Source organism: Pyxicephalus adspersus, chromosome 3 (genome assembly GCF_032062135.1).
Source record: "Pyxicephalus adspersus chromosome 3, UCB_Pads_2.0, whole genome shotgun sequence".
Classification (NCBI taxonomy): Eukaryota; Metazoa; Chordata; class Amphibia; order Anura; family Pyxicephalidae; genus Pyxicephalus; species Pyxicephalus adspersus.
The window spans coordinates 21844693-21916781 of NC_092860.1; the positions used below are offsets into that span (position 1 = coordinate 21844693).

Genomic DNA, 72089 nt, shown 5'->3' on the forward strand with positions numbered 1-72089 from the left:
ACTATTACAACTTAAAATTGTTTAAACAGTCTATGCATATCCCCTGAGGAAGCCTGCAACACAACGCGACGGGATTGAGACATTAGTCATTCCTATCGAATAATATTTAGTCAGGTGGCTGTTGTATAGTAATCCAACCCTGTATTAATTGTGCTATGTACTATCACTGTAAATATTGTTTCACCTAACAAATATGGCATACAAGCATTCGTGCCAAATACATTTTTGAAATGTATCCACGATAAGTCTTTCTTGTTTTCTTTATCTTCTAAATTGCTCCTGAGGTGGGCAACACATTTGCAGATTAATTAGTGAGGGTTTTTCTTTTAAGTGAAATCAACTTGTTGCTTTGCCATTCATGGCAAAGATTCATTTTAGGACCCGTAAGAATGCCATATTGAAAGTCTTGTTTGTTCTGATATCCTAACTTTCTACTTGTCTAATGAATGACTGTACAAGAAAAAGAAACTGAAAAGCTGGTTCTTTAAAAGCTACAACCAGAATATCACACTGCGTTAAGCATACAAGTGATAAAGCCCGAGGATGCCAGATACAATCAAGGCTTAACTTTAAAGGGGCATTATGAGCCACATCCATCCTAAGATGACAATACAAGCTATTAATTATGCTCTCGCCAGGAGACGAAGGACGTAAACAGATATAAACAACCTTCATAGCATTGCAACTCCACTGTTATTTGCTGGCTTATTTTGCTCCCTCAGCTGTGTCTGACCTGAAAGGGACACAATAGGGTTGGCAGGTCCAGGCCTGCCCGATAAAAGCATACGTGAGAGGGGCTGGACGCTGGCCCGAGAGGAGGCTTCGGCCTTTCAGGAATGCAGACTGGCAAGAGGCTAATGTAATAGGACAGGGAAGGAGGGGTATGATCTGAGGAGTCCTGCGTCACCGCTCAGTGTAGACAAGTGACAAGCACTGTGACATTGTGTGCAATTGACTGGAAACTCCAACTGTGTTTGCATTAACTCTATAGTCACAAAGAAAGAAAAACTTGGTGAGAAAAACTGAAATGTTTTGCCAACAGCTTAAAACTATGCAATAATAATTCAAAGTTTTAATATAGCGCCAACATATTACACAGCGCTGTACAAATTCCATAGTCATATCACTAGCTGTCCCTCAAAGGAGCTCACAATCTAATGTCCCTACCATAGTCATATGTTATTATTACAGTCTAAGGACAGTTTTTGGGGGAAGCCAATTAACATAACTGCATGTTTTTGGAATGTGGGAGGAAACCCACACAAACACCTGCAAACTCCATGTAGATAGATTTCTGGGGACTAGCGCTGCAAAGGCCGGAGTGCTAACCACTAAGCCACCGTGCTGCCCATGCATAGAAATGACTTACATCTGTTACGTGTATTTTTTTTTTACAGAGATGAGGAATATTAAATAGAAATATAATAAAATGTGTTTCAGCTGCCTAAGTGCAATTCAGCTTCATTGACAAATATAACATAAAATACTCAAAGTAATAAATATATAAAGCAGACCTATCATCACATTTTTAACATTATAGAGAAGGGTGGCTATCCCTTTTATATAATAAAAAAAAAATATTAATTTTTTGGAGGGGACCCCTGCCCTTCCATCTTTACCACCTTGGTGGGATACAAACATCACATATCCCCGGAGGTTGTGGGCTGCTGCTTCTGCACACACCCGACATTGGGCATGCTTCATCAGGGAATTTCCTATAATGTAAAAAAAGTGCTCAATCCCATGCATGCTATGAGTGCAGACAGATCAACGACATCAAATCCAGAAGACGATCAGGTGAAGGTGTGAACAGCAGCGAACAAGTGAAGAGGAACATTTGAGGTTGTTGCATCACTGATTCTGTGAAAACTTCATATCAGATGGTATTGTGATAATAACCCCTTCTCCATGTATCGGTGTTAGACGCTGGTAATTGGCCACAAGACCCAAATAACGCATCATGGGAGGATGGACCATATGGGACTGTGGATATTATGCCGAATATCTGGAGGAAATGTTGTATTTAGCTCTTACTTCATTGTAGTGAACCCACATTCATGTGTTGTAGACACCTGCTAATAAAGAGTAATACAGAATATTATAATTATGAATGAGTGTCATTAAGCTTTTGCTTTTTGTTTCAACTGTCAAAGATGCCTGTGAGCGGCACACTGTCTCAGAGGTTAGCACTTTGGCTTTTGCAGCGCTGGGTCCAAGGTTTCCTCCAGTCCCTGGTTTCTTCCCACATTCCAAAAATATATAGTTAGCCTAATTGGCTTCCCCCCAAAATTGATGTTAGACTGAGTTAATGATATTTGACTACAGTAGGGAAATTAGATTGTGAGCCCCTCCAAGGGCAGTTAGTGACATGACTATGGATTTTGTAATGTGCCGCATTATATGTCGGCACAATATAAAGTCTCAAGGGGATAATTCACTTTGCTATGTGAACAGCCTTAACTCCTTTGAAATTTAGTCCCATACATGGAACTTGGTTAACTAAAACATTCATTTTTACAGCCCTATGTTTGACTGTTCTGCCTAAGGGTGGTCATATAGTAATACCCAATTAGGACAGTGCTCAACTTCTAACCCCACACTCCATGAGTGCCATGTACCAAAGGAAACCTGTTCTGTAGGTCAAACTCAACACAGAAAAATGAAAATATTTTAGTCAACATCCAAACAATCTTTCAAAATATATACTTTATTTCCAGACCATCTCATTCATATAACTACTATTGCTTACATAACTCACCCCCCAGTGATTTACCATTACCAAGAGAGGGCTAGATCATGCAAGATAGGAGGGGTGTGCTAGGAAAGTGATTCTCCTGGAGTTCAAAGGCAAATTGCAAGTCATTAACAAATAATTTATGAAAAGGAAAAATGTTGCAAGCCAGCGTTTCAAATCCTAATTTTTATGATTTTTATAGGTTGGTGATAGGGTCTCTTTAACTGGTTACAAACATGGATAAGAGGTAAAAGTAAGACATACAAAATATAAAAGCTGTAATAAACACCACTTACATTGTACAATTTTACTGTCTAACTCAATACATCAACAGGAGGCAGGAAACACATAAATCAATCCATGATTGGCAGACAGAAAGCTATGCATGGCCTGAAAATGGTTTCACCTACCGGTAGTAAAAATGAATATACTGGTGAATGATACCTAGGAGCACTTGTGATCAGTTACATCCCTTTCTCACTATTCAATGAGGAGATTAAAAGGCTTAAATCTGAAAGCTGTAAAGTGAATGGCTTACTGGTTGCTCTAAATGAGAGGGATCTTAGATTAATTTATTATGTTAGCAGTAAGATTTAAAGGGCTCCATTTAAAAAACTGGGAATCTAACATTCCCTTAAACATTGTCTGTTCTTGCAGGTCAATGTGTTTCAATGGCAGTAGTTGGATTGTTTGAGGGAATGTCAGATTCCTTATTTCATAAATAGAGCAGAAAGTGTATTTATAGCCCAAATTCTATTTAGCTATAGATAGGGGGGCGAAGGGACAGAATCTTCTAACACTAGTACCCTGTAGATGTAGACTATTTCATTATTATCTTTGTTGTATGTATGACATACATTTACTTTCTCTCATGATCTCATAATTCTCATAACCTCCTCACATGCACGGCTCCAAGATTTTTTTTTAGAGCTGCCCCGACTCTCTGGAATGGTTTTCCTGGTCCCATTCAGCTTGCTCCTACTTCTGTTCATTTAAAAGAGCCCTCAAAGCCCATCTTATCATACTTGCCACCAGTCTTCTTCTGTCTCTTAAAATCCTCACTACTCACCCACCAATCTATATCCCCTCCTATTGTATGCTACTTTCCCGTCTCTTAGATTGTAAGCTCTTCGGGGCAGGGTCCTCCTCTCCTCATGTGTCACTACCTGTATCTGTCTGTCATTTGCAATTTAAAGTACAGCACTGCGTAATATGCTGGTGCTATATAAATACTGTTTGATAATAATAATAATACTTTTGGTAATGCAGCTTTAAAACACCTGCAGATTCATAATTTCATCTAAGTTTGTGATGCAAAATCATAGATCTGCAATTAAAGTGCCACCTGCAAATTCTGAATTAATCTGAGAATAAATTTCCGGTCTGCAAATATTTAAGTTCAGGTATGCATTTATTTCAAATTAAAGTCAAGTTGAATGTGCATAAAAACCAACACATTTCAGGTAAACCAGTTAGGTTTGTCTTTTATCTGGGCTTGCAGTGGCAAGGAATGATGTGAATAGTTTGATATATGCTGGACATATAAGAAATCCTAAATAAGGATGGAGAATTTAGTTCTGTCTTGTAGTGCTGTTAGCAAGACATGCTATCTGTGTCCCCAGTAGGGAGATTAAGCCTCCCCATTTATTCTAGTAGCTGTTTTCACCATTACTAAAAATACAGAATTTTGATTTGTCACTAGAACAGGAATTCTTCCAGTGGGGAAACTATTGAAAGAGGAGGTTTTCCCCAGGTTGAAAAGGTTTCTTCATAAAGCAAAGAGAAATCTCTGTATATTTCTCTAATATAGATACATAAAAAGGAACCCCCTCACCCCCCCAGAAAAAAAACAGGTGGCTTTACATACATCTTATTTCACATGCAACAATCCTATACTAAATACGTAATAAAACATTATATAAAGGACAGCTCATATTACTTTATGATCTTGCAGGTCTGGAAGGGATCTGGGGAGATGTTGACCCACATATCTTCCAATATGTCTATAAATGTCTCATTATACCTTCATCTGTATCAGAAGCATCAATGCCTCAAAAACCCTCAGCCTGATGCAGTGTGGAGTAATTGGATAAATATTGAAATGCCTTGATGGGTGAATGTTAGTTTGGAGTAGTGGGTGTTTATTGTGAGGTTGAATTAATTTGTGCTATGTAATGCCCACAATAATAAAAAACACTTAAATCTATGAAAAAATGAGGTTGGACAGTATGGATGCGGAGTAAAGGCTAGAAGATGCATGCCATGCTTTGACCAGCTTGTTGCAGATTCTAATGCAGGGACTGAAGGTATGGATGGAGCTCTAACATAAACAGCAGTGGTATGGCTATACTTAGTTTCCAAAACCAGTCTAAGTGTTTATTTATACACTTGCAATAGGAAAAGGAGATGACTGCTACTAAGTGTAACATATGCTTGTTTCATGGAAGACTGCTAATGTCCATGAGAGATTACCACTAATTAACCATTACCCAGAACCCTTTCACTAGAACTCCTATAGAATGTGAGTGATGGGCAGGCATGTCTGGGCAGTGGGACACAGAATAAATAAACCCGCGTGGTGACGCCCACACCTATCCCTTGGCAGAGGTCCACAGCAAACACCGCAGTGAATGTAAGCTTGTAGAAAGGTGTGGGACAGCTGCGGGAAGTGTTGTCACCTGTGTGTTAACCTGTTCAGTGTACTTGTGTTATAATATAGAGTATTACAGGGAAAATAATTATAAGACCCAGACTGACAGGCTGTTTTTGTAGCCATAGTATAGAGGAACACAAAGAACAGGTTGTGTACATCAAAGCCAGGTTATATTTATGTCAACAGAACTTCCTTCTTCTGATATCATATGGCCCGTCTCTGTTACAGGTGTCCTTTTTCCTCTACAACATTCTCCAGCCATTGTCACCGTGTCATCGCCTCTCATTTTCCATCCTGAAGCGAAACTTCAGGTTCAAAATGAATCCATTTATAAATCCAGTCATTTTTTTTATATAGGGGATCTTTAGTCTAAACCTTTAAATTCTATAGATCAAGAAATCAAGAAAGGGTATAACCTCTGGTGGATTGTTATTGCTGTGTGGGATTCCAATAAGGGGATTCCCCTGACTTTCTGAAGCGATGACAATGCCCTCAACAGGAAATAAAGAGAGAAGAAACAAGAACAAAAAAGCATTAAACACACTTATTAATATGGTAGGGGATTGAGCCAAAGGATTGGGTTGTGTGGAAGGCATCAATTTGACATCAGAATTATATATTTCTGGGGTCCTACATGTAGCACTCACCCTGTAGCAGGGCTGTTTATATCTGGGGTATTCTTGGTGGGGTGACTTCAAAAACTTATTTTTTCTTTTTTGTTGTTTTTTTATTAAAGAAGTCTGACATACACAGGTGAGCATACAATGGTCAGTCCAACTCCAGCATTCAAAGTCTCAACATACTTGGCAGTAGTAGGGAGGTCCAAAAGCAATACTGGCTCCTCCAAAGCAGAATGAGAATCTCCCTAAGGTACGTGTCCCGAAATGAGAGCTATACTATCTTGAATGCTCAACCTAGTCAGACCACTGAGACTTCCCTGATCTCTCATCCTATTGGCATACCATGGCTTCAGGAGGGTCACCACAAGCATTCAGTTCCTAAACATGCGATAGCTGCTCACCCAAAAAGGCAACAAAATTGGAAGTAAGGGAATATGTCCCAAAAAAGTAGTACATTATTGCCTGAATTTGCATTGATATCTCTTAGATTGTAAGCTCTTTTGGGCAGGGTCCTTTCCTCCTCCTTTGTCACTGTCATTGTCTGTAGCTGTCTGTCATTTACAACTCCTATTTAATGTACAGCGCTGCGTAATATGTGGGTGCAATATAAATATATTTTTTTATTTTTATTTTATTATTTTATATTATTATATTATTTTTATTTTATTTATTATTAATAATAATAATATTAATAATAATAATAATAATAATAATAATAATAATAATAATAACAACAATATTAATGATATCAGCTTCTTGTAATCCACTGTCCACCTTCACTCAAATAAGGACATGGAGGGCTAGCTAGCCAATCAGAACTTTTGGCAGTGTTGTCATTCTAAAAGAAGGGGATTATATAGAGTACATCAATGTACTGCTGCTCCTTCCTGGCACAGGTTACGTTTTTTTGTGCAGCAGGTGGCATTATTCCACAGAATTATAGTCTGCAGGACCTTGCATTACTGTCTGGCATTTTATTATTATTAATAGTATTATTAATAATAATATTATTAATAAACAGGATTTATATAGCTCCAACACATTACACAGCACTGTACAATAAATAGGGATAGATACCTGGATCACAAAACTGGTTAAACAAATCCACATTTCAAATCCCTTGGCTGATAAAACATTTCCAAATATGTGTTATAACTATGATTTTAAGCATTTTCCTAGTTTTCAACTTTTTTTAACAATTTTTTTTTTTTTTTCAAAATAATCTTTTTTTTAACATTTTCTGATCTTCTGCACTTCTTTACCCTCCTTGCAAAGCCAGCTCTAGGTTCCCTATTTTTTTTCCCATACACTTGATATCCTTTCATCATAAAATATATATATTTCCTTGGATCATAAAATATAAATTGCATGTATATGTATGTATGTAGCTAGTTCACCGCTATGTCTGCCAATTTCCATATGATAGTCCCATGTCTTGTAACGCTGCATAGACAAATATTAACCAGTGGAATGTGTGATCTAGGAGAGGTCAGCAGAGCATGGACATGGGAGAATGGAGCCCTAGGGGAGGAAACCGTTACAACCATATATGTGTAACACTTTGACACCGTCAATAAGAACAAGACATTTATAAGATTGGATATATACCTGTCATGATTGTAAGTGTAACTAAAACAAAAAAATAATAATTTACCTAAAGAGACTCAATTTAGGCAAGAAAAAAAACTATGATGTACCAAGCACCAGCCCTGTTCCATAAGAGAAGGGGGTGAGTCACATGATCCAAATACTAGGTATTTCTTATTGCTCCTGATATGGAACAGAGCTGCACAGGAGAAAAATTAACTTAAGTGCATAAAAGACAAATTTAAAGGAAACCTGTCAATTATTCCTTCTAAAACTTAGGTTCCCTTTCACAATGCTTTAGAGCTTTTTTCTTCATCTGCTAATTAATAGGCTTGCACACACATTGGTTCTGATTTATTAAAGCTCTCCAAGACTTGAGAAGATAGACTATTAGGGATGAATTTGGATGATACAGCAAACCTGGAATGGATCAGGTTCGGGGAAATTAAACATTTTCCATAATTGAATTTTCCATACCAAAAGAAAGATCTTGCAAGTGTAGGACAGGTGAATGCATAGTATATGGTGCCAGCTGAACCATACACCCCATTTAACGTTTTACATTTTACTGAAAACGTGAAAACTCTCAATTCACTTATCACTAGCAGAAAGGCTGCAAGCTTCTTCTCCTGGCTAATCTTTCAATGTATACTTAAATAACAGGTATAGGGTGGCATGGGTGTTAAAATATGGTCATATAATATCGGTTTTATAGCTGAAAATCTACACCCACTAACAAGGCATAATACTTTTCCTTCAAAAACTTTACAAGCTGTTTGAAAACTGGTAAATTGCCTAATATTATGTAAGAATTAGATTCCAAGTAAATCCTCTTTTTCAGTTCCCAGTTCAGTAAAGCCTTTGTAAATTAGCCACAAAAGCATGAAGGAAAGGCACAATAGTCAAAAGATTGACAACACAAATTATAATTTATTGCATGCAGTAAACTCAGATAAATTCCAGATTGAATCTGACATGACTGTTCCCTATTAGCTATATTTTACATAATTTACATAAGTTACCCCATACTCTGTTTTTCTTTTTTTTTTTACTAAAGATAAAATAGCTGAGACTGAGCTAGGCCAACTATTTGTGTGGTCCCCACTGACCGGCATATTTAATCCGCCCCATAATACGTCAGTCAGGATTGATCAGTAGCTCCCCTTCTACCCAACCAAATTAGTTACATTTTAATCACAGCGTGTGGGAATATCTCAGCTCTCGGGGGTCAAGCTGGTACTTTCTCAGCCAGGATTTTTGTGTAGTTTTGCTGCTCCTGTACTGCAACACTTTGCATTTTTTTATAAATTGATTCCCGCCTCAGTTTTATTTTCATTGATGCATTATTACAATCAACATGGTGCCATTTTGGAACATGCTAGGTATAGTTTTTGGGTTGGAGTTCAGGATCTATGCCGAAGTTAAGGACCAATAGGAGTGGGTTTCTTTTTTATGGTTCAGGAAAATATTTTATTGGGTATGATGAATGTGTGTTAAAAAGCCACACAATGAGGGTGATTCGTGCCAAAATGTGTGGACCTGCATCAATAACATCCAAGCTGATTTTTAAATTTGAGATATCTGTATCACTGTATATGATATTATATGTCATATACAGTATGAATAAATATGATATGTAAATGATTTATACACTAAAGACAATAATAATAAATCTTATTCTCTTTTTTTTTTTTTTTAGCTTTACCAAAACCATATAATTAAATATTGTATACAATCAGAGGGGTCCTTGTAGTACAAAGGTCAGCCCTTCTTATTCATTGTACCCCAGGTGACCCAAATTTTGGGTCTCGGGGAACCCAAATAAATGCATTCATTGATGGTTGGTGTGAAGGATGCTCCCAATACTGTGACAATATTAGTCAAAATCCCACATTTCCATGTAAAAAAATCCTTGCTTTCATACAGCTGGCTCTGGCAAATGGCATTGGCCCTAGAACTAGGCAAGCACCATCTTACGGCAGATCAATCAGCCGTAGCTCAAGGACCCCCTGGTAACCTCTAAAGAACCCCTGGTTGAGAATCACTGCTCCAAACCTATACAGACCTGAGGTGTATACAGAAACAAGATGCCTGGACATGCACATTCTCCATGAAGCAATAATTTTAATGAATGATTTTTGTACATTTGCAAAAATATACTTGGTTTGGAGCAAAAAGGGGGAATGATCAGGTACTGACATGTGAACAGTTGAGAATATCCACTCTGGTTATGAAATTAATTCTCCAAGCAGACATTGGAGAGGTACACATGTGCAATATTTGTCGTTAAAAAACGAACCACTAACGATTATGCACGATTATTTTAAACAATCGTATTGTGCACAATTCCATACATGCTGTAATGATACGATCGTTTAAATTTAATCCACCAATAATGTACACACACTAGATACGATTGAACGATACAGGATGTGATGTGTACAAGATAAAGTGTATCACAGAACAATCCACAATTACTGAACGACCGTACACACAATAGATTGCGAACAATATTCTCCCAAGATCCGCAGGGACGGTCATTTGTTTCCAGTGTCAATCCTCATTCATCGGCGTCGTTGTGCACTTTTTTTGTTAACGATTATCAGACGAACGGTCGTTAGTCGTTCGTTTCCAACGATAGATATTGCACATGTGTACGCAGCTTTAGGGGTAAATTGATTTTAGATCATAGATTTGACCATGGATCAAGGAAATGTTCTTTTAGCAATCTAGTGTACTTAATGTGTATTCTGTGTGCCACATGCATTGTAATCCACTGTATTGTATGCAACTAGTTGTCCTCAGAAAAAGGGTTAAAGCTGAAGTGTGACCAGTAGTCAGAGAATGATTAGCAACATGTAATGAAATGAAACTCAAGTAATCCAGGCATTATCTTCTAGCACAGGGCAGATCTGCATTGCTAAACAGATAAATAGCTTGCAAACACTCCCATCACTGTCCAAACAACTTGTGAAGCTTGAGCCTCACTACCCCCTGCCAGCAGGTGAAAGGAAAACGTGCTAACAGCTTATTTACACAGCCATTTATACTGATAATGAATGTGACATATAGCAGCATTGTGTGACATAGGTAATACTTTCCAGCTGTCAAGTTACAAATGTGGTCACAAACCATCAAGTGAACACAGAATGTTATCTAAGACTATTTACATATGTGCAATAAATATTATTAGAAAACGAACGATTAACGACCGATCGTCCGATAATCGTTAACAAAAAAGTGAACAACAGCGAGGATGAACGAGGAATGTCGCTGGAAATGAACGAACGTCCCGGCGTATCTGATTGAGCAAAGATCGTTCGCTGTCTATTGTGTGAACAGTCGTTCAGTGATCGTGACCGACTAACGATTAGTCACTATTATTTTGAACGATCGTATAGTGCACAATTCTGTACATGCTATAACAATATGATCATTCAAATATAATCCACCAATAATGTACACACACTGTGTACTGGAGAAAGTGTACCGAAGAACAATACACGATCAATGAATGACCATACACACAATAGATAGCAAACGATCATGGCCCAATCAGATCCATCGGGGTGGTCATTCGTTTCCAGCGACATTCCTCGCTCATCGTTGTTGTTGGCCACTGTTTGTTCACTTTTTTGTTAACGATTATCGGATGGTCGGTCTTTAATCTTTCATTTCCAAGGACAAATATTGCACGTGTGTATGTAGTCTTAGGGTGGCCAGGTCTAAGTAAGCTTTTCTAATGATTCTGAAGATCCTTGTTAGGGAATTTTATTGGCTTGATCAATTGTTATTTTCACACAGCTTGGGCACAGGCCTTTTTCCTAATGTATTTCCATTTTTTTTTGTACCTTAATGAACATTTGTGGCTAAATTCAGCAGGAATGGGGGTGCAGGGATAAGAAGAGAAGTCAGATGGCTCTTTCTAGGTTAAAAAATATGGATTAATCTTTCCTGTAGGTGCTCCATAGCCGTTTATAGAGCAGTTTTGGTGTTTGGAAGTAAATTGGACTTTAGAGACCTCCAAATAATGTTTCCAGTCCTAGAAGTCATCAGAAAGTTATTTTATTGCTATTTTTTATCTAGTCCTAGGCTTTGAATTTAGGTTCATTTTAATCCTTGAACGTCTCAAAAAGAAAACACTTAAATTATGCCCAAACCAGTTAGATCATTTGAAACAAATTGGGCAATGGCAGCCAACAAATGTTTACTGATAAAGTACTGTAAAGTTGTAAATGCGCCCTTAATGTTGTCCTATACCAACTGGATAATAATATATTGCTTATTATGTGCGGATTTTAAACTTGCATTGGTGAATCAAATCCTTAACATGAAGCCTTTCAACCACCAACTAATAATAAGAAGCAAATATATAGCAAAAGCTGCCAGGATTTTTAGGCTGTCTACAGACATCTGATATTGGTCAAATCTGATATGTGCCTGATTTATTAAAGCTGTCCAAGGCTGGAGAGGATGCACTTTCATAAATGAAGCGGGGTGATTCAGCAAACCTGGAATGCATCTAGTTCAGGATTCAAAACATTTGCTAGCAAATAGCAAATTACTTCCAAGTTTCCTGGATCACCCAGCTTCATTGATGAAAGTATATCCTCTCCGGCCTTGGAGAGCTTTAATAAATCAGGCCTATGAAAGAATGATCCGAGTGCCATATTTTAGAAACCTCATATGAATTGGCCAAGAATGCATGTGTAGCCTTTTGGAATATACAACCACAATGCTGGATATTTACAACTTGCTTTTGGCAGAGATTGCTTTTTTCCTTGCTGTATGGCTCCTACTAATAATCTTTAAATATGTTGATATGTTGGTTTCCAAACATTTTTATTATGTTTAAGGAATTGAGTATGACAACATTGTAAAATTACGTAACAACGGGACTTATTTATTAAGGCAAACAACAAAGTTTTGATCTTAGTAATGCTTTATTCTTTCAAGTGGAAAACAATGCATTGATCAAACTTTTAAAAAGTCAAAAGGCTGGGAAGAATCATTCAAGACCAACAAGTAAAATCTGTCCTGCAGCACCAGGCGTGGTAAGAGCGACCCCAGATAAATTCATGATATACATGTGCCTTGCACATTGTACGTCCAACTAGCTTTGTGCCACATTCTACATGTAGCACACATTCTTTTATACAAAGGCATTTCCTACTGACCTGATGCAGCATTGTCAGAGTCTGTAATTACAAGCATGGATGAATGACAGATAACAGCGTAGGACTGCTAATTACCAACCCCTAGCTTTGTCATTGTTCACATTCTTACTTAACCTGCGACACAGCTTCTCATGGATTGATTAATACTGTACATACTGCACTTACTTGTTGAAAGTTTTTGTAGGTAAGAGGTGAAAAAGATGAAAGTGGGTCTCCAAATATTTTTTAATCGCATAGAAAAGTGAATAGGATGGTATGGGGTGAATGACATAACTATGTACAGGGAGGTAATCATGTGGCAACTGTTGTCTTTGCTTACGTTAACAAGAATCTTTTACCCTATTCATCATGGAATGAAGGATTTCTGATATGTAGGTAAAGCCAGTCATACAACTTGCAATTTGATTGTATAATCTTTTTTAGATCTAACAACAAATATGTAGTCTGAGAGGCCACCAGACTAGGTACAAATTGAATAGATTTTTTATTTAGGGTACTTAAGGGAGATCTAAAGCAGCGGTCGCCATCCTTTCGGACCTCATGGACCACTAAATTAATAATTGTAAATACTGTGGACCAATAATATGAATTTTTTTATTAAGATAAATACATTTGTAAAATAATGATCTTCCTAATGGTGCTGACGAGGACTGTGGAGGCTCTGATTCATTGATCAGCTCACGGTTAGGTGAAGTATTACTATTGTTACTATTATCATTAGTTGTATTATCTTTGGTGTTACTAAAGAAATGCAAAATATTAGTTTGCTTTTTCTCACTCATTATGGGTTTATTTCATTCCAATCTAAGACCAAACAAGAAATGATAGTTATCAAAGTCAAACTAATTGATGCCATTATTTATAACAGTTTAGGAAAATACACAGGTAAGGTCATACTTACCTAAAAGAGCATCTGAGATATAAACAAATAAAATAAAACAATCGGATGAGAATCAGTATTGGCGGAGCGGGGTGACTGTTGTAATGGTAGAAACAATACTGAAACGTACGGCTCTGCAGCGGTTCCCTCATACAACTTAATACTCCACTGACGTCACGCTGCGCCTTCCTTGTTTTTCTGTCTCTAGTACAGTTCATGAATTTAGTGCAATATAAAGGCGAAATTGTCATTCAAAATATAAGAATTTATTAGAATATTATTTTTGTTTTATATTGAATAAAACATAAAAATTGCAAATAATGTCCAAATTTTTCTGTGGACCAACAAAATTTCTCACCGACAACTTGCTAATCTAAAGGACTAGATCTTTATGGTCAGAGACAATTAAAACTCACCATCAACCTGTTTTGTGGCACTTTAAGAGTGGTGTATGTTTTAAAATCAAAATCAAAATATTAATGAAAAGATGGTTACATTTTAAGATATTTTGATTTATTATAAACATATAAAATATGCAAGTAGCTAAAATAGGAAGTAGGATCAAATATCTTGTTATATGGATGACAAAAACACCTAATAAAAACATATATTAGAGGCTGGAAAAGGGAGCAGTTAACATGGTGCTCAAGATGACTAAGTACCCCCAAGACCTATGAAATAATGAAGTTTAAAGTGCAATACCATCCTGCAATGACCAATAAGATTAATTATTACCCTGACCAACCTGATTTTCTTGATCAACACTATATGGGCTCATCATCAAATAAAGGATTTCAACATTTTCCAACAATTCTAAAGAAAATCAGTAATAGAATACATACAATTCCACTATTTAGTAAAATAGACCTTGTTGAATATTTAGCTACTTGTGTCATTAGGATCTTACATTTATATTTTTTTTTACTTTTGGTATTAAAACCCTAAATGATGTAAGTGTGTTCTTGCTTGTTTTTACTTAATCCTGTTCTACTTTTGTTTATTGACATAAATTGCACACCCCAAAAATAAAGTATAGGGGGGTTATCAAAACCCATACATGGGGTGTGGGGTTATTTTAGTCTTTTATTGAGGTTTTAAAATGTAAAAGTACCAGTGACAGCACAGACAAGCCACTAACATTGAAATAAGGTACAAAATAAGATGTGATACATAAAAGAAAACATATTCTCACGAGGGTGTACTAGATATTAACATAACTTTAGAGTAAAGGTAAGGATCATCTACCTATTCCATATTCAATATATCATTGAGGGGTATTGGTGTTCAATGAATCTCAATACAAAATATAATAAACGTATACACTCATATTCTATATCTGTGTTTCTCAATCTTTATAACTTGAAACAATGTCCAGGTCTCCGAGGAACCTTTGCTATGATTAATGTACAGATCATAGTACATTAGTGTGTTGGTCTATAGGAAGAATGCCTCCCTTATGGATAGCCAACATCGGTGTCACCTAAACTGACCTGAAAGTCACAAATTTACTCAAGGAACCCCTGGCAATCTCTGGAGGAACCCTGGTTGAGAAACTCTGCACTCTATGATAAATAAGTAGAGTCATTGGAATTCATTTGGCAAGTGCAGTTGATGGTTTTGCTCCTGGGAACAGAAAAGTTTGAGAAAAGTTGGGGGGGATTTTCTGGATTAAACAGGAACATACATAGAAGCCGAAATGTTTGACATTTATAAAGTTGAAAATAAGGAAATAGGTTAGTTAAGCAATACAGAAGTTACTTAGAAAGGTTAGAGGTGCTGAAAGGCTCACTTTGTAATTACAATCTTCAAATGTTGGCTTCTCACATAGTAGAACATATACCTAGCTACTGAATTCCAGTATTGCTTTTGTTTCAGTAAATTCCCTTTGTTGGCAGAAGGACAGAGCATTGAGTGCAAATGGGTTTGCAGTATACTAATAATGGAAGAGATTACCCGCTCTTTCATTAGGTGTGAAGGTTTTCGGGTTTAATACCACAAAGTGACATGAGCAAACCTAACCTGAATTCTTGTGTTTACAGGTAATGGATTGCTGATTGAAGTTTCACATCACAGTGAATTCTTAATCTGTAAAATAAGGTAAAACAGAGTATTTATCACCATGAGCAAAAACGAAACTCGCACGTGTAATGGCCACTGCTGAGTGACTCTGATCAATACATTTCCAGGAAGTTTTTTTTCAAACTTTTCTAGAACTGACATGTATATGTGAATATTTCTTTTTCTGTTGTGTTTTACCATTTAAAATGGTAAATAAGGTATTTTCATATTCTGCCTTTTTCTTTGTTGATTTGATATGTTGATCCAAGGGTTCATACCTGGGTGGTTCTCGGCGGTGTCCTTAATGCACACATTTGTTTATAGGGCATTATGGCAATTCATTGATTTCTAAAATCTAATTAAACTTTTTTTTCTGAATATAGATTTTATTCTGGTGGAAAAATGTAACATCATTTCTTCCTAGGTTTAATTTATCTATTTTCATCCAGGATTTGTTTAGAGGTTTTTTCAGAAATTGTTTTCTTTTTAGATAAGTAACTACAGACACGAATTAACTTTTTAGCTACTGCATTAGTAAGGGTGACATTCACCCAACTAATAATGAAAGAGCATTGTTCCCAGTGAGTATGACTGTAAGGCTGCATTCACACGTGCAATATTTGTCGTTGGAAGGGATATTTTATGATCCTTTCCAACGACAAAAGACTGAACGATGCATGAACGTCATTCTGCTCTATGGGGGAGGGGGGGAGCGATAAAGCAGCACCCCGCTGCACTTTCTCCCCTAACTTCAGCACCTCTAACATTACGATTGTTCCTTGTTCATCATTCGTAGATTGCCAGGACGGTCGACAGACGTCAAGTGCTGAACACACGCCAGATTTTTGTCCGATATCAGCCCTGAGGCGATTATCGGATGAGAATCATCTGACGTGTGTATGTAGCCCTAGGGACATTCTTCCAGTGACTACTAATATAAGAGTCTCTTTTCCACTGACCACCAGTAAAAATGGTTCTTTACCTGCCAACCACCAATTCAAGGGTCTTTTCTCCCATCGACCTCCAAAATAAATGGTCCTATATCTGACATCTACCAATATAAGGGGTCTACCAATGATCACCAATAAAAGGGGTCCTTCTTCTGTTGACCACCAATGAAAGTGGGCACTGCACTAACCACCATTGTCAGGGGGTTCTTCTTCACTGACGAAAAATGTGAAAGGGCACTACAGTTTTTACTGTCCTCATTTCTTTTCTTTTCATTGGTATTTTTTATTGTTATTTAAATATTCGTGTGGTGTTAGGCAGCCCTGGATGTCAGGTATGTTAAGTCAGCCACTCTCAAAAAAAGGATGGATCTGTGGATCCCTAGGGTTACTCTAGGACTTGGTAGGGGCTATGGCTGTTTGACTTCTCAAAAGATGGAGTCTGTAGCGTTCCGGAGCCAACACTACTTGGCACAGCCAGCTGCATGGAACCAAGGATCTTTTCAGCTGTCTATAAAGGTGGTATCATGACCAGTAATTTATGGCGGCCAATAGTTTATTATAACAGGGGTTCCCTGACACCTGAAAATATTTAAAGGGTTCTACTGGGTTAAAAGGGTGAAAAAAGTTGTCTACACTACTAAACTACTTTACTTAGTTTACTAAATCATTTTTTGTATTTTATCCTACAACTCGTGTTAATGTACCATGAGCTGTAGATTTAATAAATATTGGCAGGGGTTTCATAAAACCTGAACAATTTTAAAGGGATCTACCATGTGTAACTTTTATAACTTTTCTCAGCATACCAGGACTTCTGTAACTGTAACTGTAAGAATTCCCTACTTCCATGAAGATATGTGTCTGCAAACTGTCATGTTTAGGTGACACAAGGACTTTCTCCCATATTTGTGGATGTAAGCTGACAGTAGACAAGTGTCTTTTCATGTAGTGCTTCAAAACACCAATGTGTATCCTTGCACTACTGAACTTTAAAACATTGACATGAAAAGGGACCTCTCATCCTCTGTAACAAAAGTATAATAGTGATCAGGTTCCAAAACCACCACGCTCCCCATTTCCATAGACGGAGCAATCCCCATTCATATCTATGTTCACTTCAAGTTGTGAGCACGGCCTCTCTCAACACTTGAACAACACACGAACTTGGAACAGATTTGATATATCTATTGAAATCTAGCAGATTAGGGAATATTTCTGGCAACTGCAACAACAATTTGATACTCATTTAAAATTATATGGATAAAAAAATATTCATTTTCTATTCTCCATGATCATCCCATGACTTTGTTATTTCCACCTCATAGCAGAGTCCCTTTCCCTGTTTCCTTTGTCCAAAGGTCATCATAGCGCCCTATGACCCCAGGACAAGTATAGCAGTGAAAGTATGCAATGGGTACTTTGACCATAGCTCTATGTCTAATTTGGGTACCTAAACCAATTTTTTAGCATTTTTATTAGGACTATTTTTTAATTACTATAATTTAATTGGTAAAAAAAGGCCTCTCCAAGACTTTATAAGTTAGACTGCCATAGATGAACCTGGGCGATCCAGCAAATGTGGAATGGATTTGATCCAGGGTTGAAAACATTTGCCAACTAATAGCACATAATTTTAAGGAAATCCATTTTAAATTTGCTGGATCACCCAGATACACATATGACCCCACTCAGGGGCTCACCAGTCAGAGCCGTGGACCACCAGTTGGTAACCGCTGGTATATGATGATCACATGTAAAGCCATGCATTATTGATAGCCAAGAGGCCAGAAAGGACAGCAATGGGCACTGAGGGCAGAAGGTTGACAGCTAGCAGGAATGGTAGAAGAAGTGCATCAGTTGTCCTTGGTGCTTCAGCAGGTGGAGGTGCAAAAAGGCAGAACCTGCAATCTATGCCGCTGAAGTATTGTACAGCTCATGGAGGAGGTGCACTTTGTTTTTTTTTTTTACCTTCGGGGCTCAGTGACCTTGTCCCAACACTACAGCTAAACCTGCATGAAAGACAAAAACCCTGAAAAAAACACATTTTTGGCCTTATTTTGTGTTCTTATTTTATACAGTTCAACAAGGGAAATCCTCTTCAGTCCATTAAAAACAACGAAAAGAACCCTGATGTCAGGTGAAGCACCTTTCAAGCTCCACATCAGTATATGAAAAAAATGGGATTCAGTAATGAGTCTTCAAATAATAAAACTTTTTTTTCCAAAACATTCTGCAGATTTTGGTCTATGCTGCTAATGCGTTCAACAAACTGGTCTTAATTATAGCTCATTGACTGTTCTTTCTAAAGCTTGAATTCCACTTCCAACATGCAGGATGGTGAATAAGGTAAATCATTACGCTAATGTGCTAATGTGCTAATGTGAAAAGCTAATGTGAAAAACAACAATAAAATGGGACTTTTTATTAAACAAATCCAAAGGTTGGCACGGCTAACGGTTGGGCCCTTTGCAGAACAGGCTTGGGGCTGAACCCCCACATCCCCGACCCAATGTCTATAGTTGAGAAATGAGAATAAGAGTCAGGTTAGTTGCTCTAGTAGCACACATGGCATTATAATTATTATTAAACAGGATTTATATAACACCAACATATTACGCAGCACTGTACATTAAATAGGGGTTGCAAATGACAGACAGATACAAACAGTGACACAGGAGGAGGAGAGGACCCTGCCCAGAAGAGCTTACAATCTATGAGGTGGGGGAAGTATCAGACAATAGGAGGGGAGATGGCATACTAGGAGTTATACTTCTTCTGCACTTGGAGGGCCACTGTTTGCCTAGCTGGCTCCCTAGCTGCTAAGCTCAAAGGCTGGGAAATCCTGAGCCACCATTAGCCCTGGGGTGCCCTGAAACACCACACACACGTCTAAGCATCACCACATATTTGTAGGCTACACAGTAAACCCTTTATGGTACAGCAGACTGCTGCAGTTGCCTATTTCTATGGTGCTGGACTAGGCTGAGTGATGAAGTCTGGGCTCAGGTTTAATAGAGGGGCCACTGTTTGCCTAGCTGGATCCCCAACTTATAAGCCGAAAGGCCTGAAAACCCCAAGCCACCATTATTCCTAGGACTCACTGGCCACATACATATCTCCTGCTCACTTCAGATCTTTAGGATACAGAGTGGTACAGAAGACTTCAGTAGTTGTCTGATTCTAGAGCAGCTGTTGCCAACCGGTTGTCCGCGAGAAATGTTTGGTGGTCTGCTGCTCTCGCTGGTGCGCCCCCCAGTGGGGTCAGGAGAAGGACCCTGCTGGGAGGGCTCATTGGCCAGAGCCGCAGACCATGTCCCCCGTACGGCTCAGACCTACGATGGGAGAGTGGGGGAGTGGGGGGGTGGGGGGTGTGTTCTGGCATCATGACATCACTCTGGGGGAAGTTTCTTCCCCTTTGAGTGACACCCGGCTCCCCGGGGCCAACATATTATGCAGCACTGTACATTAAATAGGGGTGCCCTGCCCCAAAGAGCTTACAATCCCGATTGTAAGATTCACTATTACCTTTCACCCAATGGCAGCACAAAATAGAGAAGAGAATAAAAACTTTAGAGTGGTTCAAACCCCCTCTTACTTCATCCAAAAAAATCTATTAGGAAGTCCAAAGAACAAATGTAAACTTGTACAGCGCAGTAACCCAGTGCAATCATATTTCATTTTGCACATGTTCAAATTTTTTTCTCATTTGGGCTTCTTTCATTTGTGTGTTTCTTTTTGCTTTACAGTTTAAAACTGTAACACTTGTATTTATAATTTCTTGTTTTCATATAATATGTGATAACTTGGGTAATGGTCTAATGTTATGTATGGAGTGTGTTGTACAACCATCCATAACAATGGTACAAAACACTAGAAGCCTTTTAGCACCGCCTAGTGGCTGATACTACAATTACACCATGTACAATGTAACTGGTGTAACTAAGAACCATGTTTGAATGGTTGAGGAACTTAAGCAACTAGTTACTTTGGATGTTAAAGTGTATCTAAACCCCAAAACCACAAAAATGTAACATATTGCAGCTTACTTCTTCTTAGGTGGGGTGACTGCAGTATTTACTGTACCTGGGTGGCTACACTCACCCCTCCGCTGTATCTATGGAGGGAGCCATTCCTGTAAACCAAACGGAACATCAAACATGTCTTTTCCTATTATCTACATGGAAGAGGTGGAAGGATTAGTAGTTTACAGAAGGAAAATAACATTGTTTGTGATTTCATGTCAGCACACAGAAAATAACAAGGACTTTGCTTTCCAAGGGGATCATCAAATATTCTGTACTTGCTGTAAAAGTTTTAGACCTGAAAAGGGAAAATAAATACAGCCACCACACCTAAGCATTGAAAAGGCGCAACATGTTACATTTCCAGTTTGGAGTTTAGATCTCTTTTATTATATGTTAATAATGAGTATGTATAATGGGCGGCATGGATGGCTCAGTGGCTAGCACCCTCGTGTTCCAGCTGCCGGGCACAATGAGGATCCAAGAAGTTTAAAATAAAAAATAAAGAGTATGTATGATTGCTTTGTTTGTATTCCTATTCTTCTTCTTCATTTATTATCAGCAGGTATTAAAAAAATATATTTTCAAAAAATACTCTTTCAAATATAACACTCTCATATACAGCATGCTTGTATATGCCTGTTGTTTACAAACCTAAATAGACCAATCGGTAAGGTAACTGAAAACCCATCGCTTATCCAACAACAAGTTACTGCCAGACAAATGGAGCCAGCAAGCAGTCAGTGTCTGTTGTGCTCTCTCAACCAGGGGTCCTCCAGAAGTTGCTGGGGGGTCCACGAATAATGAGCAATTTGTGTCTCTCAGGTCGGTTCAAGTGGCACCAATGATGTTTTTGGATATCTGTACAGGTGACATTCTTCCCAATGGCCACTATGATATACTGTGAGCTGTGGATATTATTATATGGTATTTATATAGCACCATTATATTACACAGCGCTGTACAAAGTCACTAACTGTCCCTCAAAGGAGTTCACAATCTAATGTCCCTACCATAGTTATATGTCATTAATGTAGTCTAAGGTCAATTGTTAGGGAGAAGCCAATTAACCTTTTTGGGATGTGGGAGGAAACTGGAGTACTTGGAGGAAACCCACACAGACACAGGGAGAACCCGCAAACTCCACGCAGATAGTATCCTTGCTGGGAATCAAACCTGGGACCCAGCGCTGCAAAGACTGGAGTACTAACCCCTGAGCCACCATGCTGCCCTCGATAAACTATTATAAGGGGTTCCCCAAGACCTGAAAGGTATTTCAAGGGTTACCCCAAGGTTGAGAAAGTCTTGTGAAGGAACCCTATGATTACACTGAACACTGGTTGACAATAGATGCTCCAAACAGCAAAAGCTACAGATTAAAACATTCAGATCAATAAATGTAATAAATAAATAAATCCATTTAGTCAATCAATTTTTTGTAATGTATAAAAACTTTTTTCTAATTTTAATTAATACCTTTTCAGGTTCCAGAAATGTGTATACACACCCACTATGGATGATCCATTCATTTATCTTCCAGCGTCGCTGCCATCTCCACACTGAACCCATCCCTGTTTGGTGGATAGATGGATCATTCATTGTGGGCTCCTATACACCAGCTGATGGGTTGTGGGTGATCTTAGAGGGGTGAGCTTTTTCTGCAGCCTCTTGTAACTCTTTGATGACCAAGACAAACTCTGCAATTGTTTATTTTTGCATATCAAAGTACAGCTTGCTCCAGAAGTTATTAAATGTCTAGGCTATATAAAGTTTTTTCTCTTTGTGAATAACTCACAGTGAGAATGTTATACAGTAACTGACACCATGCTGCCTAATAATATCTTGAGACAAACATCTGTCCTAATTGCATTTATTAAAATAATGTACCTGTTCCGACTTACATACAAATTCAATTTAAGAACAAATCTATAGTCTCTATCTCGTATGTAACCCGGGTACTAGCACTCTCTGAGCTGTTGAGGCCATCTAGTGGCAACCTGCAGAATTACACCCAAGTACAAATCAATCATTTATACGTCCCAGTCATTTCATACAGTTCACCTTGACAGCGGGACAACTTGCAGAAACTGGGAGCTATGTGAATATAATGTGAGTTGTGTATACTGATTCTAAATTGTGCAAAATATTCATATAATATTATATTAGACTCTGTCTTTTGAAGAAGTTCACTGTTGTACATATTCGCGTTTGTACTTTTATTTTTTTAATAAAGTGTTTTAGCTAGCCTGCCTCTACCAATATGGCAGCCGCTCTCAGACTTGCCCTCACCAACATGGAGGACATTCCGCGGACGGAAGTAAGTTTGACCTTTGGGCGGATGTGAGGCTTGTTGACATCTGATGCTGGAGCTGCCAGGAAGGGTGGAGAGGGATTCATTCCATTTCCAGTTTTCTTGTATCGTTTTATTGTTTGCACGATACACCCAGCAAAATGATTCCGAACGAGGAGACATCGGGCCGGAAGAAGGAGATAGAGGGGAAGCTGAAGCAGGTTGTGTGTCTTGTTTATTCCTGAATGATAAGTGCAGGGGGCCTCTGGGAAGCCAATGCTGAACCCTGTGCTGGGCTTTATACCAGGCAGATAGAAATTGAAGGATCCCTAAGGGATGAATCTTGTCATAAGAAAATCATAGGAGCTGTCAGAGCTCTGAAATGTTACTTTGTGTGAATGTCAATGTACAGCGCTGCGTAATATATTGGCACTATACAAATCTTGTTTAATAATATTAATAATGCAATGCTGATCCAATTATTAATAAACAGGATTTATATAGCACCAACATATAACGCAACTCTGTACATAAAGAGGAACTATACTCAAAAAAAAAAAAACACACTTACCTTCTATCCCACAGCACAGGCTGATCACCCCCTGGGTGTCTGGCATCGGGTCCCGCGTCATCTTGGCATCCTTCCCAGAGCTGGCAGTCCGGGCGCTGCTGTCTTCTCTTTCAGGTTCCAGGAGCGAGAATAGCTGAAGAAGGATAAAAAAAATTTGCCGATCTCACTGCGCATGCGTGACTTTTTTTTTTTGAGCAAAGAGGATTCTTGGGCATGCGCAGAAAGAGCACCCAAGAGCCTCCTGGCATGCCTGACATAGGTATCCTGGGAGGCTTTGCGCTCCGATTCATTCTCGACCGCCTAGGCGGGACGAGAATTAGGGGGCGATGCTGCACCCGTTTTTTTTTTTAAAAAAGGGTGTTGCACCTAAAAAAAAAACACTGAATATTTCCTCCACATAAAAGGGTGCAAATGAAGGACAGTAACACCGAAGGACCCTGCCCCGAGGAGCTTACAATCTAGAAGGTGGCGGTAGTAACAGGTAAGTAGTGAGGGTTTAAGAGACAGAAAAAGATGGGTTTTGAGGGCTCTTTTAAAGGAGCAGAAAGTAGCAGCAAGGCAAATAGGATGAGGAAGACCATTCTAGAGAGTTGGGGCAGCTCTAGAAAAGTCTTGGAGCCATGCGTGTGATGAGATTGAGTGAGGAAGACATTAGCAGGCTTCCAAATCACTTGTATCAGATATACATATTTGCAGCCCTGACTTTTCTAATATACTTAAGATGGGTCAGTAACTAAGAAAATATCCATAAAAGATGGGAAAGTAGAATATCCCCATGGTGGTTAGCTATGACTACCCTTGTATTTGCATTGAGGAAAGGATAAAGTTGTCAGTTCTTGGTGTGAAAATAAGATGACCGCTGCAGCTTCCATCATTCATGCCTGACAGATTGGTCATTTATTTACTGAGCTCACCACTTTTATCATTAAATCATTACAGCAAAAAAGAAACAAAAAATTTTGCTTTTGTTTGATAGGAGGAGAATGAAATGTCTTGGAGAGCTACGGACATTACTGGCATCCCACACTGTGCTGAATACAGGGCCCTGCGCTGGGGGTTGTGATTCCCCTACAGTGTTCTCCCCAGCCCCTTTTAGCTGGGCGCACCACCCGGCACTTTTCAGTAACCACCCGGCTGTTTTTATGTGGCTACTAAAGAGTTGGGTCACATTACAGGGGCTGCCACCCACCTACAATTTCTTCCCACCCGGCTCAAAAAAATTCCTGGGTTGAGCACTGCCCTATCAGGTCGCTATATAATTACAGAACACAATAATGATTCAGCGACGTGCCGGAGGAACCACAGTGCCCAGCGGCAATCTGGTGTCAGACACATGTATTTATTAGTATAATTATTATTAAACAGGATTTTTATAGCGCCAACATATTAAGCAGCGCTGTACATTCAATAGGGGTTGCAAATGACAGACGGATGCAGACAGTGACACAGGAGGAGGGGAAGACCCTGCCCTGAAGAGCTTACAATCTAGGAGGTGGGGGAAGTATCACACAATAGGAGTTCCACAATTTAACATACTGGTCAATAGGAGCTAAATATTTAACACAGGGATGGCCAACTTACTTGGTATAGAACTTTTTAACATGGGAGAGCCATTGAAATAACTTTGGGGTCTTGGGGAACCCCTTCTATTATACTATATCCACAGATCACCGTGTATTAGTGGTTGTCAGTGGGATGAATGTCACCCCTACAAATTATAAATATTATTATTAGCAAACAGGATTCATATAGCGCCAACATATTACGCAGCGCTGTACATTAATTAGGGCTTGCAAATGACAGACAGACAGATAGACAGTGACACAGAAGGAGGAGAAGACCCTGCGTTTAAGAGCTTACAATCTAGGAGGTCGGGGAGGGCTTACACAATAGGAGGCGGGATAGCAAAATGCCATTGCTTCCACATCTACAGCCCTCTTAATATTTACCCATGTGACATTTAAATCCAATCTTTTGTAAAAAGGAGAAAAAAACTAATTCTTAAAATAGAAACTGGATTTGCAGCACAAAAAAAGTAGCCACTGGTCTAAGAAAGCACGAGAACACATTACAATCTGCAAGGGGCCCGAGGACTGCACTGTAAGTGCCAAAGGGCCAATGGTTGGTCACCCAGGATTTTCCAAATTCTTTTCCTAACTGCTGATAGTGTTTTTTTTTCTGTAGCAGTGAGGTCACTTTAATATTAATTTTTAGCTTTATAAGAAAACATATAACGTAATATTTTCATACTTATGTCAGCAGAGTGACTCAGATAACAAAACTTAAGCTTTAATTTTTTAGCATTTCCTTTTCCATAGATGGCTGTGAGGTGCTTGTACACAGAGCATTAGTCCGTCTATCTGTCCCTTTATAATAAGGAACAGATTGTGTAAAAATAGTAAAAACACATTTAGTAACACACCAGTAAAACTAACCCATAAAGAGAAAAAATGAATTTCTGCCTTTTTTTTCTGAATGCCCTGTGATCTTGCCAGTCTGTTCTGACCTCTCTAAAACCCTGCTCTGCATTCCATGTAGACCGTCGACCGGCTTGTTAAAAGCCCTGGCAAGATTCATTCTTAAAATCCGTAGTGAAGAACTATGTATAGCTATGCATAAATATACATAGTTCTTCATATATTATTATATATCATCATATATATGGGCTTCACGGTGGCTCAAAGGCTGGCGCTCTGGCCTTTGCAGTGCTGGGCCCCAGTTTCCAATCTCGGCCAGGACACTATGTGCATGGAGTTTGCAGGTTCTCCCCGAGTTTGTGCGGGTTTCCTCCCACATTCCAAAAACATGCAGTCAGGTTAATTGGCTTCCCCATATGACTATGGTAGGGGTATTTGATTGTGAGCCCCTTTGAGGGACAACTAGATACATGACTATGGGCTTTGTACAGCGCTGCGCAATATCTCAACGCTATATAAATACTGTGTAATAATAGGAATAATATTATATATATATAATTATGATTACAAAATATTCAAAGAAACTAGGCTTTCAAATCATAACACAGACTGATAATATAATTTCCTTCTAGCTTCTTTTTTTTAACTTATATATATACACAAACACAGTCACCATGCAGAGACATTACAATCATTTGAAAACACTAAATGAAACTATAATATGTCTTAAATATTGGTGATCTTTTTATATTAAAATATTGATTTTCTTTTTATCAGGAGGAAGAAATGCTGACATTCATCAAAGAGAGTCTGGATAAGAGTGATCAGCTGACCAATAACATGGTAAGTATATGGCATAGAATAGGACTTGGTCTGCAGATCAGTGCGAGTGGTTGATCTTAATGAACTTATGTCTTTTTTTTTTTTAATCGGATTATGTAAATTATGGGCATTACTGGAGCCTCTTGTGTGTTCTCTTCTAGGTTTCCATCCTTTCTTCCTTCGAGAGCAGATTAATGAAGTTGGAGAATTCCATCATCCCAGTGCACAAGCAAACTGAGACCCTGCAACGCTTGCAGGAGAATGTGGATAGCACCCTTTCCTGTCTGGATCATGTCATTAGCTACTACCATGTAGCCACAGAGACTGAGAGGGTCATCCGAGAGGGGTAAGAAAGAGAGGAACAGTGCAATGTATTTTTAATGATTATACATACATCTATTCCATTTGTTTTATTCCTGCTTGCAGTAAGCTGTTGTGATATAGCTATACTTTGTTTAGTCACATGTGCTTTGTGGCAGTCAGGGCTTTTAATATGTTGCTGTACATTTAAGGAGGATGGAGACCAGTAATTGGTCATATATAGCTACAACTAAAGCTTATTATATATTATGTGATCAATTGTTGGGCAAAATGACAATCAAAAATTGATGAGGCAACGCAAGATTTTTTTTGTCAACTGGTTAGTCATTGTATGGAAATTAAAAGCACTTTGGGGATGTATTTATAAATGATTCAGACAAGATTTAACTATTGGTATGTTCAGGAGCATGGGGAAGGGTTTGCATATACTTTAGTGACTGTTGTGCTGTTTTATAACTGACCACTAGGTGGCAGAATGAGCCCTAGATTTCTGGCTGTATTGAGATATATATTTGCAAATGGGTTCAACAGAAATCTTTTTATTCTCTAAATGTTAGAAAAAAGTTTCAGATTTTTGTGCTGATTAGCTGGATTGATTCCTGGGAATTTTTTTTGAACCCATCCTATATTTTAGCTCATGGACATCCAGCATCATGTAGCCCTTTCCCATTCCTTTCATTCATGTAATTTCAGTTCCATCATTAAGCTTCAGCATCACTTGTAGGGGTTGGGAGGTGCAGTCTAGCTAGGAATGGAACACTATTTTTTTAACTGACATTCACCCATTTTTAATTTGAATAAAGTTTTATTTAAACATTCCATTAGCATGTTAATAAGAAAGGAGGGTCAGTAAAGTAAGAGGGCAAAGGCTTCAGATTAAACTTTAATTTAGTAATTTATTCATTATTTTGTGGCAGGTTGATTTAGATTTTTTTAATGTATGAAAATCACTTTTCACACTTTATATTTCTTAGGCCATCAGGACGATTAGAGGAATACTTAAGCTGCATTGCCAAGATTCAGAAAGCAGTGGAGTATTTTCAAGATAACAATCCTGACAGCCCAGAGTTGAACAGAGTGGTAAGTTCTGAATCATATGCATGCTAAGATATAAAAGTAATTCTTAGGAAATTAGTATTCACATCGTAACTATACTTTGAAAGCCATGCTCTGTATGTTAATGTTTGTTAGTGTTTTGCTCTGTGAGTTAATACTTAAAAATTTTTATAACGATTGTTTTATCCGAATTTTGCAGAAGTCACTGTTTGAAAGAGGAAAAGAATCTTTGGATGCAGAGTTCCGTAACCTCCTTCAGAGACACAGTAAATCAGTTCCTCCAATTCTTATCTTGGATCTCATTGGTACAGATGAAGAGATAGAAGGACAGGAGGAGGGAATTCTGGAACATCTTCCAGAAAGCATCTTGGTGGACATCATACGCATCTCTCAGTGGTTGGTAGAATTTGGTAGAAATCAAGGTGAGTGCATAACACTGAGGTTCTAAAAAATGGTACAGAATCATTCAGTAGATAATATTTTAATTGTATTTTAAATCTGTATATCATATAGAGACAGATTAGCTGGCATCTCCTGATATATGTGGTTCTCAAATCAATTAAAAGTTAATTAAAGTGGTAGCACATATAAAAGAGTAGCAGAGCTGTTCTGCTGATTATAAATAACAAAAAAAGGTTGACTAATTTGAAATTTATTGGTCAATTTAAGTGTCATCATGGTAATAAAAAGACTTTTTGTTGACAGTCTTTTTTGTTACATGGGATGCTCTGAATTCCAGTTCTAACACTAGCAAGTTTTAACACTTCCCGGTAGTCTTTTGCTGATCCTCCTGTTCTGGTCATCCTATTCTTACTGGAATTCCTATCCTATTGTAGCTTAACTGTCTCTCTCTAGTGTTTCTAAATCCCTATGCACTGTAATATACAAATGCTAGCACTTCTTTATAGTACCGAGAACTTTGCCTTTGGGAGTATGTCTTCTGGCCAACTAGAACATAAAGGAGAATGTGGTGAGCTGGTAGGTGAGTGAATTTTGTGATCTCCATTACCCAGAGATTGGGGACACCAGGGACCCTTTAGATGGCATCAAAAGCATTGTGGCACTATTGCTTTCTCTATTACTACTTGTAGGAATCTGACAGGTTTCCCTTGAAGATACAGTTACCTTGCCCATGAAGGACAGAGGAAATAGTGCCTTTATTTTCACCTTAGCTGTGTTCTTTTGCTGCTTTTGCTTCCTCTACAACTTGTGACCCATTGTTTCTGGGTATGGGGAAAGATGTTGCCACTACCGGTGTAATATTGCTGCAGTCTAGAAGCCAGTCACTAGACCACAGCCCTGTCACATGATAAGGGGATTGACATCATCTCTTCTCTTATTATTTGCTACCCGCTGATACCTTTGCTTCCTTTGCCTGCTTTACTAGAGGCAGGAGTTGCAAGAGAATGCTGGTAAGCTGAGTATGTTCCTTTTATAAAGGCACTGTCACTTTACCATTCGAACCACAATATTAGATTTGACGTGACCTCAAAATTATATTCAAAATACTTTTGCATTTCTTGCTGTACTCTTATAAATGTTTTTTTTTCACTCATTTTTACAGTATTCATTGCTTCCAGACTTCATAGTTTTTTTTTTTTTATGCCTCTTTGCCTTCTGATATATTTTTGTATCTTTTTTTTTAAATGATAATAATCTGCTTCTCTTTGCAGACTTCATGAATGTATACTACCAGATTCGCTCAAGCCAGTTAGATCGTTCAATCAAGGGCTTGAAAGAACATTTCCGAAAGAACAGTTCATCTTCAGGGGTTCCTTATTCTCCCGCAGTGCAAAATAAGAAGAAAGATACCCCTACCAAGAAACCAGCCAAGAGACCAGGTCAGAGTGGAACACATGCATTGTTAGGGAAAACATTTGAGGATCCTTTCTCTTTTCAAGCTTTCCACCACCTTTTCTCTTTAGTTTAGACCTTTATACTTGTCTACATTATATGGCCAACTGTTTTTGGATACCTGGCCATCACATCTATCTATATGTTTGAAAGTATGTAGATCTATGATATTTCCAAAGAAGGGTAATAATAACGCTACAGCATAAAAAAACACTATAGGCCTTTCCAGGTCCAACCTTGTAGCACAAGTTTGCAGAAGGTCCCTACCTGTTCCATTATAACTTTGTCCCTGTGCACAAAGGCTATGATTTAGAAGGTTTGGAATATAACTCAAATAACCTGACCTCAGCTCTATTAATCATCTTTAAGATGGATTGAAACGCAACAAAGCATACGTGACTGCACAGATGCTTTCAGCTTAATGGACACACATTGACACTGGCAAAGTCACACACATTGGCACTGGCACAGGCACACTGCAAAGTCTTGTAGAAAACCTTCACAGAACAGTATAGTTTGTTATAGCAGTAAAAAGAGACCTAGCTCCATATTAATGCTCACATTTTTGGAATGAGATGTCCGTTTCTCCACATAAAAGTATGATGGGTCAGGGTTCCATAGCTTTTTGATTGGATAGTAAAAGCTTCACATTTTAGTTTACTATTTGGCAGAGTCACTAATTAAATACAGCAATGTACTACTTATGTTCCAGCTGTTAATCAGGTTTTAGGCAGCTATTAATAGGCCTTATTCTCTTTTTATTACAATCAAATAAATATGTAAGTTATTAAAAAAAGTACATTGCAATAAGTGTTTCTGAGGTTTAGTTGATTTGTGTAGGCAGAAGTAGTTTTCCTTTTCTGCAGACTGTTTAAATTAAATAAAGAAAAAGCTTTTACCATAGCGATTATATTAGGGTAGTTTGATGCATTTTTATATTGGATTAGCTGTCCTCAGCATGACAGTGCTGCCTCATTTTCAGTGGCCACGCTGTCTGTATAAAAGTAGACATTTGTTTAGGAGGAGCTTTATGTTCCATCTTTGTTTGGGAGATACTGATTTGGCTCTTTCCTCTTTTGTATATCCTGATGACAAGCAGTCTTCATACCAGGTAACAAAAGTGAATATGTACAAAGTTGGTAATAAACCCTAAACATGAATCACATATGTTTGACGCTGTGCGCAATCTCTTGTAACTTGCTAGGGACATTTAACTCTGCTTTAAGCTTCTTTGTGTTAGCTGTCTGAATAGTGCAGCATTTTTTAACCTGAATTTTAAAAATAAAACGATATGCATCATTAAAACTTTTTTGCCACAGATAATGAGTGTCATGGCATACTGATTTGGCTTGGCTGTGGAGTATGTACCACATAAGGACACATCACTGTGTCATGTTACTCACTGTTTGCAGAAATGCTTTTCATATTCTAACATTTCGTTGTCTGATGTACTTTCCTGTGCTGTTTAATACACATTCATGTAACCTGATAATCCTTGTTTTGTCAGCCTGCAGCCTTCCAGAGTTAAGGCCTCTCCGCGTGTCCGGGCTAGTGGGTGGGAGACAATCTACTCTCTTTCTTCCCGTCCCTACCAGATGGTTGGCCTGCGTCTCTGCTGTCAACTGAAATAACATTTCGGGTGCATTTTATGTACAAAGTATGCTGATACACCTCTTCAAGACATCAAACAGCTGTGCTTAGCTGCCAGGGGAAAGTTCTAAATATTTTATTCATAAGAATTAAATTCCATTTTGCTTATCAATATCAAGTTAACTTGCAAGTAAAATATTGGAACCTACAGATACCTGGTTTGATTTTGTCATTTTAATATAGGGCCGGCACTACAGGTGTGTTACTGTTTCTGGGACTCCTGATTAGCAGTATTCAACTTCAGTGTTCTCCCCAGGCCCTTTTAGCTGGGCACACCACCCAGCACTTTTCAGTAAGCACCGGCTATTTTTAGGTGGTTATTGAAGAGTTGGGTCACAATACAGGGGCTGCCACCCACCTACAGCTTCTACTCAGCTCAAAAAAGTTTCTGGGTTGAACTCTGAGGTGGAAAATCCCTTGACTCACAGCAGAATCTTAATAAATGTATTAACCAGATTTGGTTCCGACCCACCGGCCACATACCAAGCATTAAATGCCATTTATAGACAATATATAGATCCAGAAATCGCACTAGTGAGCCCAGATCAAAAATAGGTTCTACAATCCTTTTTTGGGGTTTTTGAGGGTTAGAAATTCTATTTCTTTTATGGAACTGCATTGAGAAACCCATGGTAGATTCCCCATTGTTTACACAGTTGCTTTATCATGTTCATTACATAATTCAAAATTTGGTAGCCAGGTACAGGGACTATGAGATGTAGTTCATGAAACAAATTAGGAGATTTGGGCTTTCATTGAAATAAAAAGAACAGGTGGAAAATTTTTGAAAGGGGATTGGCAACTTGTCTGTCCTGATTGTTACCATAGGCTAATCCTCATTTTATAGTTGTCACCCCCAATTTCAGATTATCTGTTGTTCCAATATAAATTCTTGCTCTTTTTTCCAGCTTGGTAATCAGTTTTGTTTTTTTGTAATCAAGTGTTCTTGAGGATGGTTTATCAGCATATTTTGTGGTGTGGTGGTAGTGAAATGCTTCTCTAATATTTTCTAAGCGATCCCTAATGCACAGTAAATGTCATTCTTCTCTGCGATTTACTTGGTGACCTTCAATCTAAATTTTGGTGTTTGGTGTCTTCCTGTTCATTCTCCTATTTTTCCTTCCCTCGCCCTCTTCTTTTTCTTGCTCTCCTTTTTGGTGACAGGAACTATCCGCAAAGCTCAAAATCTTCTCAAACAGTACTCACAGCACGGGCTTGATGGGAAAAAGGGAGGGTCGAGCCTTGGAGTCCTTGAAGGTAATTGTTCAACTTTTTTTTTGCTGATTGGGGCTTCCTGAATGTAATATTTTTGCAATATTAGATTGTTGTGGCAGGCTTAAAAATGCAGGCTACACTCTTCTGGACTGAAACTTAATTGGCAGGAATTTGATCTTCTCATTTTAAATTTTTGGTAAAATTCAGTAAAGCTGGCCATACACGGGTTGATTTTTTTTTCCCCTTTTTAACAAAGAAGTCCATTTGACTGTTTCATTGAATTGCCCATAAATCGATTTTGAATTTCACCAAAAAGTGTTTGACATTGAGAAGACTGTAGCCTGCAGGGTACTTGGTGAATATTTGTAAAGGGACCAACTATAATTATCCAGTTCTGCGCCTCTCCTTTTTCTTCGGACACCGGACTGCCACTCTGCGTGGCCCAGGCATCTGTATAATTTACTGGATAACAGTATACCTACCCTCCACACTGATCAGGTCACGAACAAGATTCACGTAGCAGGCAACATGGAGATGCAATGGGAGAAAAACACGGGACACCTTTAGGTGAGTACTGGTCTACCAACTTGGGGGGATTCCTTTAAATGTATACTACAAAGCATCTTATGAGTGGGGTCTTCCAAAAGTGAACCTAACCTGGTCCGAAAAGTGCCGAGGTGCACCTGGTTTTACCCATGTGAGCTTCATCTGAGTCCATGTGCTTGTGGGGTTTTTTGGATTTTAGGTCCAGTCTGTAAAAATGGGCTTGACTGTTCTGCAAGTCAGATTGAAGTCCCACCTATAAAGGTATCTCCTTAGTCTACACTGTCAATTTATTTTGTTTAATAATACTGTAGTACAAGTAGTAATACAGAAATGTAGACATTTAATGAACCTGTACTGAGAGAAATGTAAAGGTTGCCATTACTGATCTCCTTACAAAAATGCGGTTTGTCTGGCTATCCCAGGCGTCAATACTTTTAGATATTTACATAGAAAAAGCATGCAGCAAACACTTTTGCATACACGCCCAGGCTTGGTGATACAGAAAGTACTCATTAGAATGTCATTACATTTAGATAATTGGAATTCTCATGGCACTTTACATATTTGTTTATGGCTTTCCCTTAACTTTTTAGCTCTTATTGGCATGCAGTCTTTGTTAACTCCAACTGCTTGTTAAGATGTACTTTTCCCATGTATATAGAATGGACAAATTGTACCACACACATAGAGCATTCAAATGATTTCCTACTCCTAAAGAGGCTTACAAGGTAACATTTGTACCACTGTAATATGTGAATGTACACACAGTGGAACCCGTTTGAGATAAAGCCAGATATCCTACAAGAGTGAATTTTTAACACACACACACAAGTTAAGAAGTTGTGAATTTGGAATTGTTGGTGCAATATAGTCTAAAACCCCAGTATTGCAAGACAAGAGTGCTAACCACTTTGCCACCTTGATGTCCTACTATTCTATAATGTTATTCATTATCTTGGGAGTTAATTTTGCTATTGTAATATTTTCAATGAGATCTCCTTTCTTGCTGTTCTAGGGAAGGAGGATGTACTTGATCTTGAGATTGATACTTACATATACTGTATCAGTGCTTTTGTGCGACTTGCTCAAAGTGAATACCAACTACTTATGGACATCATTCCTGAGCATCATCAGAAAAAGACTTTTGATTCTCTCATCCAGGTTGGTGCTGTGAAATGATGGCTGACACTATTTCAATGTTCATCTTACAGACAAGATATAGCTCATTCTTTTCTTATGTTTCATCAGGAGACCCTGGATAACCTCATGCTGGAGGGAGAAAACATTGTTTTAGCTGCAAGGAAAGCCAACTCTAGGCATGACTTCACCTCTGTTTTGAGCATCTTCCCCATATTAAGGCATCTGAAACTTCTGAAACCTGAGTTTGACAAAGTTCTACAGGTGGGCTTATGCTTTATTGAAAAGAATGAGTCTGTACCATTTAGGTGTATCTGCTTCCAAACTTTTTTTAAATTCGGATAAAGCAGGCAATCAGCAAAAAAAAAACCTAACCAGTGTTTTGTTTTTTTTTTACAGATGTGTAAAGCAGATTTTCAATGAATTGTTGTTCCATAGGCACAATAGAAATTAAGAGAATATCTTTGCCAAAGGAGGGGAAATACTATCTAGACAAGAGCAGATGTCTCTATTATTATTATTATTAATTATATTATTTCCCCTCACTCCTTGTACATTTTGGATTTTCCACTGCATAAGAGAGCATACATCTCCCCAGAAAGAGATAAATACCTGATAGAGATTTTTTCCCTTGTGTACACTTTGCAACACTAGTTTGGCTATAGTTATATTTCGGTGTTCTCTCCAGAAAATGTTTCTGAACAGATTAGATGACCTAGCAGGCATTGGTGAGGAAACTTGAAAGTGGGGAGAAAGAAGAGATAGAAAATAACATACAATAAATAATTTAATTATTCATGTTTATAATTTTTTTCTGTTTTTAAGGGTACTGCTGCTAGCACCAAGAACAAACTGCCAAACCTCATAAACTCTATAGAGACAACAGGAGCCAAAGCTCTTGAAGATTTTGCAGACAGTATTAAGGTAAATTAGGGTCAAGTTCCAGCTCAGTTATGTGACTAAAATGCCTGTCTGGTATTTACTCATAGACCAACATTCAGTGTGCTTTTTCCACATGTCAGGTGAAGGTTTGTGAGGTTGGGATTGCATTGGAAAAAATCAAAGCAGGCTTTAAGTTACAGAGTGTGGTATTTCAGACAGCTTTAATTGAATTTTGAAATCCTGAGCTAGTCACTAGTGGGGTGTATTGTACACTTTCTAGATGAAAGTGAAACATTTTTTTTTTTAGGGTAAAAGTTGACTGGTGCATCCTATCTGTAAATTGTGTGAAGATTAGATGCTTGCCTTTGTTTACTGGTCCTGCAGCTTTGCTGTCAGTGTGTTAGACAACTTCACGGGGCCAAAATTTGAGACCTGCACAGTTAACGAGTGAAGAAAAGTTAAAGGGAGTTTGAGATCCATACAGACTCTGCAGACATATATCTCATATCCATATTGGGTTGTCACACCGCGTAAAACTAACGTCCACCTGGAAAGTTACACTACTAAGAGATTATATTGTCTCGGAGGTACAAGTGGCTTAAACTCTAATTCTTTGCCCACAGAATGACCCTGATAAGGAGAACAGCATGTCCAAAGATGGTACAGTGCATGAATTGACAAGTAATGTAAGTATTCTCTATGAACGTCAATAGATGTGTTTGCCAGTTAACCGTATTGTGTGGTCTTGTATTGCTTGCTTTTAACAGTTTTTTGACTGTATTCTTCCATCAGTGTGTTTATGCCATTTTCAAACTGTAGTGATTAAACAATTATATGTATTCCACACAGGCCATCCTTTTTCTGCAACAGTTACTTGAGTTCCAAGAGACAGCAGGAGCCATGCTAGCCTCACAAGGTAATCATGTTCATTATTCTTTTGATACCTATTATACTTCATTAATGAGGCTGACAAAATTTCACCAGCTGGTATGCACCATGTAGACCCATCCTGATCCCAGATTATTCCCATAGGTTGTCTGTTTTCTTGTCACAATTTTATGAAACTGGTACTACAGTTAGTATACCATACCCGGTTAAGTTGTGCTTCAAAGTATTTGTGTAGTCATGACCCAAAGTACTTTCAAAGTACTTCACCGCTCGGGTACGTCTCAATATAATGTTATGGGTTTTGCATATCCTATAGCTAGAAACACCTTTTATTGCACTTGTTGATTACATCACCTGGATCGTAAGTTCTTGCAGGGACAGCTTTTCAGAAAAGGGGTAAGCAGGGTACCTTAGATCAATTCCTAATAAGGCAGGCAAGTCCTGAACTACATCTCCATAGATCTATTTACCAACACACAATGTCTAGGCAGACTCTTTAAGCTTCACTGCAGCATTATTACTTTGCTGGTTAAGAAAGTGGTGTATACATGCAGAGGGAGAGAGGGGTGGAGGTTAGTTGAAGTTCTGTAGTCTAACTGGGAAAACCTAAAAAGAGCTGACAACACAGCTTGGGATTTCTGTGCAGCAGAAGCAGTGTTAGGAGCTCACTATGACAATACTCTAGGATGCCCAGGTATTGTTTTGTAACTACAAAGTCAAATGGAGAAATGTGCATGTATTGCAGAGAGTTACTACATGTTTTACATCAGCTATTTCAGCGATTTTAAAGTACACCCATGCTCAGGCTATGGGCAATATTCTATTAGCATAATATTAACAAGCAGCAAATTAGCTTTAGCACATTCCCCAGTCTTCTCCCTAGCTATTTGCACTGTGTAGTAATTTGTTTTTAAATACCTATCTTATGTAATCTCGCGGCAGAGGTTGCCAGCACTGCAGAGTACAAGCAGGGGGTCTCTACATCTTTCATTCTGGAGAAGATATCTAGCTGTCTAGGGCAACTCATAGACTTGAATATCTGTGTCTGCCCTGTCTTATCTCCTTTTCTAATTTATTCTTTGTTTAAGTTTGTATTTTTATAAACTTCCTACTACATTTTGTGTGCTTTTCTTCTCTTGCTTCCCTCTAAAGTCTATTGACTTTCTCTACATTGGTAATTTTTGCTTTGTATCTTTAATATTCTCCTTTAACTAAAACTGATATTCTGTTCCCCCTCTTGTTGTTTTTGGCCCTTTGTCTCCCTCCTGCTCCTCTTTCTTTTCTTGCTTTCTTACAATGCCAATAGTTCTTGGGGACACTTACAATATTCCTATTGATCCCAGAGGTAAGCAGTGTAATATTATTAGGTGTTCCCCTTATCATAGTTTTCAATGTGTACTTAGTTGCAGCATGATTTTCCAGTCTCATCATCACAAAATCAAGGAACTTCCATCAGCATAAAGCTTCATTTCCATTTTTGCTTCTTTGAAAGCAATATATATATTCATAACTACACCCATTTTATGTATGGCTTTAAGTGAGCACAATATATTCACTTCCTAGGAATGAATGCAACCTTCCATGTGATTTCAGTTACAGCTGGTTTTATATTGTGTACATGTCACCAGGATTATCCACAATAGTTTTCCATGTGATTGATACAAGTGTGCTTCATTTAATGCAAGACAAAGGAATGGACAACAATATTTCACCTTCTAGATTATATTTACTGTGTTTAGTTAGGAAGGTAGCATACAAAGAGTATTTCTTTTTATTTCTTTTGGTCCATTATTACTATGACACCCATCATTCTACAAACTAACACACGCATGTTTGTTTTAAAACCATCAAGACGGTGTATATAACAGGCAATGTAATAAGAAGAGGCTTAGTGGGCAGTATGTGCAGGAGTGTTGCAGAAAGGATATGATAGGGCAGTATGCACAGGAGAGATTTGTGGAGGGAATGGCAGTGCACAATATATTCAGGAGATGCATAAGGAGGGTATGACAGGAAGCCACTGTGTGCTGTAGAGGAGAATGTAAGGTATACCGGTGAGCAGTACATGCTGCAGGGAAGAGTGTATCAATGGTAGGACAGGGAGGCATATTCGGGGAGGCATATGGAGTGTTAGATAGTGAGCTTATGTGCAGTAGGGTGCAGAGGGTATGATAATGGGCAATATTTGCAAAATAAGAGTACAAATGCTATTACAGCAAACAGTATTTGGACAGGATTCTTATGGGCTAAAGTTCACACACAACATTTGTCAGGATTTGGGAGTGGGGGTGTTGATGCACTTGCTATAAAAACAGATCAAATACACTGCAAGCAGAACACTGAGGAGTTAATGTTAAAAATCATGTAGGTTAGCAAAGGGTTAGCAGTCATTTTGTCTTGGTTGAGAACTAATCTTTGTGCTGAACCTCCAGACTTTGTGCCACAATTTAGGGCACATGTCAATGGCAAGGTTAGGAGCAGTGTTCTATATTCAGGTTGTGTGTTGGGAGCGTGGGATATGTTGGGAGAAGGCATTGAAGAAAAAACTCCTTCTGCTCATGCCAGATCCTCGGACCAACCAGAAGTTTGGGTTTAGTAACGTAAGTAGACGTGAGTAAGGTGAGAGTGTAAGGCCCGCTTTTAACTGAAAAGCTAAACTGGGCTGAGAAAATGAAACTGACCTAGCAGAAACACGGAGGTTAGCATTGGGGATGTCTCATACTACAAATGTTAGTTGCTTGAAAACACATTGTATTGGCATTCACATTGTGTTCTCTGGAAAGGTTAGCCTATTCGTTTGAGAATGAATGACAGCCCAATCATGTCTCATGTGTGGCCATGCACTGCAGTAAGGTTGCATTTTATGCAGAAAAAGTGTTGTAACTCAATGGGCTTGATTTATTAAAGCTCTCCAAGACTGAAGAGGATACACTTTTATCAGTAAACCTGGGTGATCCAAAAAATCTGGAATGGATCAGGTCCAGGATTGAAAACATTTGGTAACTAATAGCAAATTATTTTAAGACATCAATTCCAGGTTTGCTGGATCACCCAGCTTCAACCTTGTAGAGCTTTAATAAATCAGGCACATTACTTGAGTCTACTGACACTTTTGTTTTTGCACATATCAGGGGGCACTCAAAGCTGCCACAGGTATGTGCAGGCATCTGTAGGTACCTTCCATTCATACCCATCAGCTGCTTGTTTTTGTTTTGTGAAAGGACGGTCACGCTTAGGAGGTGAAATTGTAGCAGTTTTTCACACAAGCACAATGCATGTTGTTTGCTGATCTGTCTGGAGCTGGTTCTGCTGCTGTAATTACGTGACAAAGACACTAGAGGACAGTAGTGCGCCTTACATGCTATAAAACCTCTATTTATAGCTCTTTGTTATTTCAGCATTTATAAGAGATTAGGGAGAAATCCAAATGCTGCCAGCTTTCCACCATTTGTTGATTTCCTAACATTTATTTCACTGAAGGTGAGAAAAAAAACATTTGAGGTGTGTTTTGAAATCTAGCAAGAATAGAACTTTAGCAGCTGTTAGTAAAAGACGTCAGCATTAGTTGTCATAGAAACTGCAATAACAACTACGGCTTCAGAATTGGTGACGCTCTTACACTACATAGAACATATGCTCTATTAATTCCTTTCCTATTATGCTCAACATGCTTTAGAGATAATAAACGCCAGACAACCTCCTGACACTAATCATAATATGTGAAAAAAAAACACTCGATTGGTAGTGGGTCGCTTTTTATTTACACGCTGAGGGCTACTTGTATCGCATGTTAATTCGATTTTTTCATTTTGTCATTGAGTCCTTTTTTAATAAGGCTGTGCAATGTCCATTCATTATCTCACCTATTAAATACTTGTGCCCTATGCCCCGTGTTTATGTTCTTCTTGCATTTCTACATTCATTTCTGTGATTTTCATGATAAAAACTGATTGTTTATGTCCATTATTTGCCAGGCAGGACATTTCCCCCCCCAAACACTTACAGAATAAGGATATAAATCAAAAAAATAAATTTCCCCTGTCCATGTTTTAAGCCTAGTAAAAAGTGAAAAACGTGGTATAACCAATGGATAATAATACACGGTGTATGTAATACTGCTTTAAAACCAAAACCAGGGCTGGAGAACATTACCCTTGCAGTGAGTTCCCCTTCACACGGCTTGTCCAGAATTGTGGCATAGACATAGGTGAAATACCTTATTGCTTCCTCCATGCAGCAAAACTTGAACCCTTTTTTCTTTGCTGCTAAACCATTTAAAGCTCTCCAGTACTATTGGGTAGGATTTGCAGTCAGTTGATCTGCATTGGACGTGAGAATATATAGGGGTCCACCACCATGCAAGGAGTGCTGGAGCACTAGATGATGGGAGTGAGGTATGGGATAAAGAATTCAGCTTATTCATTATCCCCTTGAGCAGTTTTGGGAAGGGATTCGCTACCTTGCCTGGAGGTCAGCTTTAAGGTGTACCTGTGCTATGCCCATGCAGGTCAAACAAAGAGATTACCATTTATTCTTTCCTCTTTAAGCTTCATTTCATTCCCTTTTTTGCTTTGTTTAGCCTCCACGAGCAAGCATATAAAGGCTGAGTGACTGTTGTCAGAGCCTACATAGGGCTCCATATTACACCATGGGGCCATTGATCAAGCATTAGTGCTGTCACATTAAGAAGAAGAATTAGCCTTATTCTCATCCATACCTGCAGGTGCCATATTTCTAGCTGCCCGTGGCTGTCTAGGTGGTGGGGTAGAGAATCATTAGAGCTGTCATATAAGACGAGTAGCGGGTTGAATATTTATGGAACAATCCTTTCTGTTCCCTTTACCTGTCTGTGAGGATTACCATGACCACTTTAAGGAATTTTTAATATTGGGTGTAAGCTTAGGAAAAGCTTAGGAAAAAAGTTTCTGTGATTCAGTAGTACTTATATCAGCTCTGCTTGTCAGCATAATGCAAGCTGAAACTACATTATGTCAGGTTCTGGACTATATAGTTGTGTTTCCTCTATTACAAAGAAAATGCATAAACATTTTCAGATGGACCTCCAGCTTTTTTTGTAAACCGTTATGAAAATCCAAACTTTTTTTGGAGAAAGCATGGTTTAAAACACATGCAAGTTTGTTTTTAGCTCTATATGTCCTGTTGGGGACACATAGAGCTAAAATTATATTCCTGTTCAGGTAAGGCAAAAATAAAAAACAGGACAGAAAAAAGGAATTCCTGTCTTAGTGTCCACCAAAACATTTGATGATCCCCCCCCCCCCCCCCCCCCACTCTTGTTCTAGTTCTTTAGTTAGATATAAAACTATACATAAAAATATAAAAATATATATCTTAAGATGAGCACTATACCTACATTCTGCTGCCTTTGTTCTGAAAATTACACTGTCTGCTCTGGCCCTTAGTACTGTTTAAGGTAGAACAAGCATATACCTAGTGAAAGCAGTGGAGCATTAAAACTCTGGATCTACATACCTGTTCAGTTAGAAATTATGCAGGGCTTTGGGTCAGCATAATTGCAAAGCAACTGGCATTCCCGAGAGTTCAGCTATAGTTATGTCTACACCTTGTTTGCAGTTAGAGTTTCTTGGCACCAATTTACAGGTAAAATCACATTAAAGTCAAGAAAGTGTTTTAAATTACTTTACAACTTTTGTTGTTTGTTTTTTTTACTTTTTGTTAATTGCAATGTGCCTCTGAACTTGCTAGAACAATTGACTACTGCAGGAAGAATCAGTTCCCCAATCCCATGTCCCAAGTCATCAGCTTCAATCTAATTTCATCTGATGCAAGTGCCTGATTGGATGCCAATAAATAGTTTGCATTAGTTCTTCATATTATATAGATTTGGTATTTCTAAAAGAGAACTGTACAGAAATGTCAAAATTGGATTGTAATGTTCCATTTTGCTCAGGTAGGAGATCTTGCTTCTTTTGAACACCATTTCACATAAAAACTGGAATTTCTACTACTGTTTCTGCCTTTGTTTCACCCTTTTTCATAATCAACAGAGTAATATTTTAAGATTAAACCTTTTTCACTGCATAACTTACATTGGACCCAGCGACAACATCACTGTATCTCTAATTCTATTTTTTTAACATTTATTTAGGGTTTTCAAAAAACATAGGGGGGTTAAAAGGAGAAGGGGTATGAGAATGAGTACCACCATCACCTAGACACAGCTGTTCAAACCTTGTAAGATCTCCACTAAAAGTCGCCGCTGGAGCCAGTGTGCGAATAAAATGAGAAAGTTGTGCTGTCCTCCAGAAGTCTAGTCTAAAATTTTGATTCATCAAGCATAAAGCGGTTTTCTCTACCCACTGACACGTGTGAATAAAATGGAGATCTCTGTAGGTTCCGTTTAATCGAAACTTGGTGAATATTGGGTCCTCCATTCCAGGAGGGAAGGCCGGATTACCCAGAATAGGAAGGAACGGGGATGGCGAGGGTGAGAGATTAAATTTGTGGAGATATCTAACACATAACTCCCATGTGTGCCCGATGGTGGGATGTGTTTTAAGATTGGAACAACCAATAATGGAAGTCAAGGCAGTACATTCAGGGGGGATGGAGAGAAGCATTGTTCCAACATTACCCGTTGCTTATATGGATTGTTCCGGCACCAATCTACTACTCTCGCTAAATGTGCTCCCAAGTAATAGTAAAAAAAGTTGGGTACCCCTAAGTTACCTGCGGTTTTAGGTTTTTTGAGCAATGATCTGCGAATTCTAGGGGTCCTGTTGCACCAAATGAAGCTGAAAGTTTTTGCTGAAAGGGTCTGAAAGAATGTACTGGTCACCTTAATGGGTATAGTCTGGAAAATATAAAGGAACCTGGGTAAGATTTTCATTTTGACTAAATTGATGTGCCCCATCCACGAAAAGGCTTTCTGATTCCATTTGTTTAGATTTTTGTGTAGAGTGTCAACAAGAAGTAAGTAATTGTTGGAGAACAGATCATTCAAGTTGCGAGTTATCTTAATTACTAGGTATGATATCGAGTGGGGTTCCCAGCTAAAGGCAAAAATCCGATTCAGCTGAAAGCAGAGATTATGGGGTAGGAAGACGTTGAAGGCTGCCGATTTAGAATAATTGATCTTGAAATTTGATAAGCCATATTCCTCTAATTCTTTGAGCAAATTTGGAAGCGTCATGATGGGGTTGAAGATTTGAAATCCTCCACATATGCAGCAATCTTTTGCGGCTGGGGGCCCATGTGCGTATCTCTATTACTTAATGCAATCAAGGCAGATTATGGCTGGTTTGAGGGGCAAGCAGAGTGCTGTACATAGCTTTCCTGAAAATATCACAGCAACAGTACTAATGCAAACAGTAGGTGGGCTGCTGGGGTGAATTATGTAAATATCAAAACTTGAGTGGATGTCAGTTTGGAGTACTGGGCATACCTTACTAGGTACCATCCACATGTGATGCTGACCCTCCATACTGCTCACATAATAATCCTTTCCCCACCCTGTCTTACAAACTATAATACTTTACCTATGGATGCCCCCAGAAAACACAAGAAGGTTGTAAAACCCTGATCATTGTCATTCTTCTATACATTACCATCCTTTTATGTCTATACAGGCCTGCACAAACATCTATTTCTGCAGCACTGTTCATGTGTGTCTAGTGAGATTCCTATTCTCACCCATCAGTTTGGTGTACACGGTTTATGTTTTGATTTTCATGTTGCATAAGTTAGCTACTAATATTGGATAAACTATGAAAGAAAGAGACAGGGTTTGCGGTTGTGGTTTTAGAAGGCAATAGTTATGTATTTATGCTTTGATTCATACATAATTAAACAATCATCACAAGAAGATAGATCATGGGTTGGAGTTCGACACTATACATAGTCACTACTGATTTTTAAGTGCACCGTTAGGTCTTTTTACCTGATGCATTTCGCCAACGTAGGCTTCCTCAGGGGTATGTGGTAATGACTTTCTCGGTCTGTATGATGAATACAATATAGGGATGGTAGATATACATTGGTAAGTTACATATAGATGATATAGGATTGTATATTTTACATCAAAACTAGATAAATGAAATGAGATATAGAAATTATATCAGGTAATAGAAATACATTCTTAAATATATTCACATGTACAGTGAAAACATATATGCAACAATTTGTATATATTTAGATGTATGTTGATTACATATACAGTCCACATTGGCGAAACGCGTAGGGTAAAATGATTTACCGATGCATTTAAAAATCACTAGTGACTCTATGTATAGTGTGTCGAAATCCAAACCATGATGTAATGGGCTGGGGTATCTTCTTGTGATGATTGTTTAGTTATGTATGAATCAAAGCATAAATACATAAATATTACTTTCTAGAACCAGGGCCGCAAGTCCCGTCTCTTTCTTTCATAGTTTATCCAATATTAGTATATCCAGGGGTGGCCATACCTACATTTTCAAAAGTGAAAGATAGGAGGGACAACTTGCTTTTCCTATAAGTATACTATACTTATACATTCAAATCAATTCAATGAACTGTTAAAAAGGTATGAATCCGGTAAGTTTAATTACAAATTTTATTTTTAAAACAAAAAACCCTGTGGATTAGTGCAAGACATTGTGAGCTTTATTCATGTCATGTTACAAAAACTAATTCCTATCATTTCATATGTTTGCTATACTGAAGTTGTTCTTCATAAAAATAACCTTTTAGGTAATTAGAGATTGCTATTCTGAAATCTCTCTGTTGTATGTTTTTCAGAGAGCAGTTCCACTGCCAGCAGCTACAGCACTGAATTTAGTCGACGTCTCCTCAGCACTTATATCTGTGAGTATTCAGATTGACCTGTTCATCAGACATGTTCGGTAAGCTTCAGGTCCCTTACGTTATTTTCCCTATGGCTCTTTAAGCAAACCTGTTCTTTGCCTATTTAGAACACTTTACTGTTATCCTTACACCCCTCCTTTGCTCCCCCACTGCTTTGTGTCAGTAGCCAAAGAAAATAGCCAGTGAGTATACTTCTGAGTATGCAGGGTATGACTTAGTCTACGTACACACATGCAATAAATGTCATTGGAAAGGATCTTTCATGATCGTTTCCAACGACTAATGATGCAGGATGCATGGACGACTGCTGTACATACAGCACTGTTCAGCTCTATGGAGAGGGGAGGGGGGGAAAGACGGAACGGCACCCTGTTGCACTCTCTCCCTTTTCACTTCCACTACGATCGTTCGTCGTCCATCATCCATCATCAGTGGTCGTTCAGACGATGGATGACAAGCGCTGTACACATGCCAGATTCTCTGATATTAGCCCTGAGCCGATTATCGGACGAGAACCATTGCAGGTGTGTACTCAGCCTTACTCTGGGTCAGGGCGGACAGATGCAAAGACCTTAGTACTGTGTAAGTTCAGATTCCAGCCACTTGCAGCTTACAAAGGTTTTCTTCAGTACCTTATGGCAGAACTGAGCAGCCTAGTATAAGCTACTGGAAGGTCTGCAATAAAGTGAGTTGTTTTGCACTGGGGAAAGCACAGATTTATGATAAGCCTTAGCACTTTTTTTGGCATATTACAGCATGCAAATAAGGCTGTCTTTCTGTAATATTCAGATTTGAAGTTCCCTTGATCATGATGATGAGTCCCATACATCACATAAATAGCAGCTATTTTGTGTTCTGACCCTCACTTTGTTTGCTCTCAGGTAAAGTCTTAGGAAACCTTCAGTTGAAACTCCTGTCCAAATCCAAGATGTATGAGGACCTGGCCCTAGGAGCGATCTTCTTGCACAACAATTATAATTATATCCTCAAGTCACTGGAGAAGTAAGAATAATTCACTTATGATAATACACTATAGCAGTGTAAACCAAGAATATTCTGCCTGCAGGATGAAGCTTACACCTCTTTGTATTCTAGGTCAGAGCTCATGCAGTTGGTGTCTGTGACCCAGAAGAGCCCTGACAGTTTATATCGTGAACATATTGAACAGCAGATCCAGACGTACCAAAGAAGGTTGTTTTTTTCAGAACCATGTTCCATCTTGTGGACTTTTTGTTTTTTTAGTATTGGGGTTGATAATCTACAGTGTAATTTTTTTTTTACAGTACTTTTCTGCTGGATACTGTTTTATATGCTTGTTTTTTTGTTTTTTTTATACTAGGGCACTTTATATTGTGGTAATGAATTTTGATCAGGGTTACGTAACCTGTAGCCTTTCTCATCCTTTTTAAAATAAAGAAACCCTTAAAATAACGTCCGTGTTTTAGGGAACCCCTAGTATATTTACTTTGTGCACATTTTACTGTATATTAGCGTGGTGGTCAGTAGGAAAAATGCCTTTTACTTTCCTGGCCATAGGAAGAATTTGACCCTTACAGATAGCCAAAAAGATCATTAGTGTCACGTAAACTGAGCTGATAGGCAGAAGTTGCTCATTGGTCAAGAAGTCACAGAAGCTCTGGAAGAACCCATTTAGAATTTGGAGGGGTGTCCACATATAACTGACAGTGATAGGCTATGGTGAGTGTCAGGTGGGTGTGGCCAAGCTGTTATTGACAGACATTGATATTTTTTTTCTTTTTCTTTTAGTTGGTTAAAAGTGATTGACTATGTCAGTGACAAGAACATGCCAGCACTTCAGGGAGCCAAGGTGACTGTCCAATTCCCTGAAAATAAATTTTATTCAATTTTGTTTATTTGTAGAATTCTAAATGAGTTATTCTATTTTCTCTCCATTGTAGCTAAAAGACAAGGAGCGGCAGGTCATAAAAGAACGCTTTAAGGTAAATAAAAGCTTTTTGTATTTGGATTTTTGGCCATTGATAGCAACTTCTAACCCATTCCTTTGAAATGCCCTTTACTTTTTAATCCCCTAGCGGTAATCCCGAGTGTGACTCGGGGTGGATTTTACTTGCAAAAAGTGGTAATCCCGAGTCACACTCAAGGTCGCTTTAAGGTAAGAAAAACCCCACTTACCCTGCTCGGTTGTTGTCCCCCGTCGTCCTTCTGGTCCCTGCAAGTCTTGGGGACACGTCTTCTCCCTCCGATCTCCAGGCGAGAAGTGAAAAGCCGAGATCTACGGGGTTTCCTGTGACGGTGCATGCGGGTGGAGCGGCAGGAAATTTGAGTCCAATACAAAGAAACCTTCATATAATATATGTATAATTATATTATATATATATATTATATATATGCTACTGTACAGTTATATTATATTTTAAACAATTTTATTTTTATGTTTATTAATAAATTTATTAACTATTGGTCATATTTTGGGGAGGTATGCCTAAGAATTATAGCTTACAATGTAAAATAAATTTCCATGCAAAAACATTGTAACACCTTTTGCACGGAAATTTGGACAGAATTTGACCGCTAGGGGGGTTAAAGTGATTTAAGCTGAGGTTTACATTAAATGTCATGGTTCAGCAGTATGCGATTTTTATTCTCTTATTTAAAAATAACTAGGGGTTCAACGAAGGTATGGAGGAGATCTGCAAGATCCAAAAGTCTTGGGCTATTCCAGACAAGAAGCAGCGTGAGCGAATACGCCAGGCTCAAAAGACCATTGTACAAGAGGCATATGGGGCCTTTTTACAGAAGTGAGTTTTTACTGATGTGCCACTCATTTCATTTTTCAGATTATTTATATCATTATTTATTTATTACATGGGTGTACTCATTACAATCATGGTAAAAAAAACTGGCTTGGATTTCTGATGAAGAAAGTGGAACAAAGCATTTATAAGAACACAGATTTAACTTCTTTTCTATAACCCCTATGACTTCCTCTGGTGTTTTTGGAAATCTTTTCTGCTTCCAAAGCCTGCACACATAGACTAGGGCCATACCACTATTGCCTATATGGTTATAATATGGCCCTATTAGGGTCTATCAGCACTCACTAAACAGCCACTTCCAGCACCAAAGAAAATTTCAGGCAGTAGGGAGTAAATATCAGAGGGGCCATCCCTGATATAGAAAAGTAAGTAAGCATCTGGGGTTTGTGGGGGATGTAGAATAGTTTGCAGAATACCTTGCTGCCTCATCTGTAGACAGCTAGTGTTTGTTTGTGTTCTCTTTCCATAGCCACATCTTCCTATGGTCTTTTTTAACTCACATTAATATCCAGGTATAAACCACTGGCTATAGTTTCTTAGGCATTTTATCTTCTTTTGCAAAAATCCCCCAGCTGGTAAAGAAAAAAACAGATCCACATTTCATTTCTACCCTCCCATTTTCATGTTCTTGTGAAGGATTCTAAAATCTTTATCATATTGATAGCCAGTTAGATAATTGTTCAGTCTGTGCTCAGCATGATGCCAATTATCCGCTTTTTGTATTATTCTTTTTTACAGTCATAGAACTAAAATCTGTACACATTTTTCATTTTTTTCGACCCAGCACATTTTAACCCCTTTCTACTTTTCTGCAGGTATGGGACTGGTGTCAGTTTTACTAAGAACCCGGATAAATACATCAAATATTCAGTGGAACAAGTTGGGGACATGATTGAAAGGCTCTTTGACACCTCTGCATAAAGTTCTTATTGAAGACAATGTATATAGTTATACATATATGTCATTTTATTTTACTGTAAATATATAAAAAAAACTGACCTAATAAAAGATAACTGGACTCTGTATTAGTTGTTTAGAAGTGTCTTTGTTTTAATTCTGTTAGTCTATATAATTTTTTAAAAAGACTTATTAACCAGGCAGATATTAAAAATGGCTATTAAATTCAACACTGTGCTTATTATAAAATACCTAAATATATTTTTAATTAATACAGCAGGGGAACAATTCTCCTGACATTTTTTTTTTTTTTTAAAATCATGTTTGCACGATGGCCAGTCTTCTCCACCGAGTTAGCTCTGTTAGTAATTGCTAAAATCCAGCATTTATTATTTGCCACTCTTGTCTAGTTGTCAACCTGTCTAATTAATGAAATATACAGCTTGACCTTATCTATTCTTGTAGTGGTGCTTGATTGAAAGTCAACAGTTAGACAGCCTGTGTCAACTGCAGTGAAATCTACATTGTTCTGCCTGGGGAACACTGAATATTAACCAACTTATTTCAAGGCTTATAAATACATTTTCATCGAATAGGAGGTATTGTATAAGGAGTTTTAAATGTAGGTGTAATAGAGAAGAACATTAGATAATAAAGGCAGTGTAGAGTGCCTTTATTAGACAATTCCTTTAAAAAGTAGCTCAACTGAGCAAAAAAGGCTGTTTGGTTTTTGTACACTAAGCCACGCTTGTGCAATTTAATGTGCAGGCTTGGCACAGTTATGTGTCTAGATGAAGTAGCTCCCATGCACATGTTTGGAATCTACATCATCCCCACCTGGCAAAAAAAAACTGAAGACTTCAATCCCAGGGCAAAAATATCAGCAGCCATGACAATGTGACGAGAGACATCACAGATGTTGCAGCGTTGTTGGGGATTACTTGGCAGGTATGTGTACCATAATGTGCTGAACATATTTGCACTTTATAGCAATAACCTAATTATTGACAGTAGACTTTACTCTATTGTTCTCCATATTCCTCTTAGAATACCAAAAAGGGATTCTACAATGGTGACCACGGCATAGGAGAACTGGTGGGGAATAGTCATACTTGGGTAATTATTCCTTCATGCACTGGATGGGTAATATTTGCCTTGAGATGCACAGAGTGGGTTTATAACCAATACTTTATCAAAATGAAAAATTTATATGATTGGTCTTTAGTCTTCTAAAGCACGGCATAGCCTTGGCCAAGTATTTGTAATTAAACACCTTGAATCATACATTCAAAGCTTAGCCCATTGTCTGAATTTCTCAGGTACATGGATAGCTGAGACTTATGGCGCTCTAGCAAGAATTTCATGTGTATTTGTTCCTCCATAGAAACCTGGGTGGTCAGTTAATGATGTTTACAGTGATCACTATTTTGATTGTGTTCACTAACAAAATAAATTGGGCAGACTAACAAATGAGCAGAAATCATTATAATGCAGATTTGTTTTTAATCAAAGGAGCAGCTGTATGATATAAACAGATCAGGTAATTAGTTTTCAGCAGTTTGAGTACTTCAGACTACTAGAAGCAGATACCAGACATGCTACAAAATCCTGGCAAAGTAATTAGGAGCTCATTACAAGTGGTCTTTACAGTATTTCACTCTTGAAGGGATTAGTAGCTCATCACGTGCAATGTACAAGCTAAACATAATTATATAAAAATACAGACAATACTCATCTACACAAATGGATAAATACCCAAGTTACCAGCCTTAAAGGCACATCAGCTTGAGATTGATAGAAAATGGTCAACATCAGATTGCCATGTCAGGTTTTTATTTAATAGACCCCCTTTCTACTGATAGCCAGTAAAGGAAAACAACCAGTTGGAAAGGTGCTTGGTGAGCCCATTTATTGCTAATAGGTCAACATAGATTTAATTATGGAAAAAAAAAAACTCTGCACTAAAAAACCTTCTGTTGCTTTTCTCTCCAAGAGGACAAAGCCATCTTGTTCAAGGTCAGCATCAATTTTCTGAACAAAGATGCTGGGTCAGGGATGATTTATGTAAATCCAGTGGCTGTGCAGTACTTCTCAATCTGTGGTCTAATTTGAGAGGGGGAGGAAACATTTATTTCAAAGCCCACCTGTAATATGCTCAACATAAGAATAAAAAGTCATGTTTTGGCACTTTAAAGAAATAGTTAACACAATGTGTTTTGATACAGGATTTCTAGATGTCTGTATTCAGCTTATCCACAAATGAAGTTAAATATTGTAGAACATTGTTGGAAAAATTGCTGTACATTCAGCTAAGTGACCCATTTATTAGAGAAAATGGGCATCGGAAAGTGGAAATGGCTGATCATGAAAATAACAACTTAGTATTATTGAGCACATCACATATCATATGTAGGGTTACTGAAAGTTCCATTTAAAAACTTTGGCTCAGATCCCTCACACATTTTTTCTTCTGCCTAATCCTTCTGTAAAAAAAAAAAAAGAAATAAATAAAGAATACTGTATACATGTCATTGACATAAGGCTGCTCTTTGCAGAACTTTCTGGAGACCTCAGGGTCGGGGCAAAGCCTGCAATTCCCTGGTAAGTAGATTAAATGATCCTGGACACCATTCAACCTGCAGGGACAGCTCTGGAGAAAGGATGAGTATTGCGGATAGATTCATTTTGTTAAGATGTGGGTGACTTATATTTCTATTTTTTTGTTAATATGGATTGAAACCACCTACGTCAATTTATAGCTAGCATACGCAAGGTGCACATGGGCAGAGCAGATCACAAATGGAACCCAAGCTGAGCACACCTACAGGCTGGTCAGCAGGAAAATAAAGCCCAGATATGTGTGAGACTTTGTTTTTAACTTTAATTGTTCAATAACATATACTGCTGTATAAAGGCAGCTCCGCATTGTGTGGTCCCTAACTTCAGTCTTCAGGGCTCCCATCATTGATTGAACGCTGGGTATTCTTCCAGCTATCATTGGCTGTGTGTTTACTGTTTTTTTATCAAATGTTTTCGACATGTTTGAAACATCATTAAACTCACACTGGTAACATAAATGGAGTCCTACAAGGGACTCGTATTTTTGCCTTAATAATGTTTTTTGGTTGGTTTATTATGAGCTTTCTTTTGCTACTGGAGCTCATCCAACACCTATTTTGCATTTAATTGCTGTCAGCGGGTAGGTAAGTGAGATGCAAAAACCAGTAAGTGCTTTACAGATGCATCTCTAATTCTTTCACTACTTTTCCAAGAAAATTACCTTCAATAGAAACAAAAGATTACCCAACAAGCTTTCAGATGTATTGTGTTTCCGAATGCATCTCGAACACAGCCTGAAAGAATGTCTTTTATGCCTTTTATCACAAAGTATGAAGGGGATTTTGGAATCACACTTTTATGTTTATGTCCACTAAAAATGTATAGTTTTTCGATTGAAATTTATAAAACAAAAAAACCTGGGTCAGCAGAATAATGAAAGTTGTTTTTACTGACCTTAGCCAGAAATTGTAAATTGCCTGGCACGCAAGCTTGATTATTCAGCTTCGGTGCTTTGGGAGTCATTGACCTGGAACAAGCACGCAGCCAGTTAGGTAAGAACAAAGCTACAACTCTCTACAGGTCGTCCCCGGTTTACATACAAGATAGGGACTGTAGGTTTGTTCTTGAGTTGAATTTGTATGTAAGTCGGAACAGGTACAATTATTTTAATAGGTTTAATTAGGACAGATGTTTGTCTCAGTATATTATTAGGCAGCATGGTGTCAGTTACTGTATGAAATCCTCACTGTGAGTTAATCACAAACAAAGCAAAAAAAATATTTATGGAGCCTAGACATTCATTAACTTCTGTAATAAGCTGTGCTTTGATATGCTGGAATACCTGTACACTGGTGCCAGAAATTGGTCAATTCCATGCAAAACAGATGTGCAGCCGTTCTCAGAAACAATGTTATACAGCTAAATATTAGTTTAGTGATTGTAAAGAAAGCAAAATCTTTTTTAGTTTATACAGTAATTATTTGAATTTGTAAAGAGGAATGCAGACACTGCTATTATTTTGTTGAACAGCCTAATATTCTCTTTTCTTTTCGTAAAAGAATAACACAACTTTGATAAATCTTCTAGGTGTTGGAATAAAATGTGCAGTGTTCCCAATGCATTAGCGTGTACAGAAATCAAAGCTATTTTAAGGGTTTTGAGTTATTTACTTGGTAATTGTGCCATCTCCAAGCCAGCTTCTTGGTCCTGATTCTACCCCTGTATGATGTTTAAATAAAAATTGATTTGTCCTTCTGCAGCAAAAAGCAGATGAAAGTATTGCAAAGTACTGACGTCTCTGGGAGGTAATACCTACCTGTGCGTATTCCACCTACACATTTACTGAGCATGAAAAATACTTTTGATGCAATATAAGCTGTAATAAATTTTGTCCAAGGTCATGTTCATATTAATAAGTGCAGTTCTAAGGACTGAACGTTAGATGGCAGCAGACCGACATCAAGCATACAACAGACTTTGATAGCAAGAAGGCTGGAGAAAAACTTTCTGCACATCATGCTTTTATTTCAATATGTATTTACCAAAGTCATTTATTTAACAAGCTGTTATCCAACATTTTTGTGTTCACTATGTGCTGCTTGTAATTTTGGGTACCACTGCTACCCATCTGAAGATCCTTATTTGGAAAATAATAAATTACACACCCAGGACCATTACATGGATGTTAATAGGGAATCAACTTGTCCCACCTTCCTATTGGCTATAAGTTGTCAAGGACGGGAATGCTTTAAATGCCTTAAAGCCATAAGTATGCATTAATGCTTTTTATTTGTTTTTCTTTTGGGGCATGTTCCCAAAAATGCCCCCCATCATTGGTGATAGGGATGTCTATACATTCCTTGGCTCCCTAGCATTTTTAGTGACAGTAACATGTTCAGGGACTTTGCAAAAATTCAGCAGTCATACACCTAAATACATATAATTAAAAAATACCATCATTTAGCATGCAGATTGCAATCAACCAACATTAATTACTAGCAGGTGCCCCCTAATGCTACATAAACACTTCCAATGGTTCTCACCCGATAATCGGCTCAAGGCCGATATATAAATATCTTTCACCATCCTTTCCAACGACTATAATTGCAAGTGTGTATGCGGTTTACCTTCCCAGCAATTATTGTGATGATGCTAGTTCAATGACATATAATTACTTCAAAAAAACTGTTTTAAAAAACGTTGTTTTTGTACTACAGGTAGTCCCTGGGTTACATATGAAATCGGGATTGTAGGTTTGTTCCTAAGTTGAATTTGTATGTAAGTCGGAACATGTACAATATTTTAATAAATGCAATTAGGACAGAGATGTTTGTCTCAACATATTATTAGGCAGCTAGGCAGCGTGGTGTCAGTTACTGTATAAAATCCTCACTGTGAGTTAATCACAAACAAAGCAAAAAAAAAAAAAAAACTATGGAGCCTAGACATTAATTAACTTCTGAAGCAAGCTGTGCTTTAATATGCGAAATGAAACAATTGCAGAGTTTGTCTTGGTCATTAAAGAGTTTTAAGAGGCTGCAGAATGAGCTCACACCCTAAGATCACCCACAACCTCAGCTATGTTGATTTCTACTGCAAGTCATGCAAACCTCCCCCCTCCCCCCATCAATTCTCCCTTCTGCGCACAAAGCCCCGTTCATATCTAGGAGGCGTCCGTATGTACTTAACCCGGGGACTACCTGTATATAGTAAAATTCTGAAAAATCTCATATCTTTGATTATTAATATTATTACTAATAAACAGGATTTATATAGCGCCAACATATTACACAGCGCTGTTCAAAACTTGTTACCAAAGAGTACTTCCTTTTTCCCACCACTGTGATGACAACAACATGTCCAGGGGTTTTGCAATTAACCCAAAGACATCAGTTTGGTGTTTATACTTCTGAGTTCGCTTAATTTCTGATACATCTATAATCAAGAACAGCTACCTAAGTGGGCAAAAAAGGAGCAGCGGCACACTGATAAGTCACTCCTCTGTTCGCTTTACATGTGCATGCAGCAGAATCTCATTGGCTCCTGATGCTGTCCACTCCCACAACCTGTGCAGTACAGGGAGCCAATATAAAGACCAATTCAGGTATCCCATGGTGATCATATAAAAAAACCCATTTACGAAATTAATTTATTGCATTATTTGATGCTTTTTTATATCTGAAAACTCCGGGGGGACTTCATTTTTCTTTCCAGTCATGACAACTTTATACAGTGAATAGATTAAATTATATATGACAATTTGCAATACTTTTTCAGCTCCCATCTATTCTATTCTGAAATAAATTCCTCCCCCATACATCATAAACACTGTAGTATTGCTGTGTGATTGACTATATAAACCAGCTTGGCCTACATATTAATGTTTATCTCCGGGCCCAGGGATTAGAACTCACAGGCCAGTTATACATCCGTGTGGTTGCCATGGACACAGACTCTTTGGCACAAGCGCTGCGCACGCCCTGCCTGGGTGGTTATTAAAACACAGGATGGTCTCAATGTACCCGAGAGAAAGACAACAGGTTGTAACAAAGTGCTGTCAGATTTATTGTGCTAGAGGTCTCGGTGCGGTGCATGATATAAACAAGAGTGAGCATGTTTATATTGATATGTCCGCGACATACGCCATGCATCCTATACCAGGGTTATAGAGTGCAGTAATACATCAGCTCCCCCCATTATGTGGCTTCACAGGACAATAATATTTAAAGAATTAATTGTGCTTTTCATTACCCTACCCTAAAACAGAAAGTAATTCTCCCCCAGGAGTAATATATACAATATATATATATTACACACAGTAGCGGGCATAGCCACCAGTGGGCAGAACTGGCTTTGGGCTCATATTGGCTGAGAAGGGTCCAGGCCCTTGGCACAGCTACACAAAATATTTTAATTTAAAGAACTAAACTAAAAAAAAACTCACCTTCATTTCTGCAGATCCCTCTGGAGATTTTCTGGATCAGGTCCAGTGCCGTCTTCGTCTTCTTTCTTCTTCCGGCTTCTACCTACATCTCCCAGGCATGAGATCAGGTGACAAAGCCTGCGGTAAATAGGGAAAAAAAGAGAGCCGACCTCACTGCGCATGCATGGGATCTGCATTTTTTCCCCTTTGAAGAAAAAGGGCATGCGCAGAAGGAGCTGCCGGAAGCCTCCTGGGATGCGTGACTTGAGTATCGCTGAAAACTCTGTGCCCCCATTCTGTCCTTATTATTTGCTCTGCACCCCTCCTGCCACATGCAACTTTTTAAAAAAAAAAAAAAAAAAGGGTTTTACCCCCCCAAAAAAAATGTTTACCTTACATAAAAATGATCATTTTAGTTTAGGTCCGCTTTAAAACTTATTCACATTCACACCGTGCAATTATGAGAATGAAAGAAAATCTTGAGAATTGAGGTTCATGGCAGGTTCCAGGTTTTCAATAGCAGTAATTTTTTATTTTGTTGAATGTCAGATTAATTGCTTTATAAAAAGATTCAGGTAGCACAGTACTAATCCATAATTGTATATCACTGACATTCAGTAGATGAAAATTGCTTAAAATGTACAGAAAACTGAACAATATACTCTTTTTATTCTATTTTGTTTTGTCAAGTAAACCAAAGATTTTTGCCTGTCCTGATTGTAATCATTTTCTCCTATGTCCTATTAAGATTAGGAAAGGGGAAGTCACATTTTAGGGTGACAACGTTTGTCACCAATGATACAATCAGTGAGCGTGTTATGCTAGAACAAAAAACGTGTTATTAATAGGATCACCAGGTCAAAATGAAATTAAAAGAGTCTGATAACAAAAAACTAATGCAACTACCATATTAAGGATTATAATTAGACATAATAGATTACATTTTTGTTTTTGAGTTAGATAGAATGGTGGCCAGGCTATGGACTTTCAACTGGAGTAAATCACTACATAGGTTCAAAGTTTAGACATTTGTAAAAAGCAGAGGTTGGAACTCGAGTCACGTGACTTGGATTTGAATCTGATTTAAGTCGCCTAATGAATGACTTGCAACTCGACTTAGGGGTTTTCAACAGCGACTTGCAACTCGACTCGTGACATGCTTACTCTGCTGACAGCTGAAGGGGACGCAAAGAAAGGCAGTGAGTCTTTTGTAACACCGCCTCTCTTACATTCTAAATTTCCGTCTCTGACAACTGAAGGGCGGGGGGAGGTGTTGGTACAGAAGCCTCAATACCTTCCTCCCTTCCCTCTTCAGCTGTCAGAGGAGAAAGCCGAATTTAATAAACTTAGAAGGAAGGCAGTGTTACAGAAGCTTCACTGCCTTCCTCCCCACCTTCCTTGCATTTTGGGTCCGCGTCTTTCTTCTCTGACAGCTGAAGGCGGCAGGGAGGAGGGTGGTGTTACAGAAGCCTCATTGTCTTGCCTCCTTCACCCTTCAGCTGTCAGAGGAGAAAGCTGTGGACTTAGAATGCGATACTGTGCTCAAGACCAGGATCAGAGCTCGGTTTCTATTCAGGGACAATCATGGATAAATGAAGTGACTTGACTTGGGACTCGACTTGGAAGAAATCTTGGTGACTTGAGACTTCACTTGGACTTGAAGGGCGACAACTTATTCCAACCTCTGGTAAAGAGAGACGGCTTGAAAAGAGGTAAAATGCAGTGTGCACTAAAAGTGTACGGTGCAAAATAGTGGTGAATGTTGCAAGTGGTTTACAGAGGTAAAGTCTGGCTCTATGTGCAGCATTCACTGCATGTCCTGGTCACCGTGTATGTACTATTACTAGTCCACTTAGTAATCAGCAACTGTTGGAACAAGCACCTTGAGTATGTTACATACAGCCCTGAATAACGATTCCAGCACTTGTTATAGAACATACTAGGGGGGAAGGGGAGCAGTGCAGAGCTGGCATAAAATGGCATCAGGTGCTGGATCAAGCATTCCAGCAATTGGCACTGAGATAGTTGTTTGCTTGGGAGAAGATCAGCAGCAATGAGCCCACAGGCAATACTGGTGACTAGTCCATCTTCCACAATTATTATTTAGTTTTATAAAGCATTGTGTATCATGCACAATCTAACATGTATTTAAAACTCTTTCCAATGTCTTCATAGCCCGAAAGTGATATGCAGTATTAATTTAATATTGTAACAGGAAAGACAAAGCTCCAGTTTTGTTTATTGTCTTTACAAAACATAATTTGAATATCAAAACATAAATTGAATATTATAAATGTAATTATGAATGCGCTCAAATTGCGCCATTTAGAATATGAAAGACAAAAACAAATTTATTCAACGCTCGCGTTTAGGCATGAGCCAGCTTTACTAACATTTGTATGATGTTTTTGGCATTCACTTTCTAAATCTCTACTGAACTGAAAAAAATGTTAAATCTATCAATTTGCATTCATGGCCCTGTTGTTTACAAGACACAGAGGCTGGTAAAATGTAAAAGTAATTTTTGTATAGCTTGCCAGCATCCTAGGGTCACCATTATGCACCGTGTAAAGTAAAATTGCATAAAGTCACATTGCGTCATGAACAACAGGGACAATCTTTATTTGTATAACATATAATATTATGTTTGTTTTACATGGCATAAAGATCAATGAAAAGAATAAAATGTTAGTACCCCAAAGCAGTGCGTCACATACAGTAAGATCGGATGGAAGAACACCCACATCTTTACTCCCACACAGAAAAGGAAAGACAGCAATTTCACCAGTACCTAAATTGTAACATGGCTGCAATAGAATTAGATACGATGAATGTACCTAGAGGAAAAATGTCAAGTTGAAAGCCAGACCAGTAGAAGATGGAGAAAGCTTGGCTACTTGGACCGTGTTGACCCATTTTTTTCTATTTCAATATTTTTTTTAGGAAAAGGTAGGTATAAAAGATATAACAATTACAAAATCACAAAATATGATAGTTTATCCTATCATGAATCCTCCCATAATACAACAAACCATTTGGCATGGTATAAAGGGTAATTAGTACAACAATAAAAGAGCAGCATTGATAAAGACAATATATTGAGGGACAGTCAGCTAAATTAAAGGTAATTGGGTGGGCAAGAAGTACATTAGATTAAAATGTTAACCACTACAGCAGGAGGAAAGGGTAGAAATTAGGAGACAAAAGAAGGGGGTAGAGGGAGGGGAACCTTCTAGAGAGTGTGAATACCTCATGAATCTATGGGAAGCAAAGGGGATACATAATCAAATGGAACAGTATACTAACCAGGGAGTCCAGGTTGGATCAAACTTATCTATCGAGTCTCTATATGAACAGAAAGATTGATTCCCATGCTTTAGCCAACGTTATACGAGCTGCTAAGAGGATTTACCAGACCATTTTTTAACAGGTTTGGGAAGCTGCAAGTCGATTTTGCTAAACAGTGCACCTTTGGGGGTCTTATCATTTTGGGTTTGTAATTCTAAGGAAATGAAAGTGAAAACCTTTGTCCAGGAACTCACTGTAGGTCAAGGCCACCAAATGTGCTCCATCGTCCCTCTACTTGCAAAACCTTGGAAGCGAAGAGGAAAAGACAAAGGAGTGTATCAAGAAATTCGAAATTCGATTAAAAAGAGTTTTAAAGTTTTCTTTGTTTAATGAGGAGTTCAGAGAAACTTTGGATAGAGCAGAGGCCATCTCATCAATTTTTTACTATTTAAAAGGCCTATTCAATAAACAACACAAGAAACTAGGGAGGCTGGCATAGGTGGAAGTTCTTTAGATTGCAGTCGGTGACTCCAGATAACTGAAGCTGGTTGTTTCATCTGTCTCAACTGCTAATTCGTGGCAGGGTTAGTGACCTCAGTGTTACTTCACCAAGGAGGACACATCTAAGAGGAGATGCGGGCTTCCCTTCTTCTCCAACTGGTCTTTAAAGATTTGTGTGGTTGATCAGAAGTAGTAATACAAACTACAGCCTGCTGCTGGAATGGAGACTATGGAAAAAAGGATTAGGTCATACTAGGATCTACTTGTTGCTCCCACAAATTGTATTTATTGTCTATTTGACCCACCAGTATTATGACTTATCCCCAAGTCATCACACAAGCTAACTGTTCCATAATTAACCTATGCAGTTTGCCATGAACCCAAAAGCTTCTATACATGTGCTATCATCATCACCACAATTCACCATGGCTGTTCTGTTACCATTAGCCCTCCCCCTTTCCTCATAATCTGTATTGAAGATTTTACAGACAATGCAATTTTATTGTATAGGTATTTGTATTTGTAAACAGCACATTCCAAAGATTCCTAATGGGGTTAAGGTTTGGATTCTGAACTATTCTTTTCTATGTGAGCACAATGATTCCTGGCAATCACATCATTGAAAATGTCCGTGCCATCAGGGAAAAAAAAAAATCCATTGATGGAAAAACTTGGTCAGTATATTCAAGTGGTCATTAACCTCATTTTTTGGGTACCTAAAGTCGCCTACCCTAGAACTGAAGCAACCCCATATCATCACACTGCCCACACAGATACCCCAGATCATAACACTGCCCCCACAGGCTTGGGGAGTTATTTTTTGTTAGGAGTTATTTTATTGTACTGCCAAAGAACAACCTCACTGCCTATTATGGTTCACTCATTGAGCTTACCATACAGATCGCAAGCTTAGACTGAAACAGTATTCACAGGAATGTTTAGTGTTTTTTTTCATCAAGCCTAGTTTGCTTACTATCAGATAATAAACATAATGTGGATACATAGGAATAAGTAGCAATTACCCATGGCCCCATAAACAGATGAGTAGCTGCTTCTTCCTGTAGTATTGACCTGCGTAACTATCTCATTGTCTGTATTTATGTATAAGAGTCTTACATTTATCACAATAGATCGGTCAAACTTTAATTTTAAGGCTTTGATTACTTTATCAGCCACAGAATTTATTAGTTCCTCTCCACATACAATCTATGTCAGAATTGCTGATTTTTTTAAGCAGTTAATGACATTGGAAAAAAAGAATAACTGAACATATTTTATTGATGTCATCCCCTATAAAGTATAGCTGTACAAAAGCTTGGTAATCTTTCCTCCTCCCAGCATGCACTGGGCTCACTGCTCATTTTGCCATTCACTCCATCAAGCACATAAGATGTGATGTGCTCAATAATACTAAGTTGTTATTTTAATGATTAGTCATTTTGAATCCCCGCTGACAATTTTCTCTAATAATTGGATCACTTAGCTGGCTGTACACTGATTTAGCTGGCTGTACAGTGATTTTCTGAACAATTTGCTATAATACTTAACAACATCTGTGCATGTCTAGGTCAGCCAAATACAGATATCTAGGAACCAAGTATAAAAAATACTAAATTTACATTAAAAGCACTGAAACAACTTTCTATAAAGATTTTGTGATTATTTATTACAGATGTCAATCATATTGAAAAAGGTTTTAAAATGAGGTATGAAATTGATTCGCTAAATTTATAAATGCTGAATCTTATACTTTGGGAGGGGTGGTGATTTACAGAATAAACTTTTTTTTAAAAATTCCATGTCATCTGCAAACTGAGAAATGGTACTTTGAATCCTACACTGTACAAAATGTATAAATTGTGTTAAAAGGAATGGTCCTGTCATTAAATCTTAGGGTACTCCACTATCCACCTTGGACCAACCAAAGTAAATTTTGTATTAATTATCTATTCATTTACAGGTATAAGTCATCTGTTCCAAAAGCTTTATTCACCTTTATTTTTTCGGTGTCATATCAAAGTTGAGCTATTGTGGTTTTTATGAGGTTGTGGCCCATTATGGGCTTGACCATTTTTTTTATTGTATACACCGATTTAAAGAAGGTAATTAAAAGATTTACCCTCTCTAACTGAGCTATCTCGTAATGGGTTTACATATTTAAATAATTTTGGGGAGCCTGTATTATGTCCTACACAATCTAGCATTCATTTCACAATTTTGCTATTTTGATTTTTACATCTTTTGTTATATTCTTTGTAATCTTCACATGATGAAAGCATTCCATCATTTTTTTATATTATTTTATTTTTTACAGCTTTTATACTTTGGATGTCAGCCATATTACATTTAGTCTTTTAAACTTCCTATGCACTGGAATATAAATTGCAGTGTGTTTGACATATGTAGAGTAAAAGTTAAACATTCCCAATTTGTTCTCTGTTCTTTGATGATAATATTTCTATCCATTCCAAGTTATAGAGAGCACTGGAGCATCCCAAGCACTGCAAAATTCGTATTTTTAAAAATAGGACTATTTTTTTCTTTTTAGTCTGTGGTTCTTACAACTTACATTAAATGAAATTATGTTATAGTTACTGCTACCCATATTTTTTATTTGACTGTTTGTTATAAGTTGCGCATTATAGAGATTACCAGGTCTAGCAGAGCATTTCTAGTTGGGGCTTCTATGAACTGTGCTGAAAAATTGTCCTGCCAATGATTACTACTGCCTAATTACTGACATTTCTAAATATGGAAGGAGCTGATTCTCCACCTCTTCATTAGTACTTGGGTTGGGGAGGGGGGGTTGTAAAAAAACTCCAATAATTACAATGAGCACCATCACACTTAATCACACCTAATTACAAGGTCATTTTTCATACTTATTTTTAGATCACTTATTACTTGAAGTCAGACACTGGCACTTTTTTATTTTCTTTCTGCAAGACAACATAGCAGGAACCTTACCAGCCCAACTATATGTAGGACAAATATAGGATTTAGTTATACCAACTAAATCATAATGCTGTTCAGGAACCAAAGCTTCCAACTCTCCTATTTTGCTTGGCAAACTTTGAAACTTAAATCCATCATCCAACAGTTTATTTAGGTGGGGAAAAAAGATCAGGAGAATAAATAGCATTAGGGATCTCCACTGTTTCCTGTGCTGCGTCTCTTGCCGAGAGAAATGGACTGATAGAGCGCCATTGCCTAACTATCAGATGTTTCAAGCCACCTTTGCTTTAAAGTCACACCCCATTTGTTTCCTGGCAATTTTTTTAGGAGTTCTGTAGAAACTTCCCTTTTTGCCACATTGTGTTTTGTGTCCAATTTCTAATGCCAGTTCCTTTCTTTTGGGAAAATTGCAGATCTACTTTTTATTGCTAACACGCTCCGGTTTGTCAGTTGTTTGCTTTCTGGAAGTTGTATACCCCATGGGACTTTACTGACACAATAAGCCTGATTTATGAAAGCTCTCCAAGACTGGAGCAGATAGACTATCAAGGGTGAACTTGGTGATCCAGCAAACATGGAAAGGATTTCTATAAAAATAATTTTCTATTATTTAGTAAATGTTTTCAATCCTGGTCCAAATCCTTTTCATGTTTGTTGGATTGCCCAGTTTTATCCATGTCTATCTTCTCAAGTCTTGGAAGGATTTCATAAATCAAGCCCAATAATTATAGGTTAGGCACTTCCAACCATCTCCAAAGAATATTCCCCACACCACATTTCCCTGAAGAGGTCTCTGTTCTCACTGAGCTTCTAGGAAACCACAAAATACCAGTCTATCTGCAAGTTTTTTGGATTTATGCAAGGACATCTCAACAAAATAAAGCTGAAATGGCTCAGTTGCAAGATCCTTCCTGTGTTCCATGTACCCATGTACAGTAAGTGGGCCACAAAATCTCCATTACCCGACCACAAAGTAATGAACAAAACAGTTAAATGATAGCACTCATTACATGTGATGCCATACCTTCTGAACCTGCCATTTTACGTCTAAGGATAAACTAAAGCAATAGCAGAAGTATTCCACAGGAATATAAAAATGTAATGTATGGATATGAATGTATATATATATAAATATATATATGACGAAATATAAGAAACCAAATGTAATTGTGATGCTGTTTTTCAATTTGTGACACACAGTATAGTACTGATTGAAATCAATAGTAGGATATAATACTGCCACTGGGTGTAAACAGTTTTTTTTCCAATTTTTCCAGGAAAGAACAAAATCTGTACCCAGCTGGGTTGCTTCTTATTTGTGACAAGGATACAGTACTGATCAAGATCAAACGTAGGATTTTAATCTGCACTAAGCACACATAGGGTATTTTTTTTTATTTATCGAAGAAATGAGACAATCTATGCACAGCTGGGCTGCTCCTTACTGCTAGCTGTTGGGATTTGCACCTCTTGTACCTATGATTGACCATGTTAACAGGTTGAAGATAAACAGAAAGCAGATGTGATTCTTCCAAGTGTCAAAATATTTACCTGTAAATTGGACTTACAAAGCTTGTCCTCAAATGACCATCTGACATATGAAGCCTCTATAGTTTCCTATCTGACATGACAAGGACATGAAAAGAATAAAAATGGCAGGATTAGAAGCTATTTAGTTAGCTCGGGTACAGGAATAACAGCAATTGGATGACGTCCGGTTAGCAGTAAGAATCACATGCAGTCTCTCTCCTTTCCCAGTAGTAGAGAGAGGCAAGTACCAAGGCAATCATTTGGTAAGTAGTTACACAAAGTAGAAGTATAAAGCATTTAGCAATAAGTTTAAAGCAGAACTACAATAATCACATATACCAGGCTACAGACATAACCATGTGGTCACAGCATAAAAACTAGAAGTAGGTCTCTGTATCTATAAACAAATTATTGCAATCTAGTACTGTAACAATTTTTCAGGGTGACCCTGTAACTGTTGCCATTGACCTGTGCTCTACGCTGGTGAGATATGTTACAGAATATCCCAGTTCACTTGTCCCATGAACTTATATCTACAGATGTGACTTTATGGATATTGTGTGATGTTATGGACATGGGCATTAGAACCACAATAAAAGTGCAAACATCTAAAGGGGTAAGAGAACATGCAAAATATTTCCAAAAAGTGCAAACATCTGTTAAGGACAACTGACCCCAATATAAAGACTATCACCTATTAGGTATAACAAAAGTCATTTGTTACGTCCAAGTTATTCAGAACTATGTATTGTAAAACATCTCTCAGTTTGTTATTTCAATATTCATGGAACATTTCATTTCTTCATTATTAGAGTTTTTGGCAGAAGGACATATGTCTTGCAATAGGTTAACTAAAAAGAAAGTTTTTCTGTGCTTTCAGAAAAGCAAAGTTGGCTATTAGTTCTTTGTTCTTAAGGTTTGTAGCAATGTTCCCCATTTAGAGAAATATTGGCAAGACCTTTTAATACCCCATAAGAAATAGACAATCTCAGATATGTTTTTTTCATTTCCAATTTGGAAAAGCTTCTTTCTTCAGAAGCAACAAATATAGTAAGCAAAATTCTGTAGGCAATGGCAGCATTAGTAAAAGCACATAAATAACCATGAATGTCGGGGGCATTGTGTACCTCATCAGGTGTGACCTCTCCAAGTACTCTTACTCTGAAAACAAATCTACAGCATTTACCTCTTTGGAGCCTTAATGCTGCAAGGCAAGATTTAGGTACAATCAATGTTTTTGGAGATTGCTTTTATCTGGGGATCTTGATTTCTCAGCACTACACAAAAATCCATGCATAATGCTCAGACTGTTCAAAACATGTCTGAATAGAAGATATTGTATGGAAAACAACATTTCTGAAACAGTAATTTCTTTGAATGATCCCTTTACTTGAATACTAGACATTACAACATCCTCAAGAACTAGGTTGCAGTTTTGGCAACCACATGGCATATAAAAGGATATATGGCAATAAAAAGAGAATTTATATTCCACCTTTGACCTTCTTATTGAAACCATTATCATAGCCTTACCATCTAGATTGCCAATGTCCAGGACATATTTTGTACATTCTCTTTGCTAGAGGTGTCGGCAATCTGTAAACGAGTAATAATTCTTTGAATTTCAATTATTTTATTCTGATTTGATGAATATACCATAGAAGAACAGGGTTCAAGAAAAGAACAAATGTGAAAACAGCATTTATTGCGTGAAGTTGCATAATAAACATGTGAGGTAGTTAATAGGAGCAAGATTCATTCTCCCCACCCTCTGATCCACTTATCAGACAGTTCTATGCAGTTGTGAAAATTACCGACAAGCTGGGATGTTATAGGAGAAGAGCCGGCTAATGGTCCAAGAGAAAGGGAGAGAAAGAGAATAGATACTAAGGGCAGAACAAAAGAGGAGAAAGAAATGAAGTAATGTAAATTACCCACCAAAAATGGGTCTACATCTGGATTCCACTATTCCAGATAATGTATCTATTGATCCCATATCTTGTAAAAGAGTTTTACTGTTAGGAGTACATGAAAGATAATCATTTGTCATTATCCAGTTCAGTTTGGTTTTACCATACCTGAGAGTCAGAATGGAGTTTTTCCAACTTGTCTATGGCGAGCTACTAGTAAAATTTATTGAAGTGAATGTGAAAGTGGCTTGGGGATATCTAAGCCAATTCTACTAAATAACACGCCAATGGATGATGAGAAATAATTATTTTAATCACAATTATGTAAGACATACATACTCAAACAAAACCCAATTCAGTGTTCCTACTTTTAAAAATTCCACTATCACTGGATTGTTTGTATGTTAACGAATATAACCACCATCTTATCTTTATGGGAGAAATCGGACATACACTCCAAGATTACTAAGAAGCATTTTGAAGATTTACCTTTTTCGATAATTTTGTTTTTAACCTTCATGGCATGCATCTCAAAAGGCTTAAGGTACTGCATATGCATATACTGCAAACGGAACAATCGTTCCAATTATAAAGAGACGGGGAAATCCCATTTTTAGGCTCCTGAAGCTTTTGAATTTTCCCTCGAAGGGCCAGATCGTTTTTGGCTAGACTTTTTATCACTGTATATATTCCTAGTAAGACTTTTACAATGTTAATTTTCCTTTTGAATTCTGTATATGTATGTTTTATTGCATGCAATGTTGACAGTTGCAGTGATCAATCATCCCAGTTCTTCATATTGATTGAATGTTCTTTAGAAATATCATGCGTTTTGTACTGAGATTCTTTCAATCCTGAGTACCATCATTTCCCAATGATGATGTTGTGAAACACAATGATATATCTTGTAGCAAAAGCTTTAGAATAAAGCTAGAATATAGAAGCCAATTTCTTGTATGAACCTATTTAATCTGTATTCTTTGCTTATAAAAGCCATCAAAAAAAATGTCCACAAATATCCGGAGGCAAATCAAGAACCGCTTGAGAGATTTGAATAGGTCCCTTCCAAAAAAATTGGTCTCTTGTCCAAACTAGGTTTTTCAAAAATAGGGAATCAGAAATTACTTTTTTATGAGTAGTGAGACTCTTGCTTGCTGTTCCTCAAAGACAATGATATAGGAATTGTATATCTTGTACTATAAAAAACACTGTAATCTACGTCTTTCCCAGGGACTTGGGTAATTTTCACATTATTGCTACTTTCAAAGAAAAATGAGTGATTACATGATGGCAATATTGTGTCTTTAGAGGTGTCTGAGACAGAGGAAATAATGGAGTATGAATCAGAATAAAACTCTGTGTTCATGACAGCATGTTCATCAGACAATACCGCAGTAATATGTTTTTTTGGAATTTAGCTTTGTCAAGTGCACCGTGATGATAATTAGGAAATCTATTCTTTTCTTACTTTTTTTGGCTTTGTAATAGCCATAATGATGTCTTCTTTCAAACAATTTAGAAGATATAAGATATTAAAAAAAAAATAGGTCAATCAAATCAAAAGGAAAAAGATTCCTTGCGTCTCTGGGCTGGGCTTAATTTCTCAAGGCAATAGTGTAACAAAGTGGCTGAGATGGCGGACCTGAGGGTCCATTATCTTTGTTAGTGTCTTGTGAATAATGCAAAACCAGTGATTCAGCTGTTAAAAACAGAGCAAGAAAGGGTCATTACTGTACAATGTTCCAGCAAACACAGCCCTCAACCATACCCTATCTAAAGTAGTAAGCACATGACCAATGACAAGAGTATTTGTGTCTAATGAGGCTTCCGGAGTGGTAGGATTTAGGGCCCATTTCTATTGAAAAGCTCTGTGAAAGATGCAAATACAGTTATCTCACTACATAAATGAAAGCATGTTAGTGCACATGGCTTTGAGAAAGGCAATTCAAACCATCCAGTATCTAAGACAAATGCAAAGTACCTCAAAGTACGTAAAAATCCCAAGAAAGTGTACCCTCAGCCATAACCATGTATATACCAAGCATAAACCCCAGCCATAATTCATAACAGTCAGGTCCAGGAACCAGCCATAAACCACCTAAGCCACAACCCATAACCCACAGATTCAGTCTCCAGCCATAGGACCAACATCTTGTAATCAATTACCCCCAGGTCATACAGATTTAGATTCTAGATTTAAACCCCCTATGCCATAAGCCAAAACCCACAGGTCCACATCCCAGTCATAAGCCCCATACCGTAGTCCAGTGATTTTCAACCACTGTTCCGTGGCACACTAGTGTGCCGTGAGAGATCTTCAGGTGTACCGTGGGAAATTATCCAATTATCATTGTCGAGTGTCTGTGCTGTAGTGACTGGCAGAGTAATGTAATACTCTTCCATGTCAGTGGGTGGCAGTAGGTAGCTCAAGCGCCTTGTTTATTTTTAGAGGCGAGAATTAGCTACAAAGTTTAATTTTGTAACACTTTTGATTTGTGGTGTGCCGCAGGATTTTTTTAGTGTAAAAAATGTGCCGTGGCTCAAAAAAGGTTGAAAAACACTGCCGTAGTCCATAACAGCAACATCCAAATCCCAGCCATAAGCCCCCATGGCATAATCCATAACAGACGGGTGCAGAAGTCTGCCATAAACCACACCAAGACACAACCCAAAACCCCCAGATTGAGACTCTATCCATAAGAACCACATTCTATAACCTATATCCCCCAGGTCAGAAATACACTCAGATATAGATTTTAGCTTTAAAATCCACATGCCATAACCCACAGGTCCACACCCTAGTCATAGGCCCCATACCATGCTCCATAACAGCCACATCCAAATACCAGCCATAAGCCCCCAAACCATAATCCATAACACCCGGGTGCAGAAGACCTAGGTGCCATAACCCCCCAGATTGAGACTCTAGCCATAAGACCCACATTCCACAATCCATATCCTCCAAGTCAGAAATACATTCAGATATAGATTTTAGCTCTAAAATCCCCTAGCCATAAACCCCATACCATAATCCATAACACATCCGAATCCCCAAGCCAAAATCCTTAACCTCCAGGTCAAAATGCCAGCCATAAGACCCCCACTATAACATAAACTCAAATTTTTACATGACAACCATAAACCTCCCAATGCTATTAACAACAACCTACAGTTTGATCCTATGATCCCAGCTTCAGATTCCATCTATATTCAACTTATACCAGTTTCAATAATAAATAACTGTAGGTCCATATTCCAGCCACGCAAACATAACAAATGTACCTGGACCAACCCAGGCCCACATAACAGCCTTACCCGCCACCCAATGTCATAATACATGCTCCCAAACTTCCAGCCATAAGCACATCTCTCGGCCCCTTGAATAACCCATAACCCCAGGTCCAACTCCTTCGACTCAGGGCAAAATGCTTCTTAGGAAGAAAATGGGGACCAATGTCAAACAACTAAATGCCCAACTGAAGCTTTTTCTCGAGTTGATAACTTTATAACTTAATAATCATTACTTGAGCACTTGAATGAAGGTCTCTTTCTGCTCAGAAAGAGGAGAGAAGCCTCACTACAAATTATTTTTTCATTTTCCCAGAGTTTCACAAATTTATCAAAAATATGTTAATGACGGGTCTTTCCAAAATAATCATTGTAGGAGGAGTGTACTTTATACAAGATGCCAAAATCATACTGTATATGGTCAACACTTTTTTTTAAATCAAATAAACCCATGAAAATGTAATATATGATAGCTAATCACTGCTGTTTTTTTCCTTTACTTTTACCTAGTAATCCTGCCAATAAACACCTTCTTTACTGTATCTATGGAGGAGCAGCGCTCTCAATCTAGGACAGTGTTCGCCAACCTTTTCAGACCGGCGGACTGCATGTGTGGGGAGCCGGGTGTCACTCACAGATCAATGCCTGCGATGAGAGAGTGGGTGGGCTCTATCCAGAGACACAACTTGCCCACTTTCCTGAGCCTGCAATTCATACGGGGGTCATGGTCTGCGACTCTTCTACTGACCCGGCTAGGGGGGCGCACCAGAGAAAGCCATAGACCACCAAAATTTTCTCGCGGACCACCAGTTGGCGACCGCTGCTCCAGGAGGCTTACATCTAATTTGGACTACAGAACACATTATCTTCATACTATTGGGAGGAGGTGTTCTGCTAAGAGCTAATGTTCCTACCATCGAAATCTCCTTAACAAAAGTATTTCACCATCTACAACACCAGCCTAATGCTCTCTTTGTAAATACCCCTGAGGAAGCCAAAAGGCAAAACGCGTCGGGCGAAGAGACATTTCTTTAAGATACTGATTGATTAGGAGATTTTATGTATTGCATTATGTTCAAATAACCCCATTACTGCATGGGATGAACCTCCTACTTTTGTTTCCCCCTGGAACCCTTTACATTATTGTGATTTGCCTAGCACTTTATATATTTCCATATGTATGAAAACAATACATATTACTCTACCTAAAAAACACCTTGCTTTGCTTTCTTTCCTGTCTACCTCTAAAATTATAATCCACAAAGAGAGCTGCAAACAATGTAACAGATAACAATCAGCATAGGTGGAAACAACAGAATCTTATCAGCTCATAAGACTTCTGCCAAGATTATTAGACTTTTTATCTTTTGCACTTATTAAATGGATAGAAGAAAATGATTTCAATGGTACACTTAACAGAACAAAAAAAAAGAGAAATTCACTGTTAGGAATTACATTTTAATTTCCATCTGAGCTCTGTTCATTTTGAAATCCTCTATTGTACTTATGTATATGTATTTTCACGGTAATTGATGTTTGTCAGTGAATTTATGTATCAGTATAATAAAATATCTGAGCCTATATGACTCATCGAAAGGCATTACCCACTTGTTCTTCTTTCCAGTTAAAATATAAAACACATTAAGAGGTCTTTGAGTTTGTATTAAGTTTTAAGAGAGAGACGTAAATGAGTGCTAGGAGATGGCGAATGGAAAGAGTTGAGTTGGGTCTGAGGGTTTGTTTGAACATTTCCTTTAGCCCCCTCTACAAGTTCTATCTATTAGATGAGGTTTTATCTGACAGCTGCATATAGGACTGATTTTAACACATCACCTTTCACTAATCTATACCCAACCGCCATCCTTCTACCCAAATCAACATGGAGACAACATGCATTTCATAGATTGAAGAGCAAGGCATTCATTTACCATTGGATGTATTTATCAGCTTGAATCAAACATTTGTTCATAATGTCTTTAAAATATTTTTTCTTAATATTGTAGCTATGTTCCATTGGCTCCTTCCATTTTGATGGATTCCCAATCTTATCATTGGTTCAATAATTCAATTTTGCATAGAAGGGTGAGAGTCTGTTGCATGATTTACCAAGGACACCAAGGGAAGAACGTGCACAAACCAATGTAAGTTGGTGTTTGCAGTAAACACTTTGTGTGGCTATAGGTATAGAGCTATGACCGCTATTACTTCTGACCACAAAAGTGGTAAAGTCTATCTCATGATGGGGTTGCTGGGAAACACAATGCTGCTAGAGCAGGGGTCCCCAAACCCCGATCTGTGGCCCACTAGTGGGCTGCAGCCGTCTGACAGGTGGGCCACGAGAGCATGGAGACCAGTGGTGGTCCACGGCTCTGGCTCCGCTGGGGGGTGCACTAGCCAGAGCTGCAGACCACCACCGGTCTCCGCAGACCATGTCTCCCATACGCATCGCAGGTTCAAGGTGTCTCTGGACACAACCCTCTCAGACCTGCGATGGAAGAGTGGGCAGATTCTGGAAACATGACATCACTCTGGGGAAGTTTCTTTGAGTGACAAACAGCTCCCTGCACATGCGCAGTCCAGAGTTGGTAGATTTAGTTGTCCGTGAGCTCTAAAAGGTTGGGAACCACAGTGCTAGAGAAGATATAAATGTAAACAAAAATAAATATAAATAAAAACATAAATAACAGTACTGTTAGCCGGTGGACACAGGTAAGTTAAGGCTCACATCAATACTGAATGACTAAGGTGGGCAAGGAGGGACCAATAAAGCATTATCTTTGA

The 72089-nt window shown here is 38.1% G+C and overlaps 1 protein-coding gene across 9 annotated transcripts; it reads left to right on the forward strand.

Annotated features, from left to right (window-relative positions):
• Positions 1 to 23036: 23036 nt before the first annotated feature.
• On the forward strand, positions 23037 to 48980 carry EXOC7 (exocyst complex component 7). 9 transcript variants are annotated; one of them, XM_072403851.1, is made up of 22 exons: positions 23037 to 23192; positions 26737 to 26802; positions 26943 to 27127; positions 28077 to 28182; positions 28358 to 28580; positions 29832 to 29999; positions 31112 to 31123; positions 32827 to 32919; positions 33376 to 33444; positions 34439 to 34584; positions 34672 to 34824; positions 35386 to 35484; positions 36066 to 36128; positions 36292 to 36358; positions 37637 to 37675; positions 45094 to 45159; positions 46041 to 46161; positions 46255 to 46350; positions 46927 to 46987; positions 47079 to 47120; positions 47806 to 47939; positions 48773 to 48980. In XM_072403851.1, the coding sequence occupies exons 1-22, from the start codon at positions 23133 to 23135 to the stop codon at positions 48876 to 48878; spliced, it is 2175 nt and encodes a 724-aa protein (XP_072259952.1). In that variant the 5' UTR covers positions 23037 to 23132; the 3' UTR covers positions 48879 to 48980. The 9 variants fall into 9 exon arrangements, with proteins under 9 accessions (XP_072259952.1, XP_072259946.1, XP_072259953.1 ...); XM_072403845.1 differs by lacking the exon at positions 33376 to 33444; XM_072403852.1 differs by lacking the exon at positions 31112 to 31123.
• The last annotated feature ends 23109 nt before the right edge of the window (positions 48981 to 72089 follow it).

Coding starts and splice junctions, on each gene's coding strand:
- EXOC7 (XM_072403851.1), top strand. CDS start 23,133: ATGATTCCGAACGAGGAGACATCGGGCCGGAAGAAGGAGATAGAGGGG. Junction 27,128..28,076: donor GAGAGGGTCATCCGAGAGGG/GTAAGAAAGAGA, acceptor TATATTTCTTAG/GCCATCAGGACGATTAGAGG. Junction 32,920..33,375: donor GAGCCTTGGAGTCCTTGAAG/GTAATTGTTCAA, acceptor CACACTGATCAG/GTCACGAACAAGATTCACGT.